Raw genomic sequence first — 72089 nt, forward strand, 5'->3', positions numbered from 1 at the left:
AAAATCAAGCACAGTCAATACATTTTCTTCTAGCAATTTACGTTATAATTAGCGGTTTCGAGGCTTGTATTCCCATAAACCATGCATCCACGTTATCCTCAAAATATCCTTAAAAACAAGATGTATTTATTCCTGAGAATTAAATAATTCACCTCTTCACCTACACAAAACGCCCACAAGTTTTATATATATAAATATATAAACAAAAATCTTTTTGTTTGCATACTGAAGCTTCTATACATTTTCTTCGTATGGGTAGATAACCCTAACCCTAACCCTAACCCAATTAGTTACCGTTTCACATATTTTAGCAATGCACCTAAATGTGTGTACTCTGAAGAATAAAGTCAAGCAATAGACATGACGGGGCGCGTACGCGAATGAAAACGACAGTACCCAGAGTGCAATGCGCCTCGACGCTGCCAAACCAGGAAGAAAGGGAATCAAACACAAGGAAATCAAACAGAAGGAAACAATGCTGAAAGAAGCAGCGCCGGACAGTAGGCAGCCGGTGTGATCAAATACGCGACCGCGGACGCGGAGCTAGATGGATGAGGCCGAGATCGAAGGCGGCGCCATACGGGAGGAATAAGCGTGCGCTAGCTTATTAGCCGGCTTCCTGCGGCAGACATCGCGCATATGATGGAGCGAGCGATGGAGCAGTTGAACGTGCAGCTCAGCCGGCTGACGCGCTCGCTCCGCCGCGCCCGGACCGTGGAGCTGCCGGAGGGTAATGGCACACGGCAAAGCGCCCGCAGCACATCCACAAAGCAGCTTCTCAGGGGCAAATACGGGCTGTTACACCAGCAGCTCCAACTTGGCTGGAAGTTTACAAGCTGACGCGGCTGCGGTTGCTAACTTAACACAAAACGCCTTATTCATGCACTGGAAACCCGCTTATTATAAGAATTCATATTCGCTATAGATACGAGGAGACTAAATGCACATAGACGCCGATAATAGTTGTGAGAATAATGCTACACGTTTACCTTATGTTACTTTGGGGCTGTATGTGACTCATTACTTTTTTTTGCAATATTCTGTCATTTAACTTGTCATTAGAAGTGCTTTCCTAATTTAGTGCAAGTGTAAGAACTGTGTATTATCGTGCTACGCGATGACTGGAGCACATTAAAGGCTGTAGTCCTTTGCCAGTTTAGGAAAAGCGAATAAGTCCTCTTCGAAGGTAGGGTACACTTGGTGCTATATATAGAATTTAAATCACGGTCGTCATCTTCATTTTCGGCTGATGTAGTGGGATGGTTCTCAAGTGTGTATCATTTCCTGTTTGCCATTTCTCAGTATATCAGGGCTGCTGATACAGATTATTCAGTAGTATATCAGTACGAGCCAGCTGTGATAACACAGCTGCTGAAGGACCTGGTTATCTGTAAATCAGGTGTGTTAATTAAATTAGGGCTGAATCTAAGCAGGGTGGTGGGTCTCCAAGAGTGGGACTGCACAGCCCTGCTATAGACTGATCATAACTTTATAACTTGGTGGAAAAGGGGGAATTAGCCAAATTAAAGAATTGAGGTAATTTGTTCAATCCAATGGTTGTTCCCTTAACTGAGAAATAACCTTTGGTTTATTGATTTTCAGTATATACACAGTACTATCTAAGGAGTATCTCTTTAAGTACTAGTGGCCTGTGAGTTGAGGGCATGGGAGTTGAATGTGCTTTTATAGGACTAAATGTTTCAGATGGTTCAAGTTCATAGTGACGTTTTCCCTTTAGATGTCTTTGGCCTGGATTTTTATAGTACATATATAAAGAATGAAGTTTCTTTGGCTAAAATATTCAATCTCAGGCAGTTTTTCCAGTACACACTGTACTGTCTTGAATACCACTGGAGGTCCACTGGGGGAGTGCACAGACTTGTTTGGTTTAGGTTGTAATTGGGTCACATTCTTTAGTGATTGGGAAGAAGGTGTGGACAGTGAGCCCAAATGTTCAAGATTGCTGTAACACCCCAACTTAGGTAACATTGTACCATTGATTTTGTAATTTCTGACCAAAGGTCATGGAAACATCTACCAGAGCTGTGTTGCTGTTCTAGGTTTGTTTGTGCTTCCTAAATAATGCTTTTTGTTTTGAACAATGCATTTCAAAGCACTCTGACGGTGTGACACATTTAACCAGTACTTCTGCAATCACATACCTTCCCTTTCAGAAGGGCCGGTTTCATGCTGAAGGCAGTAACTGTCTAAGAAGACTATGCTGCATTTTATTTTAACTCAATTTCCTGGCTAATCTAATTACTGCTGGTTCATCTTCGCAATTTAACCTCATGAATTTCCCTCACAAACATAGACTTAAAGCAGACTGTTTGTTATTTCCACATTTTTCATATTTTTGCATAAATAAAAATGTTTCATCTGATAAAAGAACACCTTTTGATAATTTAATGTTGTTCGTCATATTTAACATAGTTGAATATTGCGCTTATCCATGAGTAAGTATATGAAAGTTTGAATTTTTTCTGTTTTTCGTATGGAACATGATCAGAATTGTACTGCAAAGCAGGTATCTTTTCACTATGTAAGAAACGATTTTGACTTTTACCTACCATTTTGCAAATATCTGCAAACAAATCATAATTTCTCCCAGACTACTGTCCCGCCCAGGAATTGTCCTGCCCTGTTTTCAGTGTGTCGTGGGTGACTAATTCCTTGAATTAGTTTAGTGGAAGTATTTGTGAATGAACAGTCAGTGAAATTTGTTGGTGTAAAAATTCTTGGTTGTGACATTTGCTAGAAATATGTGATGTTGTGTAAAAATGAAACATAATAATGATTTCCCAGTACTACTAATTATCTCTTAAATATATTTCCCTTTCTGGGTAAAGTTCCTCTTATAATCTCCACTCCCTAGGACACGTGAGAAATTAAAAAGTAGTAAGTGAAAGTTAAAGCATTATGAAAATACCTTAAATTCAGTTTATCCAATGATAATTTATGTTAAGTTCATACTTACAGAAGAAATTCAAATGATTATGAAATGTAATACGACTGTAGAATTATAATGTGAGTACGTATAATACTCGCTTTTCTTAAGGGAACATGCGTCGTCTTCCAGAACAGGAGAGGAATCTCAATTAGGGGGTTAAAAACTCACCCTGAAACAAAACAGTGATGCTGATCACGACTGAAACTTATCATCACGATGATGGTAATTATAAATGCTTTAAAGAACCCTTAGCTGTAACAGATGCTTTTCTGCCCCATAGGTGGTTATAATAGTAGCCATATTGCTGTTTTTTTTTTTCATTTTATTGACCACTTAAAAAGAAAGTTATAGATTTATAATGAGTATCATTTCATATAATGTAAAGCATTGTTTTGCATGTTCGATCACTATACAGACATTTTTTAAAAATCTCGTAAAGACTTCTCTGCACATCTATGTTTGATGATGTAACGTCTCACCCTTAAACGTGTCTCTGACAGTAGGTGCAGGTAAAACGCTTTTGGGGTGTTTTGATCGACAGCCGGTTCTGTGTCTCATCTGGTCGTGTTGACGTGGTCTTGGGCTTAGCGAGAGGGACTCGGAAACGAGGGCTAAGTGTCACACCCGAGCCGGGGGGTTGGTGGTCCCTGGCTGAGATCAATGGCCCCCACTGAGCCTGGGGACGTGGAGCGCCCCCCCCCCCCCCAGCTGCTGTAACACGAACAGACTTATGAGGACTTCTGTCAGCCGCAGACACTAAGTGGGCGATCCTCGTGGGTGGCGGAGATCTGCATGGATGCCAAATCTGAGTGGGCTGGAAGCGATTAAGCCGAGAGAGAGAATGGATTATTTTTAGAAATGCTTTTCCTTATTCTGTCATGGGAACTTTTTGTGAAGTTAATGAAATAAGTAGATCAGTTTGAGTCTTATCTTAGGCTTTCTGCAGTTGTAAGCGTGACCTTTCGCTTGCTTTCTCTTGTCACGGAGTTTAAAAGTACATCCCTGAGATACTTTGCCGTGGAGAAAAACCTGTCAGGCAACTGGGTGTCATTTATCGGAATGAACTTGTAATCTTGTTTCTTTTTTCTGCAGACAATGAAACAGCTGTGTATACTTTAATGCCCATGGTGATGGCTGACCAGCATAGGTAGGTTCTCGATTATTAGTGCTGTAACATGGAAGTCATTGTGTCATTACTTCACTTTTTATAACGTTCTTGATTTTTTTTAAATCTTTTTTTTTTACACCTTACCTTGTTTATCTGACATCATTTTAGAAGATCCACTTTTATCACAGGAAGGCAACATGCACTGATGATCATGTCGTCAAAATGATGAACCGATTCATCTTGCGGCTCTTTGATGTAATATTGTGTTCTGCCATTTTGCTTTTAATTGAGAATGTTTTGTGAGGCTGTGTGTTTTAGAGATTGACACTTTGTAGCATCACGATCCTTCAACATCTGACTCTGTTTTATTCGTGACACATTTTCCAAAATTAGCACCAGACTGATTTTTATTTTTTGCTCAAAGAAGCTATAAATAATTTTGTTCCATTCCTAATAATGTGTTTGATGAGTACAGTTCCCTACATTGACACATTGACAAAGCTAATATGAATCAGTTTGACTGTCAAGGCAGTAGCAGTTTATGGAAAACTGGGTTTTTTCGAGTTGAGTGCAGCTCACTAGCCCTGCCTCTGGAGAACCTGCTGCCTGGTGTGTTTTAGATTACCCATAATTACCGTCGTCTTTGGGATTCAGGAGATACCAATTGATTACAATTAAGAAAAGTGTTTGCTTTTGTGCGGCCAAGGAATTAATGTATCCGTGTACAGTTTGATTTGGTTTTGACTGAATGGACACCTTTTGACACTTGATAATGACTAATCACCATTAGTTATTGTTTGTAATCCTTAAGGAACGTGTAGATTTGGCCAAGTCATTTGGATTGGTAGTATTAAGGAGTGAACTTGAGACTCATCTGTACCACAGCTGGAGTTGAACAAACCATAATTGATGGGAGCGTATTGCTTTTTTCATGCACTTTCAGGTCAGTCTCGGAATTACTTATGAACTCAAAGTTTGATGTCAACTACGCCTTTGGGCGAGTGAAGAGGAGCTTGCTTCACATCGCTGCAAAGTAAGGAGTCTGCATTTGTGACGCCTTCGGCATTTGCAATTTCGTTGTACAACGTGGTATGACGACAATTAAAGGCTTCTATTTCTAATTCACTGCTTCGTTCATTCCTGAGCACTTGGATGATTTCTCCAATCCAAGGGATAGCAGCGATAGTTACCTTGATGAAACATTCGGTATTCTATAGACAAGGATTGATGTAACTGCTAGACGTTTGCAGTGTATAGGTTACAATTCACATAAAATAATTAGGCATTATTGCTATTTTGATAAGAAATTATTGTGCATTTTAATGTTTATATTGCAGATGCATACTTGCGTATCTGTCATGTCAATTTTTTTCTAAAAAAGCAAAAAACTCCTGTATGTATAATATTGCTTTTACAACAGCGAATCGGTAAGATATTGCCGAAAAGGATTTCTTTAAGCATTTTGAAGGCCTGCTGTCAATATGACGGCTTACTTGCATGTCTGTCATTTTAGCCGATAACCTGTAGTTGAACCAGTGTAACCAGTGGCCTTCCATTCTCTTTAGGGGTTGTGTAGCGCCCTTATTTCCATAAATGACATAGCACTATATAACCAAAAGTATATGGACATAACTTCTAATTGGAGGAATTGGCTAGTTTAGCCACATCCATTCCTAACAAAGGTGTCTTGGCACACAGCCATGCAGTCTCCTGAATAATCACTGACAGCAGAGTGGGCAGCCACAAAGAAGACACCATCCTAGGATGCCATCTTTCCAACAAGTCAGGTCACCCAAATGCTGGCCTGGTCAACTGCATGTCAAGTGTTCAGCCGCACAAGCTCACAGAAAGGGAGCTGATCAGCCGACCTCAATACCCAACCTGAATGGCAGCAAATCCCACTAGCAGTGTTCCACCATCTAATGAAAAGCCTTCCCAGAAGAGTACAGGCTATTATAGCAACAGTTTCTGACCTGCCATTGTCTATAGTACATTGGTGAACCCTAACGAGCCAAGCAGTTTGCTGAGATTTTCCGCTGCTGGTCATCCGGCTCATTCCTGGCCTACCTGTGCTTTGCAGTAGTGATAGGTATAGCTGGTGCATGACAGAATACTGCTCCTTGATTAACTGAATTGTGATTTTTGCAGAGAACGTCTCACCAGAAGCGGCCAATAAAACAAAGGTTTTTTTTTTTTTTTTTTAACCAGAGACAGACAAACCGTGGGAGGAGTTGCTAATGTGAAAATCAATCTTTGGCTTCCGTTTCGCGGGGAGAATAAATGATTATGGCTCAAATATCTGGTAACATCAAACGCAAACAGAAAAAAAAAAAAACCAAACACCAGTTATTTGTCTGTATATTAGGTGGATTAGTCTCTAACTTTTTTAACTTCCTTTATTAACCTTATCTCACCTGTACTGTTTTTCACCGAATGTTTTTTGGGTCACTGTTATTTGCTCTAAACCCTGTTATCCATGCTGAACATGTGCCTGATTCCTGGTGTCTTCTACTGTAACTTGTTGTTCAGATATCCATTTCCTATGAAGCCTTCTACTGTCCTCTGCTGCCCGGGCAGTCTGCCATAGAACTTGTGGTCCCCGTGTCATTTCCTCTATAACCTTCTACTGTCCTCTGCTGCCCGGGCAGTCTGCCATAGAACTTGTGGTCCCCGTGTCATTTCCTCTATAACCTTGTACTGTCCTCTGCTGCCCGGGCAGTCTGCCATAGAACTTGTGGTCCCCGTGTCATTTCCTCTATAACCTTGTACTGTCCTCTGCTGCCCGGGCAGTCTGCCATAGAACTTGTGGTCCCCGTGTCATTTCCTCTATAACCTTGCACTGTCCTCTGCTCCCCGGGCAGTCTGCCATAGAACTTGTGGTCCCCGTGTCATTTCCTCTATAACCTTGCACTGTCCTCTGCTGCCCGGGCAGTCTGCCATAGAACTTGTGGTCCCCGTGTCATTTCCTCTATAACCTTCTACTGTCCTCTGCTGCCCGGGCAGTCTACCATAGAACTTGTGGTCCCCGTGTCATTTCCTCTATAACCTTCTACTGTCCTCTGCTGCCCGGGCAGTCTACCATAGAACTTGTGGTCCCCGTTTCATTTCCTCTATAACCTTCTACTGTCCTCTGCTGCCCGGGCAGGCTACCATAGAACTTGTGGTCCCCGTGTCATTTTCTGTAACCTCCGATCTGTGTGTTGCCGCCTATATCCGTGTCCTTGCCGAGCTGTGCAGGGTCTTTCCCATAATCCTCCCGGTTTCCCCTTGCCTCCTGTGCCAGCTGTGGTTCGGTGGAGTGCCTAGTGTTGCTGCTGAAAAAAGGAGCCAATCCCAACTACCAGGATATCTCAGGGTGTACTCCCCTGCACCTGGCCGCCAGGAACGGGTATGGGGTCCAGTCGCCGTGGTGTTGACTATATGATTTCTCATTGGTTGAGTGGTGATTGGAGGTGGTTCAGCATCCCCCTCCTTCTTTCCTGCAGCCAGAAGAAATGCATGGGGAGACTGCTGGAGTACAATGCTGATGTCAACATCTGCAATAACGAAGGGCTGACAGCTGTGAGTACACAACCTACTTTCGTGGTTACTTTTCTCAGTGCTCTTGGTTATCCGTGCTGGGTCAGTAATCAGCTGTTTAGTGGTGTAACCCCTCACTATCTTATCTAACTTTTATCTTATTCATTGTGTTATTGCTTTTAATTTAATTTCTCCCTTATTATTGCATGGGACCTGAGTGCCTAATTTCATTCCCTTCCTGTCCACCATGCTTTGGAATGACGATAAAACTTACTTTATCCTTTATATTAGATAGTAAGCTAATACTGGGTACTCGTAGTCTTTGTCGTGTCGAATGCAGGAAGTACTGGGCAGGGGTAAAGTTCCGAGTGACTAAAGACGAAATGGTCGTGGTCCGATGACCACGTGAGAGCCTCTCCGAAATGGCAAGGCTTGTGGGTTGCTTACGGTTGGCTGTGGTGAGGACCTACTGAGAGTGTTGAAGGAGGGAAAATCCATGAACTGCTGACAGGGTGTTGGGGAGGGACTCATCAATGTGGGTGTGAATGAAGGCAATGCCATCTGCTACCTACCTGTGCGCATCTCCAGCCCCATATGCTCTGTGTGTCGTGACACGTTACTCCTGTGACCATCATTAAAATCATCTGCCATTTCTATCACTCTTACCCTTCCATCGATGTGGACTAGAAGGGACAACCTTCATTCACATGTCACATCGGTGAGTCATTGCCGTTCAACAGCCAGTCGGCTGTTCCTCGTTCTTCCCTCCTTGAACCCCCCTCAATAGGTTCTCACCGCGGCCGGCCCTGAACACCCTGCGAACTATTCCGTTTCAGAGATGCTCTGACCCAGTCTGGACATAATGATTTGGCCCTTGTCAAAGTCACTTAGGTCTTTTGCATTTAACATGCCGATTATGAGTACCCAGTTTTGGCTTACCATCTAATATATCCCAGCTGTTAATATGCACTGTTTTTAACAGGATGGTCAATGCTATTCAGGACGGGGGTGGTCATTTTGTTTTGGCTCATCTGTGTATTTAGGGAGCTTTAGTGTACCAAGGCTCCAGGATTTACCAAAACTGATGCGAAAATTATATATTTAAATTTAATGAACAATTCTTTTCATGCCTCTGTGCTAATACAATTGATGTTAATGAGGAGTGGATCAAATTTACTGACCACTCAGTGAAAGCTATTGTTCTGCTGGGAGTCTGAGTGTAAAGCCCAGTGCTTCTATTGCCAGCAAATGTGTTGAGCTTAACTTGATTAATCTCAGATCTTTCAGACCATAAGGAATATAAGGCTTATATATTTTGTTCCGTGGGTGGCACGGTGGCGCAGTGGTTAGCGCTGCTGCATCACAGCAAGAAGGTTGTGGGTTTGGTCCCCAGGATGGGCGTAGGACCTTTTGACCAGGGACTCCGGTTTCCTCCCACGGTCCAAAAGCGTGCAGGGCAGGTTGATTGGCGAGTCTAATATGGCCCTGTAATTGTGCGTGCGTGCGTTCGTGCGTGCGCGCGCGTGCCCTATGGTGTGTTGGCGACTGCCCAGGGTTGGTTCCCGCCTGCGCCCCTTGTTCCCGGAATAGGCTCCAGTCCCCCCCCGCGACCCCAGTTGGGATTATTCAGTTACAGTGATGGATAGATGGATATTTTTTGTACCTGGTTGACCTAGAATTATGGTTCTTCTGAAATATAATTGTACTTTTACATGCAATATGCTATTTGCTTTTTGTGTTTTTGCTTCCTGTGAGTACATCTCATACCTAATAAACCAGTGACACGCCTGCTAATAAAATGACATAAGATTTGTTTGGCTGTTTGCTAGTGTCATGATCGACGATAACGGGTGAGGCGCAAGGACAGGGCGATGGGCAGAGAAGCAGGCGATCAGGCAGTAGCAGGGAAAACAGGGGTTTATTCGGGTTACGGGGATTGGGAAACATTTGACGGCAACTGACATCAATGACAGAAAAAGGCTTCAGGCAAGACGTGGACTTAAAAAGACAGGACTGGTTGAAAATAATAGGACACAGCTGGGCAAGATCGGGAAAGCACACGTGGGTAATCAGGGGGTGTGGCACACACGAGGAACGGACGAGCCGGGCATCACAGCTAGCTTGTATGAGCAGGCTAACGTTGCGTATATCGCTAATACAAATTTACACGTAATCATGAAGAAAATAGGGTGTTCGTACATGTTGCATATGTTATAGTATTCAAATATGCAATTTAAAATGGCAAATGTAAAAAAAACAAAAAAACAAAATCATATTAACCATATCGCTTAAGGAACTGACCCAACATGCTGTCTGTTCAAAAGCACTCAATTTTCAGATGGTGTGATGATGGGGGGGGGGGGGGCGCTCTCTGGTTCTCCAAAATTATTCAGTTCTGTCACAGGTTTCGGCTTTATGTATAATAACCATCCGTCCCAGAATTTTTTTTGTCTTCTATGAGAGGTGCCAATATCATTATGCTTAAACAAATGCAAGCATATTTACATATTTAGTGCCACTGCGTCCGTGCTCTGCTGCCTCCATTTCATAGCCCAGAAATGACCGAATGTGGGTCTTTGTGTGTGTGTGCATGTGACAAAACTTCAGTTACTACTTGTCAGTGAACTGAACAAACAAGAATCGTCTCCAAATAACACCGTCGACTTGCTGAACTTCGCATTGCCATCTAATTGCTCAGAACCAAAAAGATTTTTTTTATTACTGTGCTATTAAAATCTGAATCATCTGTCTATTTGTAAACTAGTACTGATAAAGTATTTTATATGTAACAGTAATTACTTATATGGTTTGGACTTATGTTAGTTTGCTGGGTCTTCTGAAAGCATGACATTGCCAACTGTTTTATAAAAGCAGTCTCTGTTGGGGTCATGGTATATCGTTAGAAGTATGTAACAGAATCTCTATGCTGTGTGTGGTACACCAGGGCCTATTATGCCTTATTGTATTATTATATTTTAGCAAATATGAATTATATAATAATGCTGTCTCTATGACAGGTATGGTAATAATGAGAATTGCAGCGTATTTTCAGTCTCAATCAAGTCCTGAAATAATGCATTATAATTTTGTGTTAAGGCCTTCTCAGTATTAACTAGACAATACCCTGGAGGTTTATAGTTGACTTCATTGAGATAAAGAAGTAAATGGATTAATAGATGTGGTTACCATGGAAACCACTCACACGGTTCTCGCTTTTCCTCTTCCGCGACGTCCCTCTCCCGCTCCCCTTTCCTCCGCTTCCTCCGCTTCCCCAGATCCACTGGCTGGCGGTCAACGGCCGGACGGAACTGCTCCACGACCTGGTCCAGCATGTGTCCAACGTGGACGTGGAGGACGCCATGGGCCAGACCGCCCTGCACGTGGCCTGCCAGAACGGCCACAAGACGGTACGCGAGCAGCCGGCGTGCGGCGCTGCCTTATGGGCCCGCGATGGCAGCCAGGGGGAAGGAGACGTTCGGCCTTTGGCAGGCGCCGAACAACATCATATTCTATTCATCATGTTCTATCAAGCACCCGTCCTCTGTGTACTACCACATGCTGCCCATCTGCCAGGGTGTAGTTCAGTTGTCTGTTTAAGCAATTCCTACACCCTCCGCATTCTGCTCTCTCACCCGTAGAGGGCACATGCATCTGATTAGGTTGTGACGGTGTCCGCTCCTCCTCCATGCACAGATCTAACCCCAAGAACCCCATTAGGAATATCTGGTAGAGGTCATGAGTGCTGAACTAGGGTTGTTTTTTTTCTTTTGGATGTGATTTAATAGGCTGTTTCAAAACAAACCCAAGAGCTAGTTTTTAGCAAGGTAGGAAAACTCCTGGATGGAGGAGAATGTAGAGTGCTGGACAGGCAGCTGCACCTCCTAGTGTCGATGTTGCGACGCGATCGAGCTGAAGTGAGATTGGCAGTGGCGAGAAGATGCCTGTGGGATCAGCTGGTCCCTTCCACTGCTCTGCGGAGAGACATCTCCTACTCTGACGGGTCCTCTGAGCCGGTGTCCCTTTGAGGAGCCTCGCTGTGCGGTCACGCGTCTTCACATGCTGACTTGTGTGATGTCCTACCCTCAGACGGTGCTTTGTCTGCTGGACAGTGGCGCGGACATCAACAGGCCAAACGTCTCCGGTGCCACACCCCTCTACTTCGCCTGCAGGTATCCCTTTAAGAATGACTCATAACTGTGCTTATCCTTGGCATTCTAGGATGCAAAGACTCATTGTCATTTGTGGAAGTACAATGAATTGCTTGCATGCCTCATCATAAACCTATATAGCTTGATTAGTGAACAGTGCTTACATATAAAATGCATACACACCCATACAAATACACATGTGCATACATATATATCTACACACGCTATATGGACAAAAGTATTAGGACACCTGACTGCACCCACAGGCACTTGTATGACATGTCATTCATCATAAATCCATAGGCATCAATATGGAGTTGGCTGCCACTTTCTACTAAATTTTGGATTGTCTGTGGGATTTTTTTGCCCATTCATCCATGCGATGTTACGCATGAAGGCCTGGCTCACAATCTCCATAGTAGTTCATCCCGAAGGTGTCTGATGGGGTTGTGGTCAGGGCTCTGTGCAGGTCAGTGAAGTTCTTCCACACCAAACTCACCCAACCACGTCCTAATGGGCCTTGCTTTGTGCACTCAGGCCCAGTCATGCTGGAACAGAAAGAGGCCTTCCCCAAACTGTTCCCACAAAGTTGGAAGCATTGAATTGTTCAAAATGTCTTGATATGCATGCCATAGGACCCACAATGACATACAAGTAGGACAAAAAGTGAAGGTGGCAGTGAATAATAAATGTTTTATACTGAGAGTTATCATTCTTGTGACTTTTGCGACGCTGTATTTAGCTGGATTGTGTTAGTTGACTCATGTCTACTTGGGATTGCTTTGCTTGAGAGAGAGAGAGAATTTATGAAAATGTGTTTCACATAAGTGGCTATAGGTCGTCACATACGAAACACTCTCAGGTTCTTTTTAATCTTTTCCTTTATCTTATTTAGGCTGTTAAAAAAGCTTTCTGACAAAAGCAAAATGCATTGATGTTTATGGGAACAAACAGTGAGTGACTGAACGCACCGAAACACAAAAACATTCTGGCAGGTTTCTGACATTTTCGTGACATTTGAAAATAATAATGGGGGGAAAAAAGTTTTCTTCTGGGTCTGCCCCCCGCCCCCCCCCCCCCCCCGCCTTGCCACAGAATTCTGCAAAGCCAAATTAAAACTGTGATTAGACTATGCATAGAACAATAAGAATTCCTCGTCTAGCACTTCAAATAATTTAGAATGACGAAATAAACAAAACCTCTGTTGCCACTGCGGGTTTCGGTTGTTTTTTTTTGTTTTGGTTGTTTGGTCCGTCCCCAGTTAACAATGACCAATTCACGCTGGAATGGGCAGCGCGTCTTTGTGGGTAATTGCTGGTGTGGTGGCACGGACGCCTTCGTTATCGATGGGTACACCCAAGACACGTGCTCGGATCAAATAACATCACGGCTCCCTGCCGCTCTTCAGCCGTACTGAAAATGCTCCCTAATTAATACTTCGTGTCATATTGTATTTTATGCGTTACATTGTCACTGGGAGATATTTCGGAGATGTTCTCGCGAAAGGCAATTGGAATGCAAGAATAACGGCCAAATCCATCTTTGTTGGAGCGAAGGGGGATTAATCGGGCGTGGCTTTCGTGGTAATGAACAGCTCCCACCTTAGCTTTTTGCCAGGCATTATGTTCCACGCTACAGGCTGACTCATGCTTGGGATTTCCCCTTTGGCTGCATTTCCTGTTGCTCTACAATTGTCACGGTATGTTATATAGGACTCGTATATCTATGCTAAACTTCAGCTTTTTGGTCTTTCTTTTCATTGCTCATGCGAGGGAGTTCTCTGCCTCCTCCTCAACTCCCAAGTTGATCAAAGTTCTGATCCATCCATCCATCCATCCATCCATTTTCCAAACCACTTATCCTACTGGGTTGCAGGGGGTCCGGAGCCTATCCCAGAAGCAATGGGCACGAGGCAGGGAACAACCCAGGATAGGGGGCCAGCCCATCGCAGGGTACACTCACACACCATTCACTCTCACATTCACACCTACGGGCAATTCAGTAACTCCAATTAGCCTCAGCATGTTTTTGGACTGTGGGGGGAAACCGGAGTACCTGGAGGAAACCCCACAACGACATGGGGAGAACATGCAAACTCCACACACATGTGACCCACGCAGAGACTCGAACCCGGGTCCCAGAGGTGTGAGGCAACAGTGCTAACCACTGCACCACCATGCCGCCCACCCCCCCCCCCCCCCCCAAAGTTCTGATGAAAGCTAAAAATTAGACTAACGAAATGTACATTCCAAGAAGGGACATTCTGTTTCCAGCAGGTCAAATGACCAGAGTCCTGAGAGAGAGTGGTACAGGAAGAGACGGTCTATGTTAGATGGCACCAAAGGAATAGTGAGAGAGCCTTCATGCAAAAGGCATTAAGCTCTGTTGGATGGGGGGGGGATGTCTGGGTCCTTACGGGATTCTGGAATGTTCCCTCCATTCCAGCTAGCGCGCGACCATCTCTCATGGAAGTCCTGATTTTTCCCACAGTCACGGCCAGAGGGACACTGCACAGATCCTTCTCTCCAGGGGAGCCAAGTACCTTCCCGACAAAAATGGGGTCACTCCTCTCGACCTGTGTGTGCAGGTGAGGAGGCATTTGTGTGTTACGGAGATTGCAGTGGCTGGTTTGGCGGCCCCGTCGATGTTCACGCACGTGGATGGTGAACTGCAAACGTCAGTGCATAGGTGACTGTGTTTATACACACTGGATGAAGCAGAGGATCATGTGTGCTTTGTCCGTTGCCGCCCAGGGTGGGTACGGGGAGACCTCTGAGGTCCTGATCCAGTACCATGGAAGGCTGTTCCAGATGCTTATCCAGATGACACAGAACGATGATATCAAGGAGAACATGGTAGCTACTGTGTGTCTGATCTGCTGTTGCTTGCATGACTAAGCAGTAGGCATGTACTCAGATGGTTAGGGTTATTGGTATAACCATTTGTACGTGTTTTCATAACCATTACATGTAATTTTTCATTTGTGTTGGTATATTTGTGCTTAAAAATATAATGTTGTAATGATTTTACCTGTGTAAACTGTGTATGCCTGTATTGTAATCTTCCTACTGGCATGTTAAGTTTGTATGGGTGCATGTTGGGATCTTCACTAAACATCTTGAAATCTGTGTGTGACCATGCATGTGTGTGTGTGTGTGTGTGTGTGTGTGTGATGTGTCCAGGCCTCCCCTCACTTCGGTGTGTCTGTGTCCAGCTTCGGCAGGTCCTGGAGCATATCTCCCAACAAAGTGAATCCAACTATCAGAAGATCCTCACAAGTCTGGCTGAAGTCGCCACGACCAATGGCCACAAGTTGCTGAGGTAACATGAGCCCGTGGTTCAGAAATGAGCAATACTGAATGCCCGTAAAATACAGCACACTAGTCTTTATAACCTGTTTGCTGTTCTGCTTAAGGGCTTAACTTTGTTCAAATGAGAATTTTACTTTGTTTACATGTTGCCAGTTATTAACGAGAAGCGTCTCCCTTCTGCTGTCCAGTTAGTCCATTCCGGGCTCTGTTCCCCTATACTTGTGCTTCCCAATCCGGTTCTTGGGGACTATCTCGGACGGAACAAAAGCGTGGACCGTCTATGGGTCCCCGAGGACGGGGTTGGAAATCACCGCCCTTTACCGATTGTTCAGTGCAGACTTTCTGTTACATCCGCATTGTCTAGTGCTGACCTCCTCTTCCTCTCCAGTTTGTCCAGCAACTACGAGGCCCAGATGAAGAGTCTGCTGAGAATCGTTCGGATATTCTGCCACGTGTTTCGGCTGGGCCCATCCTCTCCAAACAACGGGAATGACATGGGCTACAATGGGAACAAAACGCCCCGAAGTCAGGTGTTCAAGGTCAGGCAAGGCCAGGGCGTTAGACGGAGGGACCCCGCACCGGGGAGGGAGATCGCAGTCAGTGAGCTTACAAAACATTCCCTGCAGGAAGTAAGTGTCATGCCAGCCTCACAAAGCGCTACACGTCCAGCTTCTGCCTTTCTCTGCTTCTGGCAGCTTTCTTTGGCAGTGACGGGCACCAAACTGGGGTTCCCAATCTCGGCCCTCATCAGAGTCCAAACCAGTTTCCCATCAGCCATTCTTGGGGAGTAATTTTCTCCAATCCTCTTTATTGAATATTTCAAACAAATAAAGCTGTGATTATTTGTTTGTATGTGGAAAAAAAAAAAAACTTTCATGGACCAGGATTGGAGACCCCTAACTTTGCAGGTAAACATCAAATAAATGGCAATTTTCTTGCTGCAGTGAATAATAATCTCCTGCAGAGGGCAGTAGTAGATCGTCTTTCAGCTTTTGTCTTCTTTCCCACATTCTTTCCCCGTGATGGTCACAGTAATCATAAATCCTGAAATGCTTTAAGGCCTTCTGCTCCCAACGATGCTCTGAAGCTAAAGTCCTGATTGGGCTTTTTTCATCCTGGGTTTAAAGTCCGGATTGTACATGTGATGGTATGGCTTTTATGGCCGTTTATTTCGTATGAGGTCATCGGGCAATGTGAAGGACATTCTGTGTGCGCACTTACTTGTCAGTCAGGGTGTGAATAACTGATCCGAAGCAAAGGCTGTCGGTTTTATAGCACAATAATATCAGAGGACAGAACACTATGTAAAAGTATGTAAATGTAGTGCTTCAGTAAAGATACAGATATAAAACTGAGATGCACAGGAAATGACATCAGTTATATACAAGTAAACAATGTAGGCCAGTGTTTTCTAACCCGGTCCTCATGGATCCACAGATGGTCCATGTATTGGGAGCTGGGAGGGAGCAAAAACGTGGACCATCTCTGTATCCCCGAGGACCTTGTTGGGGAAAACGGTATTTGGTGTGAGATGTGAATGGACGTTGTGCCTTGCTTTCAGCCGCTGGAGCTTCTCTGGCACTCCCTGGACGAGTGGCTCGTCTTAATCTCCACCGAGCTGGAGAAGAACCGAGCCGACCCAGGTACCGGGGCCGGCATCGCCTCGCTCCTGCTCAAACAGCACCAGGTGGACTCTGCCGCCGGCGCGGGGGCTGACGGCGACGGGGATGGGCCCGCCCCCCCCCTGCCTGAAGTTGTCATGGAGACCGCAGCTGGGTCGTGTGCCCACGGCGAGGACGTCATCTCCATGACAGCCAACCGGCTGAGCGCTGTCATCCAGGCCTTCTATATGTGCTGCTCCTGCCAGATGCCCCAAGGGTACGAGCTGCTCAGCTCTGCAGATGCACCTTCAATTATCTCCTTATATTCTTAATATAGTTTTTATATATGAGCTTTTAACACTCTCATCCAAGAAAGGCACATCCTACAGTTTAATATTATACTTTTATTTTAATGTTTTCATTTTCTGGTTGTTAACTTTTTATTAAGTATGCTGCTGCTGTTCATACTGGGTACTGATTTTTTATTAAAATAATTTTCATGGCCAAGTTTTCTGCAGTGAGAACCTAACTAAGAACGTGGACAGAAATGTAGCCTGTGTGTTTATTAGTTGGCTGCGTTTGTGGTCAGTAGTGCGAGTTAGGCAGTGGTCCTTGTGCCTGCAGTGTCTGGAAGTCTGTGTTTGGCTTTGTAAATCCGTAGCTGTGGGGGCTGGGGTGACCCCATCCCATATGAGACTATTTTGTCAGTCGGGACTTGTCATTGTGCTGTTGGGTGAGGGTATTTCCCTAATTACCCCCCCCCCCCCCCCCGGTTTTGAAGAACCTCATGACCATTAGAAGCATACCCTCCATCAATGCAAATCAGTTGATCAGCTTATATAAAGGAATGCCTGTCTGAAGTGTAAAAGCATTACGATGCTTTTTTCTATTACAGAACCTGGACTGTGTTGCCCTCCATATTTTTTGTTTGCTATTTTTCAGGCAAAACATGTACAGCCACCTTTGGCTCAGTGTTCCCATGTTCTAGTATTTTTGCTGTGTGCATGTGTGTAAACATTCAGAGTTCAGCTATAAGGCAGTCTCTTATATAATAGAGGTCCGTGATCCCGCTTGTATCTGTCAGTTCTGTAGCCCTGAGCTTTTTAATTAGATGTAATTATATCCTTAAACCAGGCCTTAATTAGCATTGAATTGTGTCTCGATTATCGGTGGGGTGAATTTAGATGTCGTTTTCTTTTAGTTCCCTATTAATTAACAGCCAAAACACCGTAATTATATCTCCTGAAAAAGGTGAAAAACTACATAGGCTTTACCTTTTCAATTATTCTTTCAGAAAACAAGTCAGATATTCGTTCAGTCGGTAAATTACTTTGGGGAAAAAATGCCACTATGTGTTAGCTATAAAATTTTAGCTAATCATAGGGTATTTTCAATACTTATGGCAACGAAAGAAGGTTTTCACACAGATTACCTTCATCTAGTTGTTGTTTCTTGGTTCTGTGTGACCATGTGCCTGGGGTTTTGTTTTTTTTTTTTTGTCGTCAGCCATTTTCCAGTTTTGCTTTTTGGCCTGTGTTGGTCAGGGTCTTTCTGCACTGTGTACCTGTGAGCGGAGTGTCACACCCAGCAATAATGTCACGGTATATTACGGATCACATCTCAATAACATGTTGCTTTCCATTTTGCAGCATCCAAAGCGTTATTTATTCAAGTGTTTCGTTCGAGTTCTAAGTTTTATAGTGCTGACCTGAAGATTTAGCACTTTCATTTGTTTCTGTGTATAGATCTTGAAACAACCTATTTAAAATTAGTTTATTTTCCTCCCTCTTTTTTTCCCAGGATGACATCGCCTCGTTTCATCGAGTTTGTGTGCAAACACGACGAGGTCCTCAAGTGCTTCGTCACGAGGTCAGAGTCGAGCATAATCTTCGCGTGCGATTGTGCTGCTGTGTCGTACAACAAGCAAAGTGAGTCTCCCTGCCTTCCTCCTCCCTCAGGAACCCCACTATCATCTTTGACCACTTCCACTTTCTGCTGGAGTGCCCGGAGCTCATGTCCCGCTTCATGCACATCATCAAAGCCCAGGTATCCGGACGGGCGCATTTTCTGTGATCTTCAGCATCGGCTACAGACGAATGCGGCCGCCTGACCGCGGCACTGCGCTTTATTAACACAGCGTGGAGCCATTTAATGTAGTTCCTGAGGACTTGTGACTCTGCAGGGTCTTTTCTAACCTGTATCCTTAGCCAAATATGGCTGGGAATATCCTACATTTAGGGAAAAAATAGCTGCTCTTCATGATGAAATAATGACGCTATTTCAGCAGTTTAATAAAAGACAATTCAATGAAAGGTGCTCACACGTGACCTGACATCACCAGCCAGGTCTGTGTGCTTGTGTTTGACTCTAACCGTTGGAGGGCAAAATTAATTAAAATCCAGCCCCGAGCTGTGAGCCTATATTAACAGCTCTGCTGCCAGTCTCTGCGTTACACTCGTTGTCGCTCAATGTGCTTGGTCATTTACTCTCTATTACTGTATGCGTTCTGCAAATTTCTCGGTGGACTTTAATATTTCCCAATGCGCTCAGCCTTATTTAAATTTCGTTATGGCTTCCCACTCTTTCGCTTTGCATTACTTGAAATACTTGGCTTTTTTTCATAGTATTACAAAGTACTCCGCCATTTACTCAGCATTACTCCACACTCAGCAGCATGCCTAATGTACCCAGGCGTTCACCGGGCTTCCACACAACGCGATTCTCGATCAGTTTGGCTCAAATTACTTCCCGATTCCACACTTGTCGAAAACCCCCGGGATTATGCACCAAACGGCGCCGGGATCTCCACACATTACGGAGCTGAATCATTAAACCGTATCTATTAAGACTTTGCGATAACACTTGTCCTGTACCCTGTTATAGAGCTTCATAAATTTTAAGTGCCTTTTTTGGTTTATTATTCAGACACTTTAGTGTTCATTTGCCTGCTGTTCCAATCTAAGCCTGCTACCCCTGGATTATGATCCTCATGAGAACACTGCACAATTTTAATTACAGATTTTTAACCTGCCGAATGCGATTTTATCGTCCGCTTTCCTTTTGAATGTGCCCGTGGTCCCCGGGGAGGCGGAGTCCTTTACACTGTAATGTGTCTCCCTGTCTTTGGCTGTCATTTCCTCCCCGCAGTGGCTCTTCCAGCTGGCGAAACAAAGGCATTGAAATATTATGCAGATTGTACTCTGTATGTGCGCCGGCCAGGCCGTGTTATTTCGGCTCTTTCAAGCCTCTTTAAATACCCGCTGGAGTATCTGCAGCCTTTATTGCTTAAAAGTTTCGCGAAGGGGGAGGATGATACCAAGTGGCACCGCCGTTCTTGCGTGGTGGGAGGGGGGTGTGTAATTAAAGAGCTAACGAGGTGCCACACGGCCAATTTCCCCACAGCCGTTTAAGGACAGATGCGAGTGGTTCTACGAGCACCTGCTGGCGGGGCAGCCCGATTCGGATATGGTCCACCGGCCCGTCAACGAGAATGACATCCTGCTCATCCACAGAGGTAGCAGTGCTGACCCGGCCCGCGCCGCCCCCCTCCTCGGGCTTGACTTGTCTTTCTCTCTACCCGTCATGGTCACCCTGGCTCCCTTCACTACCTGCTCTTCCTGATCGACGTATCCCTATAGCTCCTCTGCTTCCCGTGTCTCACTTAACTACTGTAATGAATGCAGGCCTTAACCATCTCACGACCCCGTGTTGCTTGTCAGTCACACTTACCTTCATCTCGTTGTCATCTACATTACTACAACCGTTTTAGGCAGTTTTATTGATTTGCCCAGGTTCAGATTTCTTGCGCTAGATGATGTAGAAATTGCGAAAGAGAAATGAATGAGAAGTTCGAAACAAACTTGATCTTTGATCATGAGGGCTGTATGGACACGGCGATGCCAGGCTCTGCAAAGCTGCCCGACGCCATCGATCTGCACCTTCCCGGTGCGTGTTTGTCAGACAGGAGGCATCTGGCTGGCCCTACACCCTCATTAAAAACTCTGAATGATATACACCCCCTATCTCCCAGCCTGCTCCTTCTCCAGTCTGGGTGCCCTGCAGTCCTATTAAAACCAGACAAAAAGATGGGGAGCTATGCTTGGCTGGGCTCCGCGCTCTCCGTCCTCCTGGTGGACGTTCCAGTATACAGGGGGCCTTGGAGATCCTCTCAGGCCTGTCAGGTGCAGGTCCTTGTCCACACGCTGGGCCTGCCGACCGCGTTTCTTCCGGCTTCTCCGGCTCAGGCTGCTTCCTTTCGGATACAAAATATCCGAAAAAAATATATAATACATCCGAAAGTGCAGGATTCAGTCAGCGTTCATTTTCTGCCGCATTTGCTGTTGCATGGACCAGCTGGCCATCTGTGCGTATCTGAGTGTATACAGTTCTCATTTATTCATACATGATTTCCCCCTTATACACTCTGAATTAATCAGTGTTTTGATTATCAAGTTTGATTTTTTTTTTTCTTTTTCTTGGGTGACCTTAGGGATCACTGACATCATGGTAGAATGTGTGTGTGTGTGTGTGTGTGTGTTTGATTGCATGCGTGTTTCTGCTTATTTCTGTCTTTCCTTGTACAGGAACCTGTACTGATTATGAGGATTCGTCCATCCTCGGGGATCCGCGATGCCCATTCCTGGGCTGTGGGGGTTACAGTGTACTAAGTGATTTGGTCTAGCTTGTCCTTCTTTCCTGCCTTCTGCCATGTATCACACTTAGCACTATTCTTTCTTCATTCTGCTGTGAGTGTGTTTCTCTCTCCCCCCCCCCCCATGCCCTGTTTTATTTGTCCATCTTCCTGATGTTAGTATATGTGTCTGTCTGTACGTCTGTAGTACTCCCACCTGGCCGGAATCCGGAGGGCTTTCCTCTGTCTGTCTGGTCACTGTGCTCACATTGTGCCGCTCTGTGTGTCGTCGCCGGGCACCTTCCTGGGTCAGCGTGAGCTCCGTTACTGACCCGAATGAGGTGTGACGTCACCCGTTCTGCCATTGGAGGCTTAGTGATTGGCTGAGGGTAGACCAGGGGATGCCCCCCTTTCTGCAGGCAGAAACGGCAAGACGCAGATCTGCGTACAGCGGGCTGAACATCACAGAGGCCTCCAAGTCCTCCTGGCCAGCTGAATGCCAGATGTAGACAGACATAATTAAAAATTAGATTTTGATGATGCTAAAATCCCCTTTAGCCAACAACTGAGTATAATATGCATGCGGGGACATGTGTGTGTGTGTGTGTGTGTGTGTGTGTGTATACAGACTTTTTTATTATTCATTTTTTTTCTTTTTTCCTTTAATTGTCGGGCTCTTCCTCGCTGAATCCCGTGTCCCTGGGATACCTCCTTCCTTTTATTCATTGTGTGTGAATCGATCATGGCTTCCTTTTGAGAGCAGCATCCTTGAGAAATAAATTGCTTGGCCGCGGGACGCGGAGGCAGCGCTCGGCGCGCAGGAAGCGTATTTCTCGCTGAAATAACGCTCCCGTCCTTGATTGCGCGGCGCAGGCGGGCAGGCAGGCGGACGCGGTAAACAAACGAAACAACGAGGGACGCAGCTATGCATAAAAAACGGAAGGGGGGTGGAGGAATGAAGACAGCTGCTCTATTCCGTCTCTCTGTGCAGAGTCGATATTCCAGAGCAGCTGTGAGGTCGTCTCCAAGTCCAGCAACGAAAAGCTGAAGCAGGGGATCGCGGTCCGCTTTCATGGCGAGGAGGGCATGGTAAGTACCCCCCACCCCCAAGAAACACACACAGCCCTGAACTCTGCGCTCCCCAGACTGCCTGCCTATAAGTAAATCTGTCCAGATACAGTAGTTGTCAAGATCCAGGAAGGTCCTGGTGCTATGAAGCCAACTCTACACCCCCTGCTCTTTAAAACATTACTGAACAGGGCCATACCCCCCCCCCCCCCCCCATTCCCGGTAGGCTATTCCCCCCTGAGCTCCTCTTCCAAAACAGCAATGCAGCACAGTGATCTGCAGCTGACCTCATCATCTTTGGTCAGCATTATAACATTATAAAGCTTATTTGGAAGCCCCCCTCCCAGATGATAGGATGGCCCTCCCCTGCATTCCTCCTTCATCTCACTTCATACACTCTTAGCCATCACTCTCTCTTGCACGTCTTATTCTAGGGGCTGTTCGGTTTGGGTTCCGCACAACGCCTTCCCTGTTCTTATAAGACATTCCGTTCAGATGTTCCACTTCAGATTTCATCCTCGTCATCTTCCACTCTGGTGCTGTAGTGATGGTGTTTTTGTTTTGTTTCGTTCTAATTTAACACTGCCAGTAAGCCCCCCCCTCTCCCCGACTCTGCTGCTGCGTGGCTTCCTGCTTGAGTGGATATGCTTTGTTCCTGAGATGGGTTCGACCTGCGTCGGGAGCGGTGGTGGAGCAGATTCATGGAGCTGACATGTTCTGACCTGTGGGGGGCGCTTGGTTCATATGCATCGCCAAACAAAATAAAACGAAATGCGGTAGAATCTCACGCTGCCTAAAACTGGGGGGACTGGGCGCCGGGAGTGAACCTGGCTGGTTTTCTGGTTTTCAGAGCTGAGAGTCTAGGAACAACGCGCAGATGACTGCTAATAACTGTAATGTCTATGCCTGTTTGTGTGTGTGTACGTGTGTGTATGTGTGCGCGCCTGTTTGTGTGTGTGTACGTGTGTGTGTACTTGTGTGTGTGTGTGTACGTGTGTGTGTGTACGCGCGCCTGCTTGTGTGTGTGTGTGTGCGCGCCTGTTTGTGTGTGTGTGTACGTGTGTGTGTGTGCGCGCGCCTGTTTGTGCCTGTGTGTGTGTGTGCCTGTGTGTGTGTGTGCCTGTGTGTGTGTGTGCCTGTGTTTGTGTGTGTGTGCGCCTGTTTGTGTGTGTGTGCGCGCGCGCCTGTTTGTGTGTGTGTGTGCGCACCTGTTTGTGTGTGTGTACGTGTGTGTGTGTGTGTGTGTGTACGTGTGTACGTGTGTGTGCGCCTGTGTGTGTGTGTGTGCGCCTGTTTGTGTGTGTGTGTGTACGTGTGTGTGTGTACGTGTGTGTGTGTACGTGTGTGTGTGTGCGCGCTCCTGCTTGTGTGTGTGTACGTGTGCGTGCCTGTGTTTGTGTGTGTGTGTGCGCGCCTGTTTGTGTGTGTGTACGTGTGTGTGCCTGTGTTTGTGTGTGTGTGTACGTGTGTGTGCCTGTGTTTGTGTGTGTGTGTACGTGTGTGTGCCTGTGTTTGTGTGTGTGTACGTGTGTGTGCCTGTGTTTGTGTGTGTGTGTACGTGTGTGTGCCTGTGTGTGTTTGTGTGTGTGTGTACGTGTGTGTGCCTGTGTGTGTTTGTGTGTGTGTGTGCCTGTGTGTGTGCCTGTGTGTGTGTACGTGTGTGTGCCTGTGTGTGTGTGTGTGTGTGTGTGTGTGTGTGTGCGCAGCACTTGCCTGCTGCAGGAAGGGGTCAGAATGTGAAAGCCCAGCAGTGTGAGCCGTGCCAGCAGCCTTTACTGTATGACCTTCCTGAAAACAGGACTGCTTGGGGGGGCTGCTTTCCAAAGCCCATGCTGCCTGCGGTGATGCACGTCTCCGTGCCGCAGGGCCCCGCTGCCGGATGTGAACTTCGTCCTTTGCAGAATCAAAGCGAGAAGGAAAGATGGGTTTATCTGCTAAGGCCTTGCAGCCAGCCCTGCACTCCGTGGTGCGAGGTTCCCTCCATGCTCTGGTGTAGCCCTGAGTCTCTAACCCGCTGACCTCTGACCTCCCCTGTCGCGTAGGGTCAAGGCGTGGTGCGGGAGTGGTTCGACATTCTGTCCAATGAGATCGTCAACCCCGACTACGCACTGTTCACTCAGTCCGCCGACGGTGAGTGGGACAAAAATAAGCCAGCCAATAGTCGCACGGCAGTGACTTTTGCATGTGTCTTTGCGTGATCATGTGCTATTTAAATACAGCCACTATTTCTGTTAATGCCTGCTCTCTGAGGAAGAGCTGTGCCGCACCCCAGTCCATGATGCAATGCCTGAACTTTCTGTTCTCTGCTCCTGCTGTCTGGCAGCCTTTATACAGTTTTAGTGGGGAAAGTGAGTGTGTATTGAGACAGGAGCAGCAGTGTAGCTGCGGTGGAGGGGGTGGGGGTGGGGGGGCGGAGTGATGTCTGCTCCAGTGGGTTCTGGGTTACTGTGTATGCAGGACGGGCTCTTATACCGCATGTGAATGTGGGCGACAGTTGCCCATGTACTTGGAAACCGGTGAGGAAGCTTGATGTTCCCACTGCTTTTTTTAGGCTGTGCTCTGCAATTCGGAGTTAAAAATTAATCTCCCAGTAGCCTGTCATTCACCTGTAAAGCACGAGTTTGAATTTTTCCTCATTTTCCCTCCCCCTCTCTCTCAATCTCCCTCTTCTTGTCTCTGTCTTTCCCTCCCTCTCTTGCTCTCTTTCTCCCTCTGTCTCTTGCTGTCTTACTCCCTCTTGCTCGCTCTCCCCATCCCTGTCCCTCTCTCCCTGTCCCTCTCCGTGTCTCTCTCCCTGTCTCTCCCTCTCTCCCTTTCCCTCTCCGTGTGTCTCTCTCCCTCTGTCTCTCTCCCTCCCTCTCTCCTTGTCTCTCTCCATGTGTCTCCCTCCCTCTCTCTCTCCGTGTGTCTCTCTCCCTCCCTCTCTCCCTCCCTCTCTCCCTGTCTCTCTCTGTGTGTCTCTCTCCCTCTCTCCCTCCCTCTCTCCGTCTCTCTCCTTGTGTCTCTCTCCCTCTCTCCCTGTCTCTCTCCTTGTGTCTCTCTCCCTCTGTCTCTCTCCCTCTCTCCCTGTCTCTCTCCTTGTGTCTCTCTCCCTATCTCTCACCCTCTCCTTGCCTCTTTCTCCATCTCCCTGTGCCTATCCCCCCTCCCCAATCATTCTGTTCCCTTTCTATGCAGGAACCACATTCCAGCCCAACAGTAACTCCTCAGTCAACCCCGACCACCTCAACTACTTTGGCTTTGCTGGTCAAATCCTGGGCCTGGCTCTGTACCATCGGCAGCTCGTCAACATCTACTTCACTCGCTCTTTCTATAAGCACATCCTCGGTAAAGGAGCCTGCTTTTGTTGGCTGCTCTCTTCACAGCCTCACCCTCACTTAATCACCAGATACATACTTTTGAATATAAACACACGCTGGCCCTACCTACACACACACACACACACACCTGGATCTCAGTGTTTCTTCCACATACATCACAGGACGCTTTGGTTAAAGCTGTTAGCTGAGAGGGGGTGTGTTTGGCCAGGGGTCCCGGTGAACTACCAGGATGTGGCCTCCATCGACCCGGAGTATGCCAAGAATCTCCAGTGGATCCTGGACAATGACATCAGCGACCTGGGCCTCGAGCTGACCTTCTCTGTGGAGACGGACGTGTTTGGCGCCATGGAGGAGGTGCCGTTAAAGGCTGGGGGGACCAGCATCCTCGTCACCCAGGACAACAAGGCGAGCATTGCAAGGCAATCTTCCCTCTGCTCTTAGCGTAGCCGTGAATATTTTCTCCATAGAAAATATCCTTTTAATTTTACCAGGGTTTATGTTTGCAGAAGCCGGATACTTTCACATCTTAGTCTCGCTAATCTTGTGTTCTTGGTGACATTCGCTGCAGTTGCATAAAACGACGGATCTACAAGTGAATATTAATCCTGAAGTAGGTCAACTGATGGACCTCACTGATGGTCCAACAGCAGTGCCATCTTGCAGATATTTGGTCCAAAGTCCCAATTTCTGATCCAATGCCTGCTCACTTGACAAAGGGGGGGGGGGGGGTGTTTCTGTCGACATCATGTATGTCGCTAACTTTTCAGGGGAAGCTCTCCGGAGCAGCGCTGTTTTGCTTGCGTCATACGTCAGGATGATCAGGCACCTATTTTGCTAATCAGCAATCAGCATATTCAGTCTTTTTTTTCCTCCTTGTCATGTTGTGGTTATGAAATAAATTAAAACAGTAGTCAGTGCATTTGGTGCGGACAGACTAAAATGTTTTTAGAAGCGTATGGCTGCACATTTTCGCCTCTTTTGAGAAAACAAGTAAAGCAGAAAATTGAACCATGTTCCGAAACCCCTTCTTTTCTCAACGCTTCCGGCGTGTTTCTGGCGTGGTGTGCCGTCAGCCACCTGTAGAGGGCAGCAGCGTGGTGTGCCGTCAGCCACCTGTAGAGGGCAGCAGTGTGGTGTGCCGTCAGCCACCTGTAGAGGGCAGCAGCGTGGTGCTCGGCTGATGGTAATCTCTGGGGTTTTGGGTGAGGGCACAGCTGAACTGCTTGGCATTGGAATGAGGTTGAGCCAGGGAGGGTCAGAGTTACGGGCAATGGCATCTTCACTGCAGGAGCCGGCCTCCAACTGCAGCGGATTCAGGACCTGCAGCCGGAAATGTGGCGGTCATCGCGTGTGTGTGTGTCTGTGTGTGCCTGTGTGTGCGTGTGTGTTTCTCATTTTGTGCACCCGTTCCATCGTATAGCAGTATAGTAGTAGTTATTCCTGGTATGTTTCTTGGAGGTGTTGCCACAGAAAAACAAAGCCACACCCCCCGGGCTGTTGGGTGGGGGGGCCGTGTCCCTGCCCGTGGAGCTGAGTTGTTATCTGGCCACTCAGCTGGGGGGTGGCTGCGGAGATGCGCTGGTGTCGCTGGGTCTCCGACTCGCCGCGGTGGGGGGGGAGATAACAGGTGAATTTCACACATACGCTCACAAGAAGTCCTGTTTGATTCACACATTTTCTGCTCTCATGAATTCAGTGTGTGCCTTTCCGATTCTGTCTGTGTGGAGCTGCGTGTGTGTGTGTGTGTGTGTGTGTGTGTGTGTGTGTGTGTGTGTGTGTGTTTGTTTCTGCCTGTGTCTGAGTGCATACTTGTCTGCGCTTGGCCATATTTGATCTTAAAAGTGTGTCACGCAGCCCATCGCCGTGCATTTGTCTGTGTGCCCCACCGTGACTGTCCTGGTGCCCCCTTGTGTCCAGGCGGAGTACGTGCAGCTGGTGACGGAGCTGAGGATGACTCGCGCCATCCAGCCTCAGATCAACGCCTTCCTGCAAGGCTTCCACACTTTTATCCCACCCTCGCTCATCCAGCTCTTTGACGAGTACGAGTTGGTGAGTCAGCCTTGCTGTTGGTCGTCGTCGTTGCCATCGTCTTCATCTCCCGGGCTCCTCTCTCCTTTCCCTGTCCCCCCAGCATGTCGAGCGTGAACCACCCCCCACCCCCCACCCCCCACCATCACGTTTCTGATGCTCAGCCACTGGCTTAGGGGATTCATCGCACGTGTTAATGAGTCACCCCCGGGGTCGCCTGCCATCGCTCGCCACCTCGTACTGATCCGCCCCCCCCCCCCCCCCCCCCGCCCCCCCCAGCCACCGCAACCCCACCTGGCCCCACCAGCTGCCTATCTGCTAGGAAACAAGGCTGAAGAGCTGATTGGATGGTTTCCAAGGGCAACTGCACACCATGCAGCCTAGATCTGTGTGTGGACGTGCATCAGGTCTGGGGACCTGCCTGTCTGTGTTGATAGAACACGAGAGCTGCGCCTCTGGATGGCGTGTGTTCGTCTGCGTGTATGACTAGCCCTCCGACCATGCTGACTCCACATGGGGGAGATCTGGTGCAGTCCTTTGAAAAAGCCCCCCCCCCCCACTTTTTCCAGCAGGCAGCCTCCCGGGGGTTCATTAGACACGACCCTTCAAGATCGTCTCTCTAGCCCTTAATGTGCTTTAATTAAACAACCAGCGTCTGGCGTGATCTCGGCCCCCATGCGAATGCCTGTCCTTCCGAGGCATCTCCACAGTCCCGATTTCATGCAAACCTGTAACCATGGCAGCGTGACCTGTAACCATGACAGCGTGGCTTGTAACCATGGCATCGTAAACCATAACTCTGGCCTGGTCTGGTGCTAGGAACTGCTCCTCTCAGGGATGCCCGAGATCGACGTGTCGGACTGGAGCAGGAATACGGAATACACCAGCGGCTACGACCTGGAGGAACCTGTCATTCAGGTATGCAGCCCACTCCCCGTATGCGTGTATCGAATAATCAGACAAGCCGCTAATGGGGAATGACTGCACACAGTTCATAACCTGACCAGGATCTGGGGGCTGTCTTGCTGCGGTGTTGAACGCATTAGATCACTTTAATGTGTCCCGACATTGTGTTGCTGCGATGAGTCTCGGAGGGTGATGAATCACAGGCTGAACGTTGGACTCTTTGCTTTCCAGTGGTTCTGGGAAGTGGTGCGAAGTCTGACCCAGGAGGAGAGAGTCCTGCTGTTGCAGTTCGTCACTGGCAGGTGAGTCACATGTGTTTTTGTTTTTTTCTTTTTAAAACTTTTGTATAACAAAAGTAACCCCCCACGCAGTTTTAGAGTTGCTTTTCTGAAAACATTTCGTCATGCCAAAACTGAAAAGCCTTGTAAGCATGGCAGGACTGGAAGACTGATCCAGACCGGGTGTCACTTTTGTAAGTCTCCTGTTATCCTGCAGCTTCCACAGTGTAGCTGTTGATCGTGGCCACTTAACGTGCTTCTGTTAATGCGCCGTTATGGCTGCTTGCAGGGGAAAGCAGTGGGGGTCCTCACAGGCCAGCTGCAAAGGCGGAGAGCGCATGGATACATGCAGGCAGGCCTCCTGCTGTGTGAGAGGCAGGCTTCTCACCAGAATGAAAAAGGCTTACATGGACACTGATCTAGACCAGCATTTCCCAATTCGGTCCTCGAGGACCCACAGCCGGTCCACGTTTTTGCTGTAGCGAGAGCTGGGAGGGAGTAAAAATGTGGACTGCCTGGCAGGGAGCTGGGAGGGAGCAAAAACATGGACCGTCTGTGGGTCCCTGAGGACTAGATTGGGAAACATTGATCTAGACGGAACACATGATATACTCACATTTGCTCCCCACATGCTTGCATGCTCTACATTTCAAGCCTTTTGGTGCTTGTCACAGTCTCATAAGCTACTGTATAACAGGCAGCGATTGAGCTCTGGACAGGAAATGTCGCTTTCTCTGCTGGGCCTTTTAGCACGATAGCATCAGTCTCGCTCTCCTGCTACATTCTTGCCACTTGGCCTGGTCCCGCTCTCAGCGAATCGCTCCTTCTGTTTATCTCCCGGCCCTGCAGCTCGCGGGTCCCCCACGGCGGATTCGCCTACCTGATGGGAGGGAGCGGTTTACAGAAGTTCACCATCGCCGCCGTGGCCTACACCACCAACCTGCTGCCAACATCCAGCACCTGGTGAGAAAACGATGGCTTTTCCTGCGAGCTCCTCTCTCGCGCTTGTCTGCATGCGGACCTGCTCCACGTCTCTCTCGCACATCTCTCACACGCAGGCACGCTTGTTTACCTGTCATGCTGTGCCCAATACATCGATTCTTCCGTTAATGGAATGTAACGGCAGCCGAAAGAAACTCAAAAAATATGAAAGCTTGCGGCCAGAATAAGTTTTGGCACTTTTTTAATAGTTTGTCAGCTTATTTTAAAAACTACGAAGTATTTTCCCTTCTGGGGACATTCATCATGAAATCTGTTTCTGGAATAGAAACATGTTGTGGGCATTTTCCCCAGATTTGTCTCCCATAACGCTACGAAAATGTATACCGATGCCTGCTAATGCTAAAATGAAATATGAGATGACCGCCAGCAGGGGGCAGTAGAGTTTTATCACCATGGTATATGTCTGATCTTTGATGAAGGTCAGGCAGCGAAGTGACAAGAAGGATTCTGTTGTTGGGTCGGGGGTAGATTTATGCTAAAGTGTCGGGAATCGGTCAACTTTATACATTCTAATGTAATGTAAAGTTCTTAATGGCCAATATTGACTTGCACTGTCTAAGCCATACAGGCCCACACTAGCTGCTTAGCTGACCTGTATAAAGTAGAGCTGACCTCGCTGGCTGACTCTCATTGACTCGCCCTTACTGTCCCTACTGGCCTCCCCAGCATCAACATGCTGAAGCTCCCAGAGTACCCCAGCCAGGAAGTGCTCCGAGACAGGCTGCTCGTCGCACTGCATTGTGGGAGTTACGGGTACACCATGGCGTAATGTGGCGTGAGAATACGCCACTCCTGTGACCTCTCAGCCATATTATGAAAAGCGTGAGTTTCTGTGTGTGGGTGAGCGTGTGCGCGGATGTGAACTTGTATCCTGGACTGTAATTCTACTCGTATTTCGCTTTTTCTAGTGTAAGTGAGATCAGTGTAAATAACACCATGTAGCTATGCATCAAAGGCACAAAGGCACCTTTATCATTGCTTGGCTTTGTGTTTCTTTCAGGGCATCTCACTCAGGATGTGTGTGTGTGTGTGCGTGCGTGCGTGCGTGCGTGCGTGCGTGCGTGTGTGTGTGTGTAAGATGATTCCTTTCCCACCTCCTTCATTACCTGAACGGCACGTGAGCACAGAGCAGGTTCCTTGCTGTGTTGTGGCTGTCACGTGTAGCTTCTTGTCTCCCCCTTCTTTAGTCCTCACGCCGCCCCGGGGTGTTTAACGGAGCCCTGACTTATCCAGTGCGGACTCTCTTCTGATTAAATAAGAGCTGCGACCGTCGGGCTTCGCTCCTTTAGTTATCTTTCTCTGTGATGTCTGCCACTGTCTTGTACTCAAATCCACGGTCTCCTCATAATTGTAGCTTGTGCTTGGACATTTCTTTCTTTCTTCATTAATGTGCAATCTTGATAATTAGATTTCTGGAAAACTTGGCATTACAGCAATATGTAATATGATTTTTAATTTACATTTTTTTTTTGTATTCCGTGCCAAACAATGAACTACGTTTTAATAACCACAGTTAATTCTTCCATAAGAATTCTGATAGAGTGCTTATTGTTTTGCGAAAAGGGACGTAATATCATACATTATGTATGTGTTTAAAAGCTTTCTCCAATTAAGTTCTTGTGATATTATATTGAATGTAAATTGTATGTTGACGTTTGATATAATGTATCACCAGTGTTCTGGATGTACATTTGATTGCATTTGTATACAGAAGTTAGTATTGTATTACATTTCTAGGATTTTTTTCTCCTGAAGAAAGATATGGAAGTACATTAAAAAATGTATTTTAACATATATGACGTCGTCTTAGTTTCTGCTTTATTCACACACATCCAGTTAACCTGCCCTTTTTTCTAATATATCCACCAGGCAACTCTTCAGTGTGTGGCGTTCGACCAAAATGTGTGTGTGATGTGTGTAGTACGTTTGTCTGGGTCTGGACCTCTGATGGGGGGGCCACACAGCGGCCATACGGGCCCTCAGCGGGGGCCATCTGGGGCCCTGGCTCCAAGCAGCAGGCCCCCTCGCACTAAACGGAGCCAGACGGCCTGGACCCAGATCCATGGTGGACAGGGCATAACCTGCCCACTGGGATGCCGTCGCCAGGCGCTGGGAAGCCCACAGATGGGACATATGTCACACCCTGGCAGGGAGCGGCAGGGACCGTGTGACAAGCAGCGAAAATGAAGCAGTCGGGGACAATTGGATTTTTTTTTTTCTGCTTCATGAGTTGGTTGATGTTGGGTTATCAGGGGTCATTTCTGCAAATGTTCTCATGGTTGGTGTTCCTCATGCTGGTCCTCAGAGACCACCAGACAGTCCATGTTTTTGCTCCCTTCCAACTCACAGTAGGACTGTCTGGCAGGGAGCTAGAAAGTAGCAAAAACCTTGGACCGGCTGAGGGTGCCCAAGGACTGGGTTGAGGAACACTGTCCTAGTTTAATGAATTTGCACAGTAACGGCGCGTCCTCTGGACCAGCAAACGTCCGAGTGCTGTGTCGTCAACTTGTAGGACAGGCTGGTTAGATTGAATTAACTTATTTAAATGGTGAACTTGAAGGGGATGTGCCTCGTGCTCATAGATTCCGCTTTGGACCCCCCGCGACCCAGAAGGATAAGCGGTTTGGAAGATGGATGGATGGATGAGGGGGATGTAAGGGCGGGAGAGGAATTACTCACAGAGCACCGTTTACTAGTTTAATCCTCTGGAAAGTCAACCGGCTAGGGAGCTCATTGAGCAGGAGTTTGCTAGCAGAGCATGCTCTGTTCTCACAGGGATCCCTGAACCGCGCTTTCTGTTTCAGGAAGGATCTCTTTCTACAGATTGATTGCCAAGCCTCTGTTTGAATTCCTCCTTCAGAGTCTCTTTGCATTTCTGTAACTGAAATTCAGGCTGGCTAGCTGGGAGGTATGCAAATAGTGCATCACAGCCGAGGTCTGTTTGAATGTGGGCCTCTTTATAATTACTGAGTCAGAGCCTGCAGAGCAACCTGGTATTACGTCAACAGAGCTGCTGTATATGTGTGTAAGTAATACTGCTAGTAAGAGGGGCACAGTAGGAGACTGTGTGGGACTGACCTTTAACGCTCTTTGAATGACAACTTGGAAGCCTGGACGGTTCCTCTCTTGCCTGCTTCCGTTTCTGTCTTCCCTGGGCGTGCGGTCGGATCATCGGCTCTCCTGGAGCACGTGCAGGCGGCATCTTCTGCGCTTGTCTACATCATGCTTTGTGCTCCGGTGTGAAAATGAGAAAATGCTCACACGACAGTGAGTGATTCTGCCGCCGTCGCTCACAGTTGGAGCCAGTAATTTTCCTGCCTTTTTTTTTTGGAGATGAAATATAGCACCTTCATCTTGGACGTTTTTCCGCATCTTTAAAGAAACGCCGTATGAGTCTTGTCGAGTGTGCAGCTTACCTCGGCCCCTCGGTCGGACACGGACCAGATGCCAAAGTCGCTTGAGTCAGGCTCAGCTGGCAAAATGCTGAAAAACTCCACGAAATGAAGACAAATGTCCTCTACTGTGGATGTTCCTGGCTGACTGAGCAAGGCCTCCGGATGGCCTCGTAGAGCGCCGTTTGTGTTAGTCTTCCAGACTGCTGATTGGCCAGCAGTTTTAGCACGGTGAGGTTGCTGGGCCGCAGGTTGGCTGCCTGGACTGGGCGCTGCCCCCTTTTGAAAGTAATTCCCTTCTGGGACATCGGGATGGATCAGCTTTGACGTCGATTTGACAGTTTTGACTTAGCTACCTGAACAATATGTCCTCATCGCAGTGGTTTGACTTAAAAGGCGTATCCAGCTCTTAGATGTGCAGTCATCTTGAACTGGAATGGGCATCTCTGCCCAAAGTGTTAGCACACACACACACAGACACACACACACACACACACACGTCAGAGATGTTTACTTACCTGCAGTAGCTACTTCTGACAGCAGAAACATGGCCTCAGTAGATGGGTTACTGGCCTAGCAATTGGGAATCTGGCTGTTTTCCTGTCAGAAGAATGGTGCCTCTCCTTTGGCTCATCTTCACAGAGGCAGAGCAGAAGCCTGAAGGATGAGGCTGACCGATTAGCAGAGATTCCTGCCACCAGGCTTTCCATTCTGGGCGTCCAGCACACAGTCCTGCCCCCCCCCTCCCACACCCAGCCTGTGGCGCTCTATACTGACAGGATAACAGTGCTCTGCGAGTATTTAGTTGACTTCTACATGCCTTCGAATGACCTGGACACCTTTCCCAATTTGCATTATTTATTTATTCATTTTAAAAGACAATGACGTGAGGGAAAATTACACAGTTCATTATGCAAGAAGAGCAATGTATTCAGTGGTATCGATTTTGTACCCTGAAGCGGACATACACAGTTAAACAGTGAAATTGCAGAAAGAAACAGGTGCAAAGAATGAATAAAACAAAATTTGAAAGAACCTGAATAATTTCATGGAAATGGAGTGATTAGTATAAAATATTTGATGGTTACAACATATGCTAAGGATGTATTTACTGTTCAGAGCAGTTTTCTTTGTACCGGTTCCTTTCCTAATTGCATTGTTTGCATGAGAGCTTAGCCAACATTCCAATGAGTGGGAATTGTGGTTATTGGTATCTGAACAGCCCCACTCCATTCTGCTGTGTCCTCATCCTAATTACTGCTGCTGCAAGCACAAGTCTCAGGGAGGATAATAAATTGTTATTAAAACTCACCTTGCCTCGGTGGGCTGTTTATTGAATTATAGGTGAAAGTCAAGGGGGCGCTGTGGGCTTATTATGCATGCTTAGAGCGTGAATTGGGCTCCGGCCAGCCACGGAGTCAGCAAAACTCCGGAAAATATGGCCTCCCATTGGCCAAGCGCCCTGTTCACCCTGCCTCCCATTGGCCGAGCTCCCTGCTCACCCATACTCCTATTGGGTTTCTCAGGCCCATTGCCCACCTGCTTCTGGTCCTCTTTTCCTGTAGCGCGGTGCCATGCTGAGTCTATGAGTGGGAGGCAGGTTGGGAAAGCATCCTCTCTGGGGGCCGTGAAGAGCACTGCCGCTCCCAAACAGGTTTTTATCTGGCTTTTCCACTCTATGATAAATTAAGTGCTGTTTTTAGCCTGTACCACACTGCCGCGAAACTGTAAAATGGTGAATTTAGGACGAATCCACTTAGCTGTCCTCCAGGCAAACGCTCATTGTGTGTTTAACGCATGTGACAGTGCAGTTTTGCAGTGTACTATGTTTTCCCTCAGCGTGTGCACAGTAAATACCAGTCCTTATGTTACTTCTAATGAACATTGTTTAATTCAACAGCTAGATAATTTAACATCGTTAACAAGTGATTGTATCAGGAATAAAACCTTTACTGCTCTAACATGGTTCTCGAAGGAAAACTGTGCCTAGAATGTTTTTATGCTCTTTGTGTTTCAAACCCCTTGATGTATATGCCAAGCTAATAAAGGAATTTTAATAAGGACACTGAGAAGAGGGCCATGTAATCCATTTGACTGTGAGTTATTAAGCAACCAGTTCCAAAAAATACCATCTGGACTCAGAACCAAATAACCCAAGAGTATCACTCCTGCTGTCTTTTTTAATAACTCCAAATTGGTGTAAACCCATCCCAAGTGAAAAAGCAGTATATGCTCCATATATTTTGACACACAAATTCTGAAATAAGAGACATATATTTCATATACAGGAAAATATGTCTTTCAAACGCTTCCTCTACATAAAACACTGTCCAAAATTGGATATGAGAAAAGTTTTATTTGAGGAGCATTTAAATGGTAGTTATGCCATGCTTATATCTTTGCTGTGCTCCTTCTACATGAGTTCCTCATGTAGTAACTTGTGCTGTAACTTGTAACAACTCAGTTTAACCTCCTGGATTCGCATAAATCCCTTAAAAGCTAAATAAATCTGCACACGGCATGAATATTACAACTTCACTTTGAAGCGGCCGTAGATTGAGTCACACCACACAATTAAGTATTAATATGTATTTTTATAAATATTGCACTCGGTCTGTCGAGGACATTTTTGCTGTTCTTTCGCTCTTGCTTGACACTGTTGGGTGCCTTGAGGAACATTAAGAGAATGCTGACTTGTCATCAGGAAGGTCATTTGGAAAAAGAAAATGCCCGTAGTTCACAAAGTTCCAGAAAGCTTTCAGGTCGGTAGGAGTCCGGTGTGGCTGTAAAGTGGCACATTTCACTTCACGCAGAATTAGACCTGAACTTGGGTGAACAGTGGCTGCGAGCTGAACAGGGCACCTTGACGGAGGCTTTCTGCCGAGATAGATCGTGGAGGGTGAGGTCATCAAGTGCTGTTAGTCGCTGCTTTCGCTCGTAAAACAAGCAATGATTGACAACGTAGGGAAAACCCAACCTAGTTTTGAAGTCCCATCTATCGGCATTTCATCATTGCTTTTTCCCCGAGTTTTGAACCTTTGTCTAAAATCTGCTGCAAATGTCAGTTTTTGAGTTTTTTACGAGCTATTGCCAATAACGCTGAAATGTGTGTTTTTAAGTATTCAAGGAGCAAAGTGCTTGCTTTCTCCTTTGGCTGACATCTTGAGTGGCTGAGTCATTTGTCACCACGGCATATCAAAGGGCCCCCCCGTCTCTGAGTAACGTTAACTTTGTGGTGAGCAGCTTCTTGTGTTTTGACATGCTACTCGGGTTAGACTGTGTGTTCTGCTGTGCACATCCATGTTGTCGCACAGTCTGACATCGTCCCGCCCTTCTGTGTCTAAGAGGCTAGGCAGTGATCAAGTTTTCCTCAAATCACTATGCAGGGGGAGAAATTGGATACATGATTACTTCAAAAAAACGTGCATTCATAGTACCAATGCTGACGTTAAAGCATTTTGTTTCAGGCCCCCGGGGAAGGACGCGTTTAAAAGGGACAGGGACACTGCCTCAGTGACATAGACTGCCCATCTCTGTCCTCCTGCCTCTTGCAGGTGCTCTCTCTGATTGTAAAGCCTTCTACCTCCCCCTCTCAGTAACTCCTCTCGCTTCCCTCAGTCACGCAAAGCTCTGCAGACTCCGCAGCACCGTTCACACCCTCGATTAGCCTTGTGGAATCGTATAGACTGCTGTGTCCATCTTTGTTAAATATCTCTGGGTTTCATCTCGTCTCGCGTCAGGTTAAAGGGTTGCAAAACAAAAATACCTTGCCACGTCGCGACTAAACGTGAACCAGGATCAGAGTGGCTTGGATATCTTCCGGTCAGCCTTGAGCCTATTTGTCTCCTTGGTGATTCCATACTGCCCGGCTGATTGCTTTTTCATAAGACGGTGAGGTATGACTGACAGCATACTGACTCTGTCGACATCCTTAGAGGGTTCAGTATTAATTCCCATGTTTAATTCACTAGCTAAAGCCCGTCATGCAAGCTTCATCCGGTGCTGGGGAAAATGCCCACCTCATAACTGGACTCTCTCCCTGGTCCGGCACCTATAATGTAATAGCATGTAATGTGTAGTAGCCTCTCCATCTTGGGCTGAGGGTAGTGTACCTTCATGAAAAAGCGATTAGCTGTGTGTACCGAGGTCTCCATTAACCCCCAAAGAGGCTGACAGGCACAGAGCCAGCAATGTATTGCCAGGATTATGGTCATTACACAGTTTATGCTCAAAATCACTGACATGCATTTGTACGCGAAAATATTTCTTGGGTCTCTGCATATTTCAATAAGTCATCTGCAGTCGGTTGACATCTTGGCTGTTATTCGACACTAGCATCAAAAACCACCTGTTTATCTGTAATTGCCAATGCATGGCTCATTATTACAGTTGTTTCTGTGGTTTTTAGAATTAGCATTCTGCTAATAAGTATTTTGCCCAGGGCTGAAACCAGAGTTATGCTAATGACGGAAGAGAACATTTCAGTGGTTCACGGTACTCAAGACAACCTTTGGGGAGAAAACTTCCTGTCCCGACGGTGGGGCCCAGGCTACAATTCTCGACTCCCACCCTGAGCGTCCAGCTAAGAGTAGTTCTCCAGGCAGCCAATCTGACATGTGCTCACTTGCCAAGTTGAGGCTCCATGAAGGCTTAGATAGACCCCTAACAGATCATTCTGGGGGAAGGGGGGGGGTGAAGGACATTCAGGCATTAGGCCCTTGTGCTGAAACTGTGAAGCCCCGGGGGATCCAACTATTAAATGTTCAACCTCCAGAGAGAAGGTGGCAGTAGTGGAGGGGAGGGGGAGGAGTTTCTGGCTTCGTGCTGATTGGCCAATTCCAGACCCAACAAAATTAAATGAGAACAACTAGGTGGATGCGATGTGGAATAAGACGGAGGATGGTTCCAGCATGGGGACTTGGCATGCAGGCCGGCCTCCGCCACAACGAGCAGCTTCCCACCCCAAGGTCTATTATGCACAATTAGATTGCAAAACACACATTAGCCATCCGCAAAGTGGATGCCAGAGGGCTTCGCCTGCCACCGACGTGCCTGCGCTCTGTGGTGTGGGGGCTCTCCAGCACACCAGGTGCATTCCATTCTCTCATGTTTATCTCACCCCCACCTTCAATGCCACCTCACTTCCACAAGTAAAGCACAAGAAATTTCCAGAGCTTTTTTTTCCCCCAGCAACCTTTCTGATTCTCTGACCCTTGCTGGAGGGGTGCTGGCTTCAGAGAGCATTCATTAAGACCACCATTGGTCACCCACCGAGGCGGTGATGGCCAGCAGATGATTGAGTCAGCGGGCGGAATGACGGCAGGCTGAGGGAATCTACGATAGAATGTCCCAACGTTCTACATTCAAACCCAGATGGATTCTACCCTCAGATTTCATTTTTTTGCCTCAGTCTCAAATAACCACTTTAAGAGAAAATGAAAAGCCCAAGATCAAAAATCAGGACCCCCCCCTTTCTCTGTGGTTGGACAGAAACGTACAGAACCTGTGTTACTGGTGTTGTCAGACTGCCTCAGAATGATTAAACAAACACTGTGTAAAAAGTTGTAAATGACATTTTGAAAATCTTTCTAAATATTACAAAAACCCCATTGCCCTTATTGTCTTGGCTCAGTTGCCCTGTACAGTTTGTCAATGGTTAAATAATGTTCTGATTATTGACCATTTCTTTTGATTGAACAAATTCCGAACACTGACTGACAGCTCTGCTTTTGGGCATCGTAGCTCCCCTGCACCACCAGGGAGTGTTAAACCACTTGGGATCTGTGCTGCAAGACCCTTCCACAAACCCAGAGGGGCCCTTCAATCTTGCTAGCCAGTGTTGCTGGTTTTACTACGAAACTACTCCAAATCAGCAGAGAAAGTGTGTGGTTCATCACCATATGCTCTAGGCCAATTTTAAGCAGTTTTCCAAGATTAAATGGAATATAAAGATGGGGTGATGATCCTCGTTCTCACAGGCAGACCCTTGGATAGCGAGAGATCTGCTCCTTCAGCTCTCCTTCCCGTTCTGTGTGCGTGAAACACAGGGCATTGGGAGGTACTTGCACTTTGGCTTCATGAAAACCTAAGAATGTTACCAAAAGAGAAAAAAAAACATGTGACCTAATATCTATTTCCCATCGATCTTAGAGAAGCAGTGCGGTTGGTGGGCCTGATTCCTCCGACCTCTGCAGGCCCCCCCCGCCTCCACAGCTCTGGTGTGACCCAGCGTCTGACAGGCTCCCCCGACGGCCAATGAGGAATGAATTAGCATATAGAAGCAGCTAACTGAGCTGAAGTGAGTCATGGCAGATAGCAGGCCTGCCTGTCGACAAGAGACTCTGCTGTGTTTCACTGGGGAAAAGTATGTACATGGAGGCAACTAGGAAAGATACATGTTGTTAGCAAAAATTGCTAATGGGTCCATTTTTTTGTGAATGGAGGCTGCAATGGGTCTTCTAGCTTACCTTAGCCTCGGGCTACACTTGGTTTTTGTGCTGAAACGTTGCCGCTGATCTGCACTAAGGTGTAGGGACAGGTCTGGTATCTGAATATCAATGCTAAGGGGCCATATGAGCGGAGGTGGCCCTGCACCACTGCATTCTGCACTAAAAGTACTCGCACTGCCTCACAGGAGTGCAAGAGCTCAGTATGTGTGTTCTCTGCCTCATGCTTCATGGTTTGTAAGATGGAAACTACATTTAAACGACACGGCCCAGGAATATTGCTTTTTAGAAGCTTTGTAAACAACTTTCTGCTTGCACAGCTAACAATTTTCGATCACCAATTTTAAATCAAGACGTTATGCGCTTATTTCTTTTTGTTATGGCTGCGATTTGAACTGGATGCCTTGGGGTCATCATATCTGTGATTGAGTTTTATTGCTTTACTGGGGCGTCGCTATATTTTGTGTAGGGAAAATATGGAAAATGTAAGTTGTTTATAGATGTTGTTGTGTGTATGCTATCATGTACCTTGCATGAGAAACGGCAAAACTTTTTCACATTGATAGTGAATATAGTAAATGCATTTTTAGTCTTTCTCTTTATATAGCTGCCTTGATCTACACAGCATAAGCATAAGTGCTCTTGTATGACGGCGTGATGAAAACAGTGAAGTACATCTAACCATGTCCATAAACACCAAGACAGCAGCCAGCCTGCAGCATGTGTGAGCAATGTCTCATTAAGGCCATATTAATTATTACGAACCCACTAACTTGCGGCTATACACTATATTCACAGTGCTTTTGCAACTGACCACAGGGTTCGGAACAGAGCTAGGTTCTGACACATTGAGGAGGTTTAGCTTGACCTAGTGAGCATAAATAGATATTTAGTTTACAGCAAGGAACTAAATTTAACTGGCAGTGGGTAGGACCATTAATATAAATCTGGTTTTGTTTGGAATCTGAGGCAGCCACATATACTGAAAATGTAGCTTTGTGCCTTTGTTAAAAATGCTGTTAACAACAAATAGAATTATAACTCAGCGCTGTGTTTCGTCTTTTCCCTCTCAGCTTGACTTTTCCCAGTCTTTTATCCCGCGCGAGAGAATGAGAGATGCGAATCGGACAGCGGCAGCATGACCGTTTACTCAGGGAGGTGATTATGTGGTAAACAGCTCTTTTGTTATCTTGGAGAAGCAGTCAGTGGAAAAACAGCGGTATGGTTATCTAGGCACTGCAGTCTGCTGGAAAGAAATAATTGGATAATTAATTAAGAGACGGACAGGTCAAACGGATTTCCTCATCCGCTTCTCAGCAGCCTTCAAAGTCGCGAGGACGTTTGATTGATGGGTGCCATAACCGTGGTCCTGGACCAGCCATCATTTATCGCTCCAGAGATAGGAACATGTTCGCAGCAGAAATAATTCTTTAGCTGACTGCTTGTCGGATATTGCTGAATATCGGGAAGAGGACGAAACAATCAATCACCTTTTTGTAAAACATCTTCAGAATCTCGTTAATGGTATAATTACAGCGTTTCCGTGTTTTGCCTCTTGTCAAGTATCTTTTTTTTCCCCATCTTTTGTCTTTCAAACGTCAGGAAAACTCTCAGTCAGAAGTAGGTGTACCCATCTGGGGCCTCCTCTGTGTCGATAAGTAGGTATCATTACCGTATAATTATTATCAAATAGCGCCCTGGTGATAGTATTTTGCTGATTGCTCTCATTTATACCGACTATCGGTTGTTATTTATCTGATGATTTCTTAGGAAAAATATCCGGTTTCCATGTTGTGGGACAACTGGCCAAGCTAGGAGCGGCATTTCGGGCTGAGCTTTCACATTATTTTAAGGGACTGCCTTCCATTTAAACCTAAAATTCACCCTATTTATGGCAGACATGAGACTGCCTAGTCCAAAGTGGGTGGGGTTTCCAAGACACTGTCAATCACTGTTTAAGCCAATGGGAAAGCTGTTAGTGATAACCCCACCCACCATAGCTTAATTTTCTTGTTCTCTCCTTAGCTCACACATCTAAGGGGTTTTCTCCTATAGTCTGCAAGCATACAATTAGGTGAAGTGGTGTCTTTAAATTGCCTGTAGTATTCAAACGTACATCTTGCAATAGCCTGACCTCTTGTGCTGAGTAGGAATGCACCTGAATGCAAATGCATTATTCGGAAAGGCACAGATAATGTGCCGTCGACAGATACTTTTTCTTTCCGAAGTTTCGCGTTATCATTCGGAAAAAAAGTGAGCTCCATAAGTGACAGGCTTGTGTTTCTTCACATCGATTCATTTAGCTTTGGACGGCCACAAGACACAAAGGCCCATTCTGTTTGAAACGTGGAACTTCAGTTTCACTAACTAGTCATTTTATTTACTACAAGTTATTTGAATAACAGCAATAGAAATTAAAATGCTTTTTTTTTTCTTCAGTATATTTTAATGGAACAAATGACGACATGCAGCTAAAAATGACGAGTGACATCCAGGCTTAGAGGTTTGTATAGGAGTTTGACAGAAATCTGCACATGAATCTGCCAATCAGCACAAATATTAGCTTAGAAAATACGCTTTTAATGGGACTTCCGGTATGTAAGGAAAAGTAGTAAAGATGCTCCAATGTTCTTGGTTGATCATTTAAATACAGAGAGTGTTAACAATTTATGGTCATGGGGGAAGTCAGGGTCCGTTTGGCACCACTAGGGGTGCTAAGGAGGCAACTGAATATACAGTGAAAGACAAGTGGCTGAGCTACCATTTGCTCTCCACCCTGTCCTGCCCCATCCCTGCCCAGGATCCTCACACCCCAGGGGGTCACTCTTTATATGCAAATGCACCCACAACACCTACACACAGCACTTTATTGGGGAGGGCCTTTTGGGCTATAAAGTGGGGTGATGAGCTGTCCTTAATTTGTATTTGAACTGCCTTTCAATACCTGGTGTCTACTATATTCATACTATATTATATTATATTATTTTTACTGTTCAATAAAATGCTGAAATGAGACTCTGCAAGTGGATTCCTTACAGGTATAAACCAAACCCACTTCTGGACTTTCATCCGAATACAGATACAAAGACGGATAATTTTGTTGGTTGAACTGTTACAAATACTGATAGTGATGGCACTGTGTACCTCTAGTGCTGAGAGTCGCCTACCTAGTGCCCAGTGCTTTCTGGAACAGCTTTAAGGTTACAGGAAACAAATGGATGTTATGTATCCTTTTAAGGAAGTTACAAATATGTACAACCTAAATGATGCAGGTAATAGAAAGTACAATAGAAAATAATACCTAGTATATTTGAGCAAGGTAATTGAGCTGAATGACTACATTAGTCACCTTGCATACAAGCAATGACTGAGCAGGCAAATGTAAAGTGTAAGCAGAATGTTTGACATAAGACATGTTACTTATTTGGGCAATTGAGACACAGGAAGGTTTTGAGCAGCAGACTGCAGTGTATGGGATATCAGCCTGTCAGATCTCATCAGTTCACTGGCCTTCGGTGTGCCCATTGAAAGAATGCTCACTTTAAAAAGTGACAAGTAAATTGATAATGGCCAAATGTCAAAAGAAAGAGAATTTTTGTTTCATTCTCCCCTCCAAGATCACAGTGACCCTGAGCTAGCTAAGTGGCTAAGGGTAATGGATTAATAAATATATAATACTTAAAATATGGCATCTAAGTGTAATGGAAAGTTCAATTTTATCTAAATCACTAAAACTCAGTTTTCAAAAACGTTCAAAAGGTTTCTTTTAGTGTTTAAGAAAAATGGTGCATTGTGCTGTAGGGTTTGTAGTTTTTTTTAATAAACAGTAGTTAGGTCAAACCAAAAAAATGTTCATTATATAATATTTAATATTTCACAGTGCTCAGAATATTTTAGGCTTAAGTAACCATGTCTGAAAATAATTATGTGTCTCCACCTCACTACGGATATTCAGTAATATTATTATTGCTGCTTAGGATAAATGGTTGTAAGATGGATGGATGGATGGATGCATGCATACTCGCTGGGGGGGGGGGGGGGGGTGTTGTACATCCTGGTGGCCTGGATGAAGGAATTTTGTCTGGAGAAGGAATTCCTTCTGGGAATTAATTATGCAGGGTGGGCCTGGATTGGTGGGTATTATTTTATTATTTTTAGCGAGTACAAAATATTACCCAGCTAATTTTTAAACCAGCATAATAAAGATTTTGTGTAAGTTTTGTTGTATTGAAATTATAGTGAATTATTGAAATGATCCTCTTTAATGCGAAATCACACTCTGATGTCAACTGTATAATTTGCTTGTCACTATACTATTAATAACACCTTTTTTGTGTGAAAAACAATATAGCCAGGATAGTGAGGAGAACAGAGTGTCACAGGGATGGGAGTGAGAATAGGCTTTGGATTTGGGGGGGGGGGGGGGGGGGGGGTCCTGGAGATAGAAACACCAGAATGACCATCAGGGTCTGGTCAGGATAATGGAATAAGCAACACAGCAGTGGGATATGCATAACTCCCCCCCCCCCCCCACCACCACCTTAAAGTTTGCAAGGTGACTATTTTCTTCGTGTCAAACCATTGATACAGGAATGATGCCGACAACCGAAGACGGATAAAATGCATGCTGGAGGACGAAGGAGGAATTATACAATTACTCCGCACTGAATGTCACTGGCAGTTCATGCGATCTAGCCGTACATGCACAGCGGAAACGAGGCTGCCCTTTTCACGAAAGAACATCTAGTGGAATTCGACGTCGACTCTTTCCTCAGTCAGATAACAGAGATACGTGTGAAGGTCTCGGCGAAGGGGATAAAGTCCTTTTCTTAGCAGTTTCACAATGAAATTAATTAGGCACTGCAGTGCAGACAGCCTCTGGTGAAAAGCTGCGGGAAAAGCTAAAAGCTACAGGACGTTGTAGGCGCCTGTCCTTGGACAAGAAAAACAGGCAACAAGAAAGAAACATCAGGACTCAACAACCAAGCACTTTGAAACAAAAGCACGCAGCGTTCGGCACGTATTATCGACCGAATGAGTGGCCTTCTAAAGGTGTGGAAATGAAACGCGAGAGCCATGCAGCGCACCTCTCCCAATGTCACAAGTGGGGCCTCTAATGCATGGTTACACATAAACCATTTAGGCTTTATTTGCTTTGAAACTAGTTACTGCAAAAATGTGCCTGAGATTAGCGCCATCTGCAACCTGTTATACAGGGCAAAGCAAAACGGGTTAGTTTTAATTATTGGTGGAAGGAGTATGGAAGAGACAGGGTGGAAAAAAGCCTTCGGAATAGGTATGCATGAAGCACAGTCATTCCGAAAGCTTAAAAACAGAACACACAAGCGTCTTGGAGCATGTGCCGGTCTGATGTAACAGCACAGGCCTTGATTAAAGGTTTCTCTCAGAAAACAGCAAATCTGTGGGATGAAGAAAGATAAACAGTAGTGGTTACCTGATTAGCACTCGTGAAATGGGTGGTTGCTCTGCCCCCCCACACGTTTATATTCATATCTTTGTGGAGACTGTTCATTCATTTCTATGGGGAAAACCCAAAAATGACAACCTTAACCATAATTAACAAAAAACGAAACACAAATTTTTAGTTTTTTGATTTCAGTTACAGATTTTTATACAACTGAGTTTCTCTTTCTGGGGGGGGGGGGGGGGGGGGCGAAAAAAATGGTCCCCATGACATCAAAATAACAGGTTTTTATCACATTGTGGGAACACTTAGTCTGTACAATGTAATATATACATAACCCACACACACAGACACACACATTACTGAGCCACGTGCCATTCTGACTTCCCATGCATCTCTCACAGTGAATTTATAAGGTAAAAACCCAGTTCATCAATCACTGTCAGTTGCCAGTTCTTAATCCTTTGCAGGAATGCTGCAATCAAATGCAGTTTGTTCATAAACCTCATAGTATTAAATGACCCCCTTTCCCTAATTCTGCAGTATACAAATTAGAGAAATGCCAATAAAATAACATGGAAGCAACTGAAGTGAATAATTTAACCTTTCGTTTGAACCACCCTGAGAAATAAACAGCCTCAAAACTCAGGTCATCAATAATACCCCGAAGCCTTGGTCATTTTATAAAGGTTAATAAGCGTAACCTCCTAGTTTCTCTGCACCTAAATTGTCACTCTCTGTTGGCGGTTTTCCTCTAGTTCGTGTTTTCATTAAAGATCTCCATAAGCCAGAACTATGTCGCTAAACCATTGATTGGCTACACAAGACTCTTCATCCGTTTTTTTTAATTAGCCAGTATCTCAGCAAGGCATCAGCGTGTTTCCCGGTGAAAAGCAATTAAAACGACGGAGGGACACGTCAACCCTCCGTCCACAACTCCACTGCTTGTGCTCCTCGGGGCCGAAACTCGAATGACTTCATGAATCATCATAGTGATGGGAAGGGCTACTTTCATGTCAAGGCAGGGGTATAAGACCCAGGTCTCCTAAGAAACACATGCTTGTTGGTTTTCACTCTGCCTCAGTACTTAATTGCCTTAGATCGCCTTCGTAAAGTCATATCTTGGAAAGGAATTAAGTGCATCTGGTGTTCTAGGTGTAAATCAATCGCTAATTGACAGGTAACTCAAAAACTTGCAGACGCTGCAGTGCTGAACGGAGCGTGGTTCACCAGCTGTGTTCTGAACCAATTACCTTCTGGGGCACTGGGCTATTGACTGTGTCCATGGTGCTTTGTTCACTATGGAGAGGGACCTTTATAAAGAAACAGTGTTGTTTTTCTGTCATTTTGGACTGTTAGAGACGCTCTCTCTGGTCAGGAGGGTGTAGTATTAGATCAGTGCTTTGCTTTTTCCTGACGGTGAGGTTCCTTTTCTTATCCAAGTGCCCCTCATTTTCACGGCACATTGTATGAGCTCAGATTGTTATTGTTAAAAAAAATCCAAGCCAATCTGTTAAATGTCAAATGCCATTCCTGGATGATCACGCGCAAAAAAGTAAACTCAAAAAGTAAACTCACTAGCTTTTGGCATAGAAATAACTAAATATGAAACAGCCATTGACGCAAATGTTTTTGTGAACGACTGTAAAGTCTGCTGATAGACAGACAACACTGTCACCTGTTTGTGGAAGTAAGATTTCTACAGTGACTTGGTAATAGTTTCACACTGAAGGCCTGGCATTGATCATTTGAGGATTATTCCTGCATGCACTTTCACTGTGGGCAAGGCCAGGTGAATGGTGACAAGTTTGGATTAAGGACTAATCACTATTCTCTTTTAGTTCTGTTAGATTTCGACGTTGTCACTGGCAGATGGCAGACGGATAACACGGCCGCTCATTTTGTGCTGAGCTCTTGAACATAAGTGGAGCAAAGCTGAAAGATTAATACAATGAAAACAAAGATTTTTAGAAATTAAGTGACAAGATGCAATTTTCTGCCCTGTCAGCCTGGCACCGCGGGCCGGTGTGTGAACAGGCTGACTGATCCACCTCCCCTCTCCTCAGTACTGTCCCACTAAAACATCCCCAGGCTCTCCTCTCCCAATACCCCAGCATCTCACTAATTAACAACAGATGCAATCTTTCCCATTTACAATGACTTTTAATGAACAATCAGTACCTCACTTATAAACATATTTTCTTGAGAAGGCACAAATAATATAGTATTATACTATCACTTATATATTCATTAACCACAAACTAAGTCTTAGTGACATACTGATCTCATATTCGTGACACATCTTTCATCTCAAAGAATTACTATATTTTTTACTATATCTCTTAATTCTGTTAACGTTTGTGATGGAACTACTGAAGGAACAAGTAATGAAAAACATGTGAAATACTGATCTCATGTTCGTTCATCATTAATGAATCATGGCGTATCTTTTATCTGAAGGAGCTACTATATTTGCTCATGATTTGTTCTTCACTAGTAACAGAGTTACCATTAAGTATTTGTGCCTTGTCAAGTCAAGGGTTATCACATATGCTTTCCAATTACAATTATCTCCAAACACAAATGCACAAGTACTTTTCCAGATCAAATCACCACGAAGATTCATACTTAGTGATGGAGTACTCTTCATGCACTCAGTCCCTCACACTGACGACCTGAACAATCCAGTATGATTAACACTGCTTGGTGTCTTTGTCCATTATGAAAGAACATTGGCTGAATGCACTAAACACACTGTCCTTCTTAATACAGATTCAAGTTTGGTTTATTTATACATCTGACTTTTAATGCTATCTTCTTGGAACTGTCCAAAGTGACATATTAGGTGTCATTTTGAGGTGTGTAATTTGAGAGAGGAGAGCACAGTCATAAAAGTGCACTGTCTCTCTGCTCCTAAGACCTCTGAAATTCTCTATCAGTGATCAAAAGGTAGTAAACTTGGAGCGGGAGAGCTGACCAGGCATATGGATGGGCAGAATTATATGTGCTGACTCCAGAAAGGAAACTCAATCAATTGCTGAAAGTGATCAGTTCTGGGGAGGCGGATGGGAGCATGACCTTTGACCCCTTGAATGCACTATCGCCTCACCAGACCAGAGAAGGGCAAATTAGGAATGATTTAAATATACGTGAAGAATCGATGCAACCAGGAGTCTAGGGTTGCCAGGGTGAAAACATCGAAGAAGATGCTGTTACTGATAAACTACTGGGAGCCAGCTGTTTGAAGTATTCATCTGTGAAACATTTAGCATATTTTACCACAGTTTTGTAAATGTTATTGTGTATGCTTTGTGCGGAAAAAATCCAACTATTTATTTAATTCTCATCTTTGTATCAAACAATCTTAAAAAACATGGTGAAGAGCTGCAAACATATGCAGCAATTACTCTAATCTTCTCTTTCATCTTTAAGCTTAAAAAGCAAGACATGCCACGGCCCAGAGATCTGATCAGAAAATTGGTCCCATGGAGCTCGGCATGAGCCATTTCTCACCCCCCCTCACTGGCTCTGCTCGCACAAATGGCTGGGTTTATGGTCAGCCTGAGGAAGTGCTTTCTGGATTAGCGTCGAGGTTGTCTTCATTACACAAGAGTTAATTCCGCACCTCAAGATGTGAATCTGACTTCCCACAAAGAAGCTTGTGGTGGTGAATGAACTGGCAAAAACAAATCGAAACTGCTGGCTAAACTGGCAAAATGAATCAAAACTTTGCCTGTTGAGCTGCCTGCTTTGTTTTAATTGATCTTGTTAGCAGATTTTTATTGAACGTGACACATGGATTATGGTTTTACCTATATAGATATTGACTGAAGTTGTTCTGTTTGGGTATCTTGCTCGAGGGTTCAGCAGTGTTTTCTAAGCCCCTACCTGCACAAAAAGGAAATACTATTATTTGCAGTAGTCATATTTATAATCTAAAATAGGGGCCATCAATTCCAGCCCTTATCCACTGCTGGATATTCTTACATTTGTTTTACTAAAAATTCCATTGAGTTATAGTAATTATGGTAATATAGTATTGAATTACAGTAAATTTACTATAACTGGAAGAATATATATGCCATTTTGTTGATAAATCCGTAAGTTTAAATAAATAATTCACGTATATTTAATCAGTAATCAATTTTCCCTCTGAACAATCACTGATCAATCATTTTGTATTCTGTAAAGTTCATTTTTATAACTATGAAATGAGGGACTCTGATTGGTATGTGTGCCCTGTGCAGACTGGCATAGACATCAGGCTGCACTGCAATACTCTTCAGGTTGAACAGTTGGAGTGTGGATGGATGGAAAAGAAACACATTTCATTTTTAGATTCATACCCATATATGATTTTATGATACTTTCACCATTACAGGTGACACACGTTCTGCTTATTAAGGCTTAAATCACGAGTCCCTGTGGGATCTCTGTGCTTTATTATGCCTGGGTAGCTTTATGAGCTCCTCACTATCTTATTGCTCTGGGTTTGCTTCTGGCTCCTGGCTCTGGGTGGGATTTGCATGGTCTCCCTCATGTTTGCTCGAGATGCTACGGTTCCCTCTCGCATTTCCATGCCGACCTTGCATCTTCTGCTGGGATTCCTGGGATAGACCGTAGGCCCACCAAGACCCTGCACTGAATAAGCCGTTATGGAAAATGGGGGGGTGATTTTAATAGGATTAGTGTCAGGATCCATCCCTGCCGTGTCTGTTTCCCTGTTTGGCTGGCATGTGTTGCTGACCATCCCATTTTATTTTCCTTAGTCTTGCCTGCTTCACAGGTCCTAGTGTGTTTTCCTGTTCCCCAGGCTGCTGCGTGGCTCTGTGGGCCCACCCTGTGGCTGACAACTGAGCTCCCCTACTGTCGTCTCGAGTTGAACTCGTATTTCACTTTAGGGCTTTTTGTGTGTTTGGTTCTAGTTTACCCTGCTTGTGTCTGTTTTAGTTATTATGGCCTGTTTATCTATGTTCCCAGTATCTTCGAGTGTTTGAATCTGTAGTGCTGTTAATCACCCTCACCTGTGCCTTATTTCTGTAGTCTTCAGTGATTTATTAATTAGTTATGGCCCGCACCTGTCCCTTTTCTAGCCCTCATCTCCTGTGTATTTAAAATAAATGAATAAATAAATATTTAAGTGCCCGCCCTTACTCAGTTCCGCAGTCAGTCACTGTGTTTGTTCCTATGAAGCGCTGTTTCTTCCTGTGTTGCTCCCTGTTTTAGTTCTTTTTTTCTACTTGTCTGTGTTTAGACCCCACATGGATTCTTTTGTTTCTTGTTTTTTTTTGGTTCAGTTTCAATAAAGTCCCTTGTTTTTTGTAAACCACAACATTGTCCCACTGTAACAGCCATTCAGCAATAGCTTTGTTACAGTCATTTAAAGGCACTTTTCCATCGCACCAAGTATGGTACTTTTTGTACAGTACTTTCTGTACTCTCGCTTTTCCATTGACTTCCGGTCGAGTACCAGTACCACAAGTTCCAATACCGAAAGTGCCAAACCAGCTGGAGTACTTGATTGGTGCTTCAGTACTTTGGGGTGGGAATTCAAATGCTTTATTTGAGGATTGGTTATGCAAATAGCCTGCCACTGATACTCAATACCCAATGCCTTGAAAACTGTAAGTTTCGAACTGTAAGTAAGAAAAATGTGATTTGGTCATAAGAACAATTACAACAAAAAAATCCAGATGGCATGACAAGGAATTAAAAATTATTTTGTTGAATATACTAATACAGCAGGCATATAGCATGCTGCCCTAGCAATGTGATTTTGCTGTACTATATGTTGTGGTATTTATAAACCAAAAATAGAGTTGATAAATTTCACACAAACCCGTCTTCGAGTGATTTAAATGGCAAGGATGAAAATGATTATGATTGTGTCAAAGAACGTGTGCAACGCTCATGCAGAACAGCGTTCAAAGTATCGAACGTTCGGTACCTGGTGTGGTGGAAAACCGTCCTAAGATTTAGTGGAATCAGAAATCAGAATATGGTCATAATCGATCATAGCTGAGATACAATTAAGACATGCGATAACAGAGAAGCCAGGCTACCCTGCGGACTGCAAAGTCGTGATCATGCCAGCATCTGCTCAAACAGCACACTGCACTCAAAAAATCTGAAACATTCTGTGAGCAAAATAATAAAATGGCTGGCATTTTAAAAGGGGCCACTTCACCAATATTCACACCCGAATGATGTTAGATTAGTGCCTCAATGATTATTTCTGACTTAGTCAAAAAAGCAATCAGGAGATCAGTGGCAGGTACACTACACTGTAATATCAGAACTCTTATAAATCCTAAAGTCTGAGCTTGATAAATGGGATAAATTATTCCTGGGAAGTCTAGCAGTAACGTCGGGGTATGACCATTACATTAGCCAACTAAAACCGCTTTCCGGCTGAAAGGTGCAGCGATTGCTGCCATTTCCACCCTTCCTCTGCTATTTCTGCTTCCACTGCAGCCGAAAAATGCCAATATGTTTGTGAGGCTGCACTGCATCCAGCCACATTCAATAAATGTCACAGTGCACACTCAAACCAAAGAGGATATTTTAAAAATCCCAGTAAATACAACATTTTCCTGCTCGACTGCTTTGTGTGTGTGTGTGTGTGTGTGTGTGTGTGTGTGCACACGCAGATATAGCAGCATGTCACTGAGAAACTGTATCATTCTGTTTGACAGTTGCAGGTCCCCAGAATAGTAAATCTGTTTTAACAAATTTAAAAATTACTTTGTCATTCATCGTGCGATAACACAGAAGACATGCATTCAGGATCCATACAGTGCTGTCTTCTGAGTCCAATCTGAGTGCGAAATGGAGATTTCCCTTCAGACTCCATGTCCATGGAAATATGTCACAGCTGACTGGCGTTCAGAGACAGGCAAACATGGAGCGAGTGACGGAGGCGTGCTCCATGACAGCCCGGAACAGCGGTTCTGGGACCGGAATAAATCGGGGCACGGAGCTTCCAGGTTGGAGGGGACCAGTAAATGATGAATGGACCCCAACACCCTGCATCTTAATGCTACCCCTGCAAAGTAAACAATGATGCTTAATTACAAGCTAAAATTTTAATTAAGATGATGCTTCACTAATTAGGGCTCTTGATGGTCCCCCACTGGATTGTAATGAAGGAGATTGATTGAGCCCTGAATCTGAGGCACTGATTGTGTGTGGATCAGAACACCTTCTGCTACAATCAGCCTCGATTCCCGCACGCTCTCCCCCTTTCGCCTCTTCGCTTTTATAATTTTATACATAGAATAACCATGATTTTTATCCTCTTGCAAATGCATGGCAAACACAGGCAATACACATGCAAATGTGCATGTGTGCTTTTCATTAATCCATGTTACTATGTTTTATTGTAAATATTTGATTAGAATGGAAATGAAGTAAATGTTGCCCATTTTTCTGGCTACTTTTCCCATAATGCTCCCAATTCCCACAATGCCCGTTGCTCCCAGAGACCAGGGTCGCTGGCTTTCGTTCTGCCGGCAGTGAGGAGTTGTTGCCTCCATTACGCATAATGCCTCAGATCATTACATCACGGCCCCAGAATGCGTGTTTGGTTCAGAATCTGGTCCCCGGTCTCCACCGCAGTGACCTTTCATCTTCCTGGTGGATGTCGGCTGATTGGTCATAGCCGTTTTCCCCAGGGAGCATATGAGGAGAAGGCAGGAGCCCCAGCTTCCAGGTAATGGAACCAGATATGAAAGAGGCTGGTGAAAAAAACACCTGCACTTTCTTTTTCTCCAGCCTTTCTTTCCCTTCAGAAACAGGACTTCGGTTCTGCCTCCTCCTCTTCCCTGAGGCCAGGGCTTGCCTGAAGGAGTCCTGTATAAATATGGATGATTTATACGTACCATTTCCATTATCTGCTCCAGTGAGTATAAAATTAAAAGAACAGGAGGAGTGTGCGGCGGGAAAGAAACAATTGAAGACCATGCAGTTAGTACACTGCATGTATAATGGGCTGCAGTATCCTCACCTGCTTCAGCTCTACTTCAGCGGTCCTTCACTTTTGTGTTTGTCGGTGTATATTTGTCATTTTGCAGCCTTACCAATATGGTTTTTAATATGCCCATAACTCAATATTATGTTTAAATTACAGAAAAAATCTGAAATATGGCATTTTTACAGGCAAAAATTAGACTGGTCTGGGGTGGGGTCCAAGTATCTCTAAAAAGGTCTCCTGCTGGGTCTCCTGGGGTGGGATACCAGTCCTGTATTCACTTCACAAGGTCATGTAAAAAATCAGCATTTACTCATATGATGAAGGGACATTACAGGAGAGGGAAGGCGCCCGATTCACTGCTTTCCAGCTGGATTAGATCTCCGACCAGAGGTAAATTGTTTCAGTTCCCCTATGGAAACTTTGGTTAGGATTTAATTGCCTTTAAGACCTGTGAACGTCTCCTGTTTGCAGAGAGGACCGGTGCCTGTTCTTTGTGCATACTTAGTGTGGGTTATCTGCAGGAGCCAGGGGGAGGCTGGTGAAAAGATGAGTGGGAACAATGAAAAGTATCACTTGGCTGGTGACCAAGGAGGTTTTTTAGGTAAAAAAAAAATATATATATAATAAAAAAATCGGCTGGGTCATTGAAAAAATGTCCAACTTTAATGTGACTAAAATGACTGTGAATATTCCTGATGGGCCAGGGGTCTTTGGGGGGGTTGGCTGAAAAAGTCTCCTGCATTAAGAAGGTGTGAAACATTCAGTACCTAGATCCCTACTTATAGCAAACCCAGATTTCAGTCTTTCGGAAATCAGCATCCTGAAATCGCCGTTTGTCTGCCGCAGTGTAAGACAGAGGATCTTCAATAAGATCAGGGGTGTAGGAACCGGGGGCAACACATATCCATAAATATTTAATGTGGGTTAATAAATAAACCCTTGTATTAAATTATTAAATGTACCCCCAATCAAACTCTCCTTGACCCTCAGCATACAATAGGAGGGACTGAAGTTAGTAAAAATGCACAGTGTTTCCTGAATAAACTCATGTGTTGTCCCCCCCCCCCCCCCCCCCCCCCCCCCCGAATGTTATCCTCTCACTCAACCATAAAATAATACATTATGGCACTGAGCACATTTCACAGGTTGGGGACATTAACTCTCTGAAATGACTGTTATTATCCCCAAGACACACCAAATGCTCATAGCAGATAGCAAAACAAGACACAGAACTTGGGGTTTTGTTTTTACTTTATTGGCTTATTTTAACAGAGATGGATTTGGTGCTTTAGCTAGATGCACTGTACACATCTTATTCATTTTTTTTTCTTCAAGGTTTGCAATTGTCGGTATTACATACTGAATCTAAAATCATGGCTGACCGAAATATGGGGAAGTGCCTTGTTGGCCTTAAATCTTAATCTAAAATATAAATTACTGGAACTGCTTAGACAGATGATTTGCTCATGAAGCATCGCTTAATCCTTTTATGAAGACACAATCCATGTTTTTTACCAAATCTGAACTTTTGCTTTACATAAGACGGCAGGGCCTGTATGCTTGGCAAATATTCAAATGAGAGAGATAAATGGCTCCCAGCAATGTGAAGGTTTTTGTGAGATATTTTAGCTTGACTTGAACTTTAATCTCCGCGGCAGTTTGCACAAAGTGAAGGAAAATGAAATAAAGTCAGAGGTGCTGTTTTCCCAGTTTTATTGGCCTCTTCTGTATGAGCTGCCAAGTAGCCGCGATGCAGACAAGGAGCGCAAGACATGTGCTCAATGCCTTTGTCTTCATTAATCAAAGATGTAAACTCAAAATCAATTTCATGCATGTAGATGGAATTCATTTAGAGCCTTCGAGGTGGCTAGTCCTGCATCCTTTATTTGCTAAATGACTACAGGCTCTTTTTGGCTAAGACAAAACACCATGGAAAGTGGCTAAACCAAAGTTGCACTGAAGTTCATGTATTTGGATTTGTGTTATAATCTTTCTCCGTCATTACTACAGCTTTAGAGCAGCCATCCTTAGCCCAGTTCTTGGTGAGCCACAGACGGTCCACATTTTTACTCCCTCCCACCTCCCGGCAGGAGCAAAAACGTGGACCGTCTGCAGGTCCCCGAGGACCGGGTTGGGGAACTCTGCTCTGTGCAGGTTTCTAGTAGGTACTCTGCTTTGTACCGATTCTGAATGCAGTAACCTAGAGTTTAACTGATAGATTGATGTGTATACTGTATATCCATCCATCCATTCATTGATTTTCCAAACTGCTTATCCTACTGGGTCGCTGGAGGCCCAGATTCGATCCCGGAAGCAATGGGCATGAGGCAGGGAACAACTCAGGATGGGGGGCCAGCCCATCGCAGGGCACACTCACACACCAGTCACTCACACATGCACACCTACGCGCAATTTAGCAACTCCAATTAGCCTCAGCATGTTTTTGGACTGTGGGGGGAAACCGGAGTACCTGGAGGAAACCCCACGACGACATGGGGAGAACATGCAAACTCCGCACACATGTGACCAAGACGGAGACTCGAACCCGGGTCCCAGAGGTGTGAGGCAACAGTGCTAACCACTGCACCACCATGCCACCCCCTGTATATAAAAAAATCAGGTCCACCTTCCTGGATATTCTATTCTATTAACATCTTTTACAGGCCCTCGTTGTATCGGCTGATGTCATTGGCTGTATCCCAGCTGGTAGCCGGGAGCAGATAGGCCCACCCCGCCAGCCCCCACCCTCAGTGCCACAAACTGGCTGTTAGGCCCCAGTAACTGAATTCGGAATGAATAAGAAGCTGTAACAAAATGAAATTGATGTCCTGAATGCTAAGCTCTGCATTAAGGAGTAAAATAATGGGCTGATGTTTTACGAGTCCAGCCTGTCTCGGTAGCATGCTTGTTAATCTTAACTTCTGCTAAGAAAGTTAATCTTAACTTTGCCTGAAGGCAACATAAATCTTGCAAACCCTATGCTAATACAACTGCTTTTATAAGTATTGATCATTTTTCTAAATGTCACTTGTGTCCATTAGTACTTCATACTGAGGTGTCAGGTACACAAAGTGTGTGTGGTTTTGGGGAGGGGGGGGCGATACGTTGTGCTGCAAAGTTGAGGATAAAAGGGTGTTACGACAACCCCTTTTCAATTGGGTTGGAGCAAAAACTCCCCAATGAGATATATTATAGCCCTTCATATAAACAGACCTGTAAATGTGCAGGTACTGTGTTGGCCCGCAGGGTAATTCTTCAGAGTGTTGTCCTTCATTTTCGATCTGGGACTGTGAACATTTTTTTACTTTTCTGAAGAATTTCCAGTCCTGTCACTCTTCAGTCTTGGTTTTTGGTCCGATTTATCCAATTAAAAAAATTCAAGCATCGAAAACTAATTATTCAGTCCTTAGCCTCCACGATGCTAATGAACTATTAAAATACATTCAGGACTTCTGAAGAAGGACTGACATAAGGTCTTGATGATTTTTGCAGGAGGAAACCCGCGTGGACACAGGGGAAAGATGCAACCTCCATACAGGATCTGAATCGACACCCCTGGAGATAGTGGTACACATATCCTAGCCCACCCGAGCCATCACACACCCCTTCTGAAATTTATCTTTCAATTACACTCTGAGTCCCTGCTAAAAGTGTATAATCTGATAAACTGGTCTTGTTGTGAAGCAGACATCTGCCATGTCGTGGTGGAGCCAGAGTCTCAGGTTGCTTCTACATTCGTCTATGTCTATGACTTCTTTGCATTAAGTGAGACCATCCCCTAAATGAGTTTTAATAAATAGTCATGCGTGAACAAAGTATTTGAACGCTTCTCATGTCAGTGTCAAGACAAATTATGAAGGGATGTCAGAAGTCAATTGAAATGGCACATGCAAATAAAAACAAATTAGCAACCAAAACGATGAGTTGTCATTGACTCACAGACGTTTACATGCTAATCCGAGATCTCCTCTATTTACATATCTGTATTTACGAGCCGAGGTTTGCATCCTTATTACACCCCCATAAGAGGCTGCAGGAGTTACATAAGCAGGAAAAGACCTACCTGATCACGAGTGGAGCGTCTATGCGGACTGAAGGCGCCATGTCATCACGGCCCTGACCTTTGACCTCACAGAGCTCACAGAAAGTCTTGGGATGCTTGCTTAATTCTGTAAAAATGTAGCAACTTTATTGGTTTCATAACAAAAGTGACAGGTATTGTTTTACATATCTGCACATATCCTCCGCACAGATATTTTCCTTTTTTATTAAGTCTCATAATTTTTTTTTGACCTACTCGTTCATTTCTGATCTTGCTGTTTTGTTACTAACTGCAATTGTAGTCATAGGCTCCAATGGGATGCTAAACACAAATATTTGGTGATAAATATTTTTGGCAAACACATGAATTAAGTAATGAGTTTTGTTATAAAACTGAAATTTTTTAAATATTTTTGCTAAATTAAACAAGCGTCCTAAGACTTTCTGTGAGCATTGAATTATTATTATTATTATTATTACTGCTATTGAATCTTCATATATTCTTGTTCTCATCTATCTTTTCTGAAGATGATGAACTGCTGGTGGGAAACATTAATATTTTTACAGTCTTCTGACAAGAGTAAAGAGTTCTGGACAATTATTGAACACATGTAGCTCCTCATCATCAGCAGTAATGTTTTACCTGCTAATGTCTTCGGTATAGTCCCTTCTGAGTTCTAGAGAGTTATCTGTCAAACAAAACAGTAGACACAGAATTATTAACAAAGAAAAATTAAATATTACAGGTGTGTTTTGTTTTAATATAGACATGGGCATAGCAGTAAAATAGATAAACAGATGATAGTACTTTGTAATTTGAGTAAACAAACTGCTAAGCAGAAGTAAAACAAATGGTCTACTGTTTCCATGTAATAATTTGATCTTATGCACAGACTGACATCAGGAGGCGTAGACTGGGACTCCGGAAAGACAAACTATCACACGGCAGGATTTTCCTGGCCATCTGCCTCTGGGAGTGAAATGCTATCATTCTTGGCTTTGATGATGCTCAGCTTCCCAACTCCCTGCCTCAACACTAAACTTTGCTAAACTTCTTTGAAACTCGGCTGATGTGCTCTTTCATCCAGCTTGGAATTTGGCTTGGCTCACATATTATAGATTAGATGCAGCTAACAAGGTTGTAGGGTGGATGGTTAGCAGATATACATTCAGTACAGCTGTATGCTCTTTGGGGCAGCATTGTGGCTTAGTGGATACGGGGGCAGCACTGCAGCATCGGATTCCTGCCTCCGTGTGCGAGCCGTTAGCTTATTCTTGTCTTGTTTGTGTGGGTTCTGTCCACCTACTGCAAATTTCCCCCTCTGTCCAAAAATACGTGGTTAGTGACTTTGGTGTCTTTAAATTGGTGTGTGTCCTGCAAAGGACTGGCCTGCCATCTGACGTGTTCTCTGCCCCTGTGCTTCCCAGGAAACTCTTCCAACGCTCGGCTTCACCTGCAACTGCATAAACAGATAGATGTACACTTTAATATGCAATATATGTGTGTGTGTGTATACTTTACTTTACTTGTTTAATTTGTTAGATAAGTGGTTGGAAAACAAATCACCAACACAGAAAATAAAATCCACAGTGTTATATTTCCCTGAGACATGTCATGTTGTCATGTTGCCAAGTACACTTCTGTGGGTACCCTTAGCTAGAGTTAGTACTTATAAAACTGTGGAGAGCACAGAATAACAAAAATGAGTGTCAAAGCTGGCAATGCAAGCAATTAAACATAGGATGCAACAAATATCGCAGAGAAGACTAAGGGATTAACAAAAACGTGTTTAACACATTCGGAAATAGCTCTTACACATCGACCTGTGAAGATGACTGACTGCAGACTGCCACTAATAAACTTCTTGAGCCTAAATGATGAAACTCTTCTTAGCCTTCATGTTCTTATCATCAGGGACTGACACACTTCCCTGGATTGCCACTGCTAAATTGTCCTCCCTGGTTCACACCATCCATCCATCCATCCATCCATCCACTGATCATCCTGAGGGAGGAGTCTGTAGTTGTCATCCTGCCATGTAAAAATATATAAAATAGTTTTTTTTTTTTTTTTTTTAACCAAACATTTGTACATGAGGCTTTAAAAAGTAGATTCAACATCTGACCTATTCATGTAGCCAAAAACAAAGAAAGGCGGCCTCTTTGCTTCTTAATTCCTGTAAAGTACAACAGAAACAATGGAAATTCTGTTAACCCCTTGACTTGAAGAGGAAAGAGATGGAGTGAGAAATTCTGCCTCCCTTGGTAGAGAGCATCAGTGTCAGACATGGGGCGAAGACCACAAAGTCAAGTTCCTTTTGGCGAGAATACGCCTGTAATAGCCAGAGAAGCTACTGGCAGAAGTCCATCCAGTGCGTAGGCTACTAAATTACAGGCACTCTCTGATCACCCATGGCTTCTGCTACTGTGTGAGAGTGTATGGCTGCATACTGCTGTTATTTGTATTAGGATTGCTTACAGAAGTTTGTTTAAATGCAGCACTGATCAGTAAAGCTTCAAACACCGGATGCGTTTAGTGCATTTACATCTTAATAGATCAAATAGCATATATGGTGTCTGCACTGTGCCGTTAAATAGCTGTTTATGTTTCAGGTGCACCACAGTCTGAATGAAAAATCCATCCATCTTCCAATTGTTTTTCCAGCGCAGAGCTGCGAGAAGCCTGGAGCCAATCTGAGGCAGCTCAGGGCAGAAGGCAGGGGAGCATTCAGGATGCCCAGCACACACACACACACATTACACCCAGTACACTATGTGCAATTTTTAGATGCCATTTCTCTTAGGTACAAGTCTTTGGACTGCGGGCTACCTGGAGGAAGCCTGCGTAACATGTAACACTGATACAGCAACATGGTTATAACAAGGTGCATTCAAAATCTGTTAATCTAACAGCGGAAAATGACAGGCTATGCAGTATCACACGTCAGCTCGGTCACAGAACAGATTCACCTAAACAGTCAAAGCGTGCCTGTCCCATCACATTGCCTGACATCTCATGACTGATAGTACATTATGAATAAATCAGGAATTCTTCACTTTTAGTGGAATGGTTTTTCCACAAGAGAAAGTACTTTTTTAAAGTTGAGACTGAGAGGGTCAGTTACTTAGTTAAAATCCTGGCTTGAGCATATTAGCAAATCTGAAAAATATCAAACACATCTGCCTTTTCTAACTTCATTATTCGTAGCACATCTCCTAATTTCTTTCCTTGTAGGAAACACTAAATTATCTCGGCTCCAGCCGAGCTGCACGGCCTTACTGGAGCAGAATGCCTGGTTGCAACGGAGGATTATTAGTAGCACAAACCCTATGCTAATACAAGAAGTGAATCCAGTTTCTTGATCACTACTCAGTTTCCAGTGTATCCAGTGGTGGTGCCATTGCATGCATGAGGGGTAATGAAGTAAAACTGTGTTCCTGAAAATTCATGCAACAGCATCACAATGTTTTGTGCTATTGAGAGTAAAATGTTTATAACCAGAGAGCTCTTTTGATCCAGCAGTATGCATTCATCTCCGGTCAGTCGATGTTTTCAGCTTTAAATAACACTGATGTGACATTTACAGTGTGAGGGGAGGCTTCCTAGCCGGCCTCAGGCACCTGTACCATATATCTTCAGTTTCCCTTGAATCTTTGCTGCTTTGAAAGGGTGAAGATTAGTCAAGGTGATACTCATTATGAATTATATGAAACTGGAAACTTAAATGCCATCATCTACATAGCATAGAAAATAAGCTAGTTTTAGATATTTATTTTTTACTATGAGCTTATGTAATGTCATTTTACTTGCACTGTAAACCTAAGGGAATATGTGATATTGTGAGAGGATTTCAGAGTATTCTCTTTTAATTACATTTGAAGTGCAAGGGGGTGTTTCTTAAGGTAGACGGCAGTGTTGTCCGTGCGCTGCAAAGACCTGGCAGTGTACAGCGCGGTTCCAAATAGAGAGCGTTGCTATGAACACCACTGACGCACGGAATATTTTCAGTTATCAAATGTTTGCATAACCTGAATATCAGCATCAGAAATTAGAGAGAAACAGATCAATTGGAAAAGCAATGCAGTTATGTTGCACTGCAAGAGCAGGCAGTGACAACTGCGTTTGCCAGAACCGTCTTAATTGGATATGTAGCACCTAGGTAGCTTTTCCTCTTTGTGAATCGGCGAGACTCCAATCCATGCATGACATTAGTTTGCAGGAGGGAGCATTTACCATCAAGGAAATCCTTCTAATTTCAGATGTGATTCTTGTAGTCTGGCTTTACGGATGATAAGGAATAATTACTTGCAGCCAATTTTCAGGTCCCTTATACCAAACACTGTGTCATCCACCTCACTGCTCATGAAGAATCTCATATCCATGTTTTAAACTGGGATTGCAATAATTAAATTTGTGCATTTTCCTGGAAGAAGATTGAATAAAAATTGAAATTATTGCTCTAGGTAATCAGTCTGGTGTTCCTCAGGACTGAGTTAATTTCATATATTTATTTTATTCCCAATAAATATTAAGCAATTTACAGATAAATATTTTGATTCTGTATCTACTCGAGTTAATTCTCTCTCTTCATTATATTGCTTTTTATATTTGAGGATGATAAATATTAACTGGCTCACACTGTTTATCATTTTTCACAAACACATGAAAGATTTCTCAGGAACCAGATAAAAATGTCTACCATGCAAATACATGACTTTAAACTGTGAAAAACTAAAAATAATCAGAATTTGTTGAGTGGAAATTAGAAATAAGTGCCAGAAAGTTATTAACGCACTGCAACTTGCATTTTACTTGGCATAGTTTTGGATTATATTTAAATTTAATCCATCCTTCCATCCATCCATCCATATTCTAACCATTTATTCTGTGGTGTGTTGTGGTGAACTGGGATCTTTTGGGCAGCACAAGCAGCAAGGTTTGGGGACACCCTGGTTTGGGACACCTTGGTTCGGGGGCATCCTGGTTCGGGGACACCCCAGTTCGGGACACCCTGGTTTGGGGACACCCTCGTTTGGGGACATCCTGATTCGGGGCCACCTGATTTCAGCAAACCCTGGATAGGATGTAAGTTACTACGGAACCATCACAGCTGAATTACCTTTGGAGATATTTGCTGAATATGAACCAGGAGTCAAGGATTTCATAAACTTGGATTCTTAAGGTAATTTAATAGCATAATATACACTTGCATCCAAAATAATTGCACATCCATGCATGCATCCATGCTGAAGCAAATTAACGTAGCATAAATGTTTACGTATGATACACACTAAGTTCCTGGGCCTGGTCTTTCCCCAAAAGTCCACTTCTCCATCCACTACGTCACCCTATAAGAGGAAGGATGCTGAAGTTCACACCAGCTATGAGACTGACTACTGTTTTATCTCTCGGCTCAGTCCCCAAATCCCATTTTGGGTCTTTTCCATCACTGCCGCTCATTTCCCTGTCTTTCCATGTGCTGAGGCAGACATGGCTTTTGCTTTGTTCCTCTCCTCCAGATTTGTTCGAATGATATCCACTTCCATGCACAAAAAGAGTCACTTACTCCTTCCACCCATGCCAAGGATTATGATTATTTTAAGATTCATTAATAGGTGGCCTGATTACAGTATTTCACCAAAGGGGCCCATTACAGCCAGGCTGTCATATCAAGCTTTTGAGTGATGAACCTGATTGAGTTTAATTTTGTCTCACTTCTACCTGCAGAATATAACTAGGTCTCCACCCAAGAGAAAATCAACTGCTTTCAATTTTAGCAACTTACCAGACACTGCAGTGAAACATACATTTTCCCAGAGCCACTTATCCAGGGCAAGGTTACAGTGATCCTAGAGCATGTCCCTGGATGCACAGCCATTCTATCACACAGTGCGTGCACAAACACACGCACACACACCCACACACACACACTGAATCAGGGTTGGAGTCAAACTTTCAACCCAGAACATTTAAGGTCACAATGCTATTTTTACCATAAGATATGTGATTTTTTTTGTTGCATTTTGTAGACAAAATGCAGGGTATGTATAGAAGTTCCAGAACTAGTAGCTTTTCACCATGGAGTGAAACTGATACTTAAAAATCGTACAACCTCTTTCTTAGAAAAGACATAAAATTAACCGAGAGGTAAAAATGGGTCTAATGAAGAGATGCGCCTATTAACAGACACGGTTCTGTAGGTCATTGGTCTTTATTACTAATTTACTAAAAGAATATTGGTGTTATTGCGTAGCCAAATGGGAAGCCACTGATGTTAATAAACTGCAAGTTTTATTAAGTGTGTGAAACATTAACAACAGAGAGCATTAGTGCTTGGAAAGTGAGACGCTAAAAGCTGTCTATTAAGTGTTACATTAAAACCGGTTTAAGTGTAAGTGTTACATTAACAAACGTAAGTATTAATGATGTGTGACTTTTAAAACTGTAAGTATCAGTGACATTAGAAACTTTAAACATTAATGATAAGTGACTGAGACATTAGTGATTTGGGCGGTGGAGGATCAGCTGGAGGAGTGAGGTTCTGGCAGGTCCTCTGCTGCTGTTTGGTCTGCATGCTCCCTGCGCGGCATGCGGTCTTCATTTTGGATGCCATGAGAACATGGTTTCCCGGTTCTAGCCTTAGAGCATTTCATGTGAACGTGTTTTTATTATTTTAAATCCTCCTCTCAGGTATTAAGACGTTATTGGGTTTCTAACTGTTTTGGGGGGGGGAGAGTAAAGATTATAATTTATATCTAAAGTAGTAGGGGCGGCATGGTGGTGCAGTGGTTAGCACTGTTGCCTCACGCCTCTGGGACCCGGGTTCGAGCCTCCGCCTGGGTCACATGTGTGTGGAGTTTGCGCGTTCTCCCCATGTCGTCGTGGGGTTTCCTCCAGGTACTCCGGTTTCCCCCCACAGTCCAAAAACATGCTGAGGCTAATTGGAGTTACTAAATTGCCCATAGGAATGCATGTGTGAGTGAATGTTGTGTGAGTGTGCCCTGTGATGGGCTGGTCCCCCATCCTGGGTTGTTCACTGCCTCGTGCCCACTGCTTCCGGGATAGGCTCCGGACCCCCCGCGACCCAGTAGGATAAGCGGTGGATTTTAAATAGTATAAGTAATTTTGAGGGCAAAATATGTATACAGTGATCCCGTGCCTATCGTGGAAGACCCATCAGCGATAGGTGAAAATCCGTGATATAGAAAGACCATATAGATAAACATTTTTTTTTTATCATTTAAGCCTTAAAGTACCCCTACCACATGCTTTAAACACATGTACACTTATTAAAACAACACATATATGTAAATATGATATGAAACATGAAAATAATAATATGTAATGTATTTATTGTGTGTGTATGTGCACGTCTCTCTCTCTCTCTGTATACGTAATGGAATATGTAAAAATATGAACATTTTAATAATAGCGTAATGCTTTCCTTCCCGAAGCATATCCAGGAGTTTTATCTTCTCCTGAATGGTGAAGGTCTTCTTCTGGCGCTTAGGTTCACTACTACCAGAACGATTATAAGATGCTGGACGCTTGGGAGCCATCATGGGGCTTAAAACAAAACGAAAACAATTAGACCACAAGCAAAGTACGCGATATGCAGAGAACTGGGAGGCGTTGGGGAAAAATCCGTAATATAGCAGGTAATCACCGTAAATCAGTTAAAAACATCAGTAAAAATTCCTTTAAAATAGGTTCAAATTGTCAAAGTGTGGTCAGAGTGTAATTATGAGTGGCATACATGTCTAATGCAAATGATTAAATATCTTAAAAGCATCGTTATGCTCCACAATATTATCAGCACTTTAATTAGCACAGATTTTTAAGATAACTATCTTATCTAGACCTTGTATCTGAATTATATTGTTTTTAATAAGGAATTTTCCGATAGCTGATAGTTAAAACGAGAGCTGAATGTAATGTGTTTTTTTCTATGTACTACAAAACACTAAAACAGCGAGACCTCTGGACCATCTCCATCTTTATCACAGTGCCCCCACGATGTCCGGCCCACGTGCTCACAGGGCTTTGAGGGGCACATGCACGTGTCTCGACAAGGTTGGCCAGCTTGTGGCTGCTCTCCTCCGCCGCCTTTCCCCTGCTCTGAGGGCCTCTGAGGGTGCGGGAGAGAGAGGGGCCGGTGCAGGCTGGAGATAGCCCGGCAGAAAGAGTGGAAAGCACTTTGTCCTTCTGCTTTTGATCTGAGAGCTTGTTAGCGAGGAACGGAGGCCTGGACTCCTGCTAGCTCTCCCCCTCCACTTCAATCAGATTTTAATGTCATCCAGTCTTACAGGTGAGCTTCTGAAAACAGATTTGGATGCTGGGATACTAAGATTTAATTGATGCTTATGGTTCCACTCAGGCTGTGAACCACTGCCAACAGAAAATGAGTATAAGTGACGAAGGCATTGCTATGCACCAGCATGCCAGCCTGCAGTTTAATTGCCTTGGTTTTTTGGATGCCTTTTAATGGCCATAGTTAAAATACTATCAAAACATAATTGTTCTCGGAGACAAGTTTTTCCTGGTCCTCTGCACTGTCGCTCATCACTCACACAAAGGAAAACTCTCACACTCGTGCCGGAGTAAATGCAGACAGAGCCCTATTAAAGAGATGTACAAAAACACACCTGCCAAACTACATCTGACAGATTTTAATGCTATTCTTCTAATGCCCTTCAGATTAGTTGCGGTCACAGTTCCCTTTAAAATGTGAGATAATTGGGAGATACAGCCACTCAGTTACCATGGTGACAGGAAGGTTACCTTTTGACAGCTATGTTGCTTTGGCACCAGTCATTTTCACCAATGGAAAAAAAAAGCCGTAAAACGTGGTCCGTAAAAGCACATTTGCAACATTGCACGGTCTTAGTAAAATGAAAGTTAGGGGTTCGGAGGAGCACAGGAGTAAAGTCCACGGTTTGCAAAGTGAGGTGCAAATGAGAGACCCGATCTTACTGCGCTGTTATACAAAACTGTCACAGCAGGCTCCTCATCCACCAGTGTAGGTTAGGACACATTCAAAAGGATGGATTTGCAATATTAATAAGATCAAATAGGATTTGATTCTTAGGAGCGGAGAAAACAAGTGCTACGGGATTACACTCTGCACACTGGATTAGTCTTCTTATTTTCTCCAGCCTAAATTTATAGACACATTCAATGGCCTAATACGTGAGTCATAAATTAATAGTAAATTCTGTCATGTGGTAGAAACTAATAAGACATTCCCTCATGCTCAGACATGTGTTATGTCCGGCAATAGAGGAGAAGTTAAAGGCTTGCAGATAATCGCTGTTATCGTGCCATTCCACCAATTTAAACAGCATTATTTGTCAGTGGGGGTACAGAGGACTAGAGTGTGGCAGTATTATGGGCTAGGAAGCACACTGGTTGTGCGCAGCACCAAGAAGCTCTGGCAAGCTGGAGAAGATTAAGGACACGCAAGGACTGTAATTTGATTAATTTTAAAAGTGCACAAAGCTTGCTGCAGGAAAGACGTGAGCAGACAACACAGCGGCACAGGACTGCATGTTACTTCGCAATAAACGGATTGTTTTCATGTGATGTCTCGCTGCCAGTGGAAGGCATGTTTTATTTAGACCCTCCAGAGGACTTTGAATATGAGCAAAACAATGCATATTCATATAAAAATGATGTGAATAGCATTATACACTTACAGCAAAACCGAAATTATTTGTTTCGCTTTTTAGGGTATCATAAAAAGTGTGCTCCAACTGTAATTAGAAAGAAAAACAAAATACCATTTCTAGCTTGTTAATAAATGAAAGATATCTAGGGAGCTCAGTCAGTCGCGATTTTTACTTACGAAAGCAAATTTTAAGATAAATAAGTGAAAGATATACCGAAAGAAAAATTCATGTAGCGTAGACAGTTGTGATAACTAAGACTTTAATTCCCACGGATGGTCTTTCTAATTAGTTCAAGGGGTAATTTTTCCACCCTGTGACCCTAACCAGGATATGATGATGGATTAATTTTTTCCATAATTATCCAGCCTTAATATTTTACAGGATCAGAGCTGCACCACCCATACATCAAATCACAGCATGCAAACGTTCAACAGACTCAAACTTTGGGCAGAAGTTTGCCGAGTTATGGTAAATGGATTGCATTTATATAGCACGTTTCTACTCATATGACCACTCATGCTTTACAATGCATGCCTCGCATTCACATACTGGTGGCGGAGTCTGCCATGCAAGGTGCCAATCTGCTCACCAGGAGCAATTTGGGGGTCAGTATCTTGCTCAAAGACACTTTGATGGGGTAAGGAAGGACTGGGGCTCGAACCTGCAACATTCCAGTTACCAAACGATAGCACTACCTCCTGCGCCACATCGCCCCACATGCGATGCATTGAGCTCACGCTTAGCAATAAACTGCCACGGCGCCACACAAATCAAACAGTGGGTGTTTCTCAATACAAAGCATGCACAGATCATACCTGTGATCTTGACAAAGGCGGTCTTGTGAACTTGCCTCCCAAGAACGAACTTGGGGCTCAATGAATTCTGTTCTTAGTAATGGAACTGGTCTTCGGCAATGGAAGTTGATGTAAAACTGGCACGCGAGAACACGAGTATGGTCAAGTACACATACTGAAAACCACCCAATGGGTTTCTGTGCACAGGACAGTGTTTTCTGCATTTGATGAGCCAATGAGGCAATCAGACCCACATCCCTAAAAGGATTTCTACATGTCGTCTGAAATAACAGCCTTAGAAACTCCATAAAGGTAAAAACCACAGCTACATCATTCCTGTAGCTGTATAGTGGCCAATTCACAGCTAAAGTAGCTTATATGCCCTTATCCATTTATACTTTTGGGTAATGTTACTACATCTGAGATATCCTGCACATTGGTGCAATAGCTTGGCCCTGTGCCAGACTGTTATCTGCAAGTTTGAGCCTACAGTTTAGTAACCATGGCCACCGATTATCTTTTTAAAGCCTTTATCAACCTGGATGATTCCCACGGGCTGGAACAGACTCCAAACTTTAACCCTGCAGTTTGGCTCCTCTGATATGCCTGCATGAGGAAAGTTTTCCCTGTAACCCAAAATTTAGAAACAGGCTTCACTTCCTATGCAGGTTTTTCCATTAACAATACAAGTAATGTCCATGAGCCAATATTATGAATTTTTTTATTACACGAAACCATTTACTAGAGTGTAAATAGAGTAACATCCATCTGCACTATCAATGCCCTGCTCAATCAGTCTGCTTACTAAAATCCAAGCAGAATATAAGCATAGGGCTGAATAAATTAAACGTATCTAGTCAAAATCGAATAATACATGGACTATATAATCCATATCTAGACGTTGCTGACTAGCTTATCGTTACTTAGGAAACTGTACTGAGCAAAATTTATAACGAATAATACATTTATAGGAAAGTGATTAAAGTGACCTGTATCTACTGAATATGCAGATATTGGATGCCAGTCGATGCACAATGACATCCTATTTGTAAGAAAAGACGACGCACAGATCTCACATTTTGCTCCAACTATGACACAATTCTTCTGGGTCCATTGAGCACAGTTTGAGCACTGAGATCATCCACCCATCTGCCATAAACACTTATGCAGTACAGTGTCGCTGTGAGCCTGGAGTCTAGCCCAGGAAGCTCAGGACACAAGGCGGGGGACACCCTGGACAGCAGGCCGGGTCATGGCGGAGCACGCAGTCACGCAATCACGGCAGTTTAGAAACGGCGATGCACCTAAACCGTATGCTTCCGAACTACAAGGGTAACTCGGAGTATCCAGTAGAATCCCACACAAACGACAGGGGAAACACGCAAACTCCACAAACAGAGAGGCGGGGGCAGGAATAAAGCCCACAATTCTGGAGGTGTGAGGCCAAAGTGCTAACCACCACTGTGCCAGGCTGAGATCACAAACTATATACTTAGACGTTAGCTAAAGATACTGTCACAGTGACTTTGAGCATTCTGCCCTATAATAACGCATGATGAAACTGAATAAGCATCCTGCTGGCTCCCCCTCAGTTTCTCACTACTGGGCCTTATTCTTTTGTTGATTGGTTTAGCTGTCCATGTCCGACACCATTTACCTGCTGTATTATGTAGCAGGAAAGATAAACTGCCATTTAGTCATAGGGAAACAAGCTTCATACTGCTACGACACTGGTAGCATCCTGCTAAACCAGTCAAACATTTATTACTTTAGGTGATTTAAAAATCTTTTAAGTTGCCCACATTTTGTACCTTTTTTCTTTGCACAATTTTTTCCACCCATTTTCTGTAACTGCTTGTCCTATTTAGGGTCATGGGGGGTCCAGAGTCCATAGGCACCAGGCAGGGAATGACCCAGGAGGGGACACCAACCCATGATACACAGGGCACAATGTAGTACCTCAGCATGTTTTTGGACTGTGGGGCGGGGAGACGGGGAGAACATGCACACTCCACACACAGAGCCATGGCACAGACTCAAACCCTGGTCCCACAGGTATGACACAACAGTGCTAACCACTGCACCACTTTGCTACCCCTTTGTACATGTTATTCTTTTTTAGTGCAAACTTCCCAATCTCACATGAGTCACCATATGCTGGCTGTTTTCTCCCCAATGCATGCTGGGTGTTGTAGTGAACTTATAACATGTATGCTGTGCAGTGTTAATGTACTACTACGGTAGAAGTGTAGTAGTGGTGATAGTGATAAGTAAAACAAAAAAAAAAATTGTAATGATTGCAACTTTAACTATGTTCTTCCTTATGTATAAGGAAATATTAATAACTTATTAGTGATTACTCAAATAAATATCTGTAGCTTTTGAACAATTAATAACTGAGTAAATATAAATAAAATGAAGCAGCATGTATTCTGTGTCAGTTTACAACAGTGAATGTGATGTTGCATGGTGACTAAGCTTGCTTACTTGTATTTTATACATTTTAAAAGCATTTTCATAATTGTTTTGATGCGGATTTTACTGATTGACGTATGTCATCCTTCCATCCATTCATCTTCAATCCACTTATCCGGCACAGCGATGTGGAGAAACCATGCACTTATTAATGGATTTAATACCAGTCACATGAGGGGACTCTGCCATGTTGAAACCGAGGTAAAACATGGTTTATAATTTCTAGGAGATTAGTGGACAGGCTGTTGACCTCTGTTCTGTTGTGACCTGATTAGCACTTTGGTATGAAACAAAACTTTATATGATTTCTTACGTGAAATATCACAACATCATGAAATGGCTAAATAATAAATGGACATACCTCAGTTATTTTTTATGTGAGACTGCAAACTGTTCCACATGTGTCTTGTACATTCTGAATGCAAACTGTAATAAATCCATTAATTCTGGAAAGGATGCTAGCTCATCGTATTCGCTCAAATACTTACAGGCACACATTATGGGCAGCTTAGAGACACAAATATGCATACATACATGTCTTTGGGCTGTGACAGGAAAAAGGAGTTACCTTCCAGGAACTTACAAAACCCCAGCAGAACATGCAACCGAATTCAAATGATGTTGGGGGAGATTTTTAATTACTTTTAGCACTCAAACGGTAGATGTTTTTGGATGTAGCCTTGGTGTCCAAAGCCAGTGTGATGCAGATAAAAATCAGAATTCACCTCCTCGTCAGAAACCCAGCCATCCCACCGGGGGGGGACCGAATGGAGCAGAATGCTCATTCGCTGACATGCATGACACAGAATACAAATTAGAATACAGACGATTCAGAGGTTGCATAGGCAGGCCCGCATCTCTTATCTGCTTGATTATGTCCTTGCATCATCTCCTCAGCTGGGACAGGCAGGGAGAATAGATTGGGAGAAATAAATAAATAACTACATCTGAAATACTCCGTAGCTTGGCTTGTTTCTGTGTGCAGCAGTATTGAATCTGATCGTTCAATACAGACTCTGCCTCCTGAGTGCCACCACAGATTGGGTGACCCAGTCCTTTCTTATTTCACACTATTTGCAACAAATTGTACAATGTATTGGCCGCGTCTGGTCATGGTAATATGAAGATCAGCAATTGTGAGCAAAGATCATCAGAAAATTGGAAAAATTAAGGCCAGTAAACAAAGTGGAATTGGGAAATATATATATATATATATGTTTTTCTTTGCTTGAGGGGGAATTGGTGGAAATCTCATGCACCCCCAAAAAAGCATTTGATGCGCAGCTATAATTATTATGTTGTATTTATTGGAAATATAGATTCTACAGTGCAAACACACCATGTTCTAGCTAACTCTATTTGACAGTTTCTGATGGATTACCCTTGGGTAAAGTTTCACCTGTCTTGTGGACATGAGGAAGTGTTGTTTGTTGAAAATACATAAACATATTATTGAAAATCTGCAAATTAATGACATTCCAGGGCTCAGGAACAAATTTGCACATTAAAACTACTGATTACACCACGAATTCCACCTGGCAATGATTCCTCAGTGTTTGCTGTGGATCAGAAATTGGATTCACACTAACATATCGTGTCAGCTACAGTGACTGCCCGACATGCGCCTCGGATAGCGGATGCGGCAGCCTGCTCCGCTTTTCATTTCTCTGCCGATAAAGGCAAACTCATTCCTAATTACCGCCATCTCCGTTTCTGATTAATTGGCACAGTTTCGGAAACAATGAAACTCATGTAGCGTTACAGTCGCATTGCAGCGGTAAAAATGATTTTAAACGCCTACATCCATATGTACCTTCAAAAAGACATGCACGATCGCCCTGAAATCCACCCACTCTCTCATCACACCCCCTTACTCATTATAACTCTGGAAGGAAAACGGTCATTTTTCTATTTACGTTGAAGCCTACATTCTGAATTTTCTTCGAATCGACAGGGGATGGAGTAAACAAATTCGGGGGGCCTCTGACTTCTTCTTGGCAGAGCAA

At 44.4% G+C, this 72089-nt stretch overlaps 1 protein-coding gene and 1 long non-coding RNA gene across 4 annotated transcripts; one reads left to right on the forward strand and one right to left on the reverse strand.

Annotated features, from left to right (window-relative positions):
• The first annotated feature begins 407 nt into the window (after positions 1–407).
• Positions 408–31663, forward strand: hace1 (HECT domain and ankyrin repeat containing E3 ubiquitin protein ligase 1). Of its 3 annotated transcripts, XR_007399979.1 has the most exons (25): positions 408–730; positions 4043–4097; positions 5002–5091; positions 7342–7446; positions 7544–7619; positions 10853–10984; positions 11664–11746; positions 14216–14312; positions 14479–14580; positions 14940–15046; positions 15425–15665; positions 16598–16914; positions 18438–18506; positions 18596–18683; positions 20040–20151; positions 22259–22356; positions 24378–24465; positions 25513–25662; positions 25864–26060; positions 27573–27704; positions 28503–28601; positions 28821–28891; positions 29717–29830; positions 30536–30691; positions 30870–31663. XR_007399979.1 is itself a non-coding variant. In XM_049027149.1 (24 exons), exons 1-24 carry the CDS (start codon positions 640–642, stop codon positions 30636–30638), a joined length of 2817 nt encoding a protein of 938 aa, XP_048883106.1. In that variant the 5' UTR covers positions 408–639; the 3' UTR covers positions 30639–31663. The 3 variants fall into 3 exon arrangements, 2 of the variants coding, with proteins under 2 accessions (XP_048883106.1, XP_048883107.1); XM_049027149.1 differs by having other exon boundaries at positions 30536–31663; XM_049027150.1 differs by having other exon boundaries at positions 15425–15575; positions 30536–31663.
• Positions 6825–7334, reverse strand: LOC125749677 (uncharacterized). Its single transcript, XR_007399981.1, has 3 exons — positions 7176–7334; positions 7034–7104; positions 6825–6962 (listed from the first exon to the last, which is right to left on the reverse strand). It is a non-coding gene; the product is annotated as an uncharacterized LOC125749677 (long non-coding RNA).
• Positions 31664–72089: the final 40426 nt, after the last annotated feature.

This window comes from Brienomyrus brachyistius, chromosome 9 (assembly GCF_023856365.1).
Source record: "Brienomyrus brachyistius isolate T26 chromosome 9, BBRACH_0.4, whole genome shotgun sequence".
In the NCBI taxonomy this organism is placed as follows: Eukaryota; Metazoa; Chordata; class Actinopteri; order Osteoglossiformes; family Mormyridae; genus Brienomyrus; species Brienomyrus brachyistius.

Excerpts from the sequence above, each read along its gene's own strand:
- hace1 (XM_049027149.1), top strand. The coding sequence starts at position 640 with ATGATGGAGCGAGCGATGGAGCAGTTGAACGTGCAGCTCAGCCGGCTG. Across the intron at positions 731-4,042 it reads GACCGTGGAGCTGCCGGAGG|ACAATGAAACAGCTGTGTAT; the intron begins GTAATGGCACAC and ends TTTTTTCTGCAG. Across the intron at positions 14,313-14,478 it reads CTCTCGACCTGTGTGTGCAG|GGTGGGTACGGGGAGACCTC; the intron begins GTGAGGAGGCAT and ends GTTGCCGCCCAG.